The 72,089-nt window shown below is 40.3% G+C and overlaps 2 long non-coding RNA genes and 1 pseudogene across 2 annotated transcripts; all 3 read left to right on the top strand.

The window, feature by feature from the left end:
- Nucleotides 1–503: 503 nt before the first annotated feature.
- Nucleotides 504–1,609, top strand: LOC123258197. The gene is made up of 2 exons (XR_006507994.1): nt 504–1,246; nt 1,328–1,609. It is a non-coding gene; the product is annotated as an uncharacterized LOC123258197 (long non-coding RNA).
- Nucleotides 1,610–40,721: 39,112 nt separating this feature from the next.
- LOC116656497 lies at nt 40,722–41,666 on the top strand. Its single transcript, XR_004311429.2, has 2 exons — nt 40,722–41,014; nt 41,095–41,666. It is a non-coding gene; the product is annotated as an uncharacterized LOC116656497 (long non-coding RNA).
- Nucleotides 41,667–53,376: 11,710 nt separating this feature from the next.
- Nucleotides 53,377–60,439, top strand: LOC116656491 (annotated as a pseudogene).
- The last annotated feature ends 11,650 nt before the right edge of the window (nt 60,440–72,089 follow it).

The raw sequence follows: 72,089 nt of genomic DNA, 5'->3' as shown, positions 1-72,089 counted from the left end.
TTATTACAATATTTGGTTCATTGTATTTTATAAATTCTTTTTCTGAAATAAAAGTGTGTTGACAAATTGCAAATTGATTTGTAAGGATCTTTGAAATACATTAGTCAGTTACTAAATATTTTTTATCCATTACATCCACTAAAGGATTTGCAGAATTTTCCAAATAATAAAAACTTTTATTGTCTAATATATAAAATTCTCGTGTCACAGTTTTCGTTACCATACTCCTCCGAAACGGCGTGACCGATTTTGATGAAATTTTTTTGTGCTTATCCGGTATCTATGAGAATCGGCCAACATCTATTTTTCATCCCGAATAATTGCCGGGAAAATCAAACCGCATTTTTCTATTTCCCATACAAACGTTTTCTAAATAAAATGGAGGCTACAATAATAGTAGGCGCCGGTACGTGATTCATTGTTTGACAGCTTCTCATTGTTCTCTGCTCAGTTAATTTTATGTGACAAACCGATATTGTGTTCACTGAAAAATTGTGAAAAATATTGGAAAAATTTTAATTTAAAACCATCAAATCACTCACGTGTATTGTGGAAATTATTTTTCAAATTCATTTGTCTTAAGCCAGCAACAAGTGTATTGTGATAGTGACACTTTATGAGCGGGAAATTTTCTCACTTTGATTAATTACAATTTACGATGCCGAGGAGAAGACGGCATGACTTAGGTCGTCGTAGTCAACTAAATGTGCGAAGAGCTACGTCACGTGCTAACCGCACTGATGACCAGAGACAGGCAGATCAAGAAAATAGTCGTATTGCTATGTCAGAATTGCGTTCTTTAGTGAGTGACAATGTAGGAGATAGGCTTAGAATGCAATGAGTTCGGGCACATCAAACACATCAACAGCAAGCTAGACATAATGAAATTGAGCGAATCCGCAGACGTAGTGCTCCTGTGATTCTTGAACGAGCTGCATTCCACTATGATCCGGCAATTGATTATTTTGCCGACAAATCTGTAAAAATTGGGGAAATGAAAACAATTTGTAAATATTGTAAGGCGTTAAAGAACACTGTTGAATCTACTGGATTATGTTGCGCTGAAGGCAAAGTAAAATTGCCACAATTGGTCCCACCCCCAGATCCTTTACGCTCTTTAGTTTCTGGGATTGGAAATGATTCTATGCACTTCTTGACCAACATTCAGAAATATAACAACTGTTTCCAGATGACATCATTTGGTGCTACACATATTATACAAGACAATTTCATGCCCACTTTTAAGGTATTATATTAAACATATTCAAATTTGTATTAAAATATATATATAGGAAATAATTAATGGCCAAATTTTGAAAAATCACAGATACAAGGACAATTTTATTACTTACTGGGAACTCTGTTAGCACTACCTGATGCAGATCAATATTTACAAATTTATTTTATGGGCAATTCAGATGAGGAAATTAATAATCGTTGTGCTCACAATCCAACAGTGAAGAGAACCATTGTCCAACAATTACAAATGTTTCTTCATCAGAATAACAATTTAGTAAACATGATCAAAATAGCATTGGATCGGATGCCATCTGATAGCCATAATACTGGAAGACTGGCTGTGAAAAGACTGATGAATAACGTCATTGAGGCGTCAATCATAAAAGGAAAATACAAAGGAGAGGATGTCTTGATCCCGCGGATACCGATGATTCCGACGGATATACCATTCGATTTTAAACGCTTACAATTTCCAGTACGTCTGCCTTTTGCGATGACCATAAATAAATCGCAAGGACAATCGTTAGAATTTTGTGGAATCAACTTGGAGTTTCCATGTTTCGCGCATGGACAATTAGACCTCGCGTGTTCGCGCGTCGGAAAACCGTCTTCTTTGTTTATTTACGCACCACAAAACAAAACAAAAAATATAGTTTATGAGAAAGCTTTGAATTAATTAACAGACTGTATTTTAACAGTGTGTGTCTGTGAATACCAAATTTAAATCTTATAAATAGCCAGTATTTCAGAAAAACTCTGTAAGTAAGCAATATGATGTATCGAAAATAATAATAAAACTTCATGTTTTATTCAATAAATGAAGTTGAATAAAATAAGAGGGTACTCTTTAATTTTTGGGATTGATAATGATTGAATTGATAGCTCCGCGAAATTAAATTTTATCTATCTTCAGTTCTTACTGTATCAGATAATTTTTTTAAGTTTGAAAAATTTTAAATTTTGTCACAAAAGAAGATTCTGAACGCAACAAAAAAAAAAAAAACAGCTGGCAGAACGAAGTCTGCCGGGTCAGCTAGTTATTCATAAAATATTCAAATTTATCATTTATGTAAATTTGGCGGCCTAAATTATCCGGATATTTAATTATTCTGCATTTTTGAGTTTCAATAAAAGATGTTGGTATATGGGCTAAAATAAGAGAATTTTTGGTTTGGGTGCATATCCAAGCTGAAGTATTTATTGATAATGATTTTTCTTTATTAATGTCATCTAACTCTTCATGTTTTAATAATTTAGGATTGAATCCCCATTTTTAAATCTTTAATGTATTCTAGAAAAATGTGTTAAGAGTATCTAAAAAGGTGCAATGCCTCATTTTCCTCTTCTTCCCGTATTCATTTATTAATGTCTTCTCTATGTTTATTTATTACACCAATGATTTCATTAAATTCTGAATTTTCTATCATACTTCCTATTATTTTATTTTATATTTAACTCTTTTTTATCTTCTTCTGTTAGTGTACCAAACAAATATTTTTGAGCTGATCCTACAATATTTATTAATCCCCGTTTTTGACTATTTGATGGGATAATCCCTTTTATTTCACGTTTTAATTGTTTAAGTGCCAATGCTATATCTGGAATTGTTTTATATAAATGTTCATAGTCTATAAATTCTTGGTATGTATTTAATATTTTTGTTCGATTTATTTCTATCATGTGGTGTTCGTATTTAAGAGGTACTTTTATAGTTCCCGTATTCAGTAATAAATAGCCATTTTTTGAAGTAATTGGGACAATACTAATTTGTTGAGCCGTTATTAATGGTAACGTTGTCCATGGTACTATTATTACCACTTTCAATATCAGAGTCAAAATTTTCAAAATTTGTAAACTATTTTGAAATTTAAGTTTATGTAAATCCATGATCATGAGATGTGGGGGTTTTGATGACTTGAATTCGCTGATGAGTAAGGTTCTTAATTCATTCCAGTCATGGGTTGAATTCATAAGAAGAATTGAACGTGCAGGTCCAAAGATGAGGTTCAGGATAGCTATTTAATTTGGTATATATATATTTTTTTTAATTGTCTTGATTATATTAATAATTTTATTTTATTTGTTTATTTCAAATAGACATTAGAAATCCTCATTCGTGATTTGACTAATGATGAGTTCACTGGTATTAAAATTTTTTATGTAATGTTTGTTCACACTAGAAATCCTCATTCGTGATTTCACTAATGTTTAAAAATGTTTACAGATTCGTTTTGCGGACACAATAAATTCGCGGTGTATTTAGTTCGATACTTAAAACACCCGAGGATAATTGTATCCTACCGACTGCGCCATGTTTTAATGTTTTATTTCCCGATTTAAAATTAAAAATTAAAAATTAATATTTTTATTTTATAAATTTTATTTTCAAATATCAAGAATGAGTTATAAAGATATCCTATTGGATTGATCGTTAATTATAAACTTATTTTACAAATTAAATTTTCTTCTAAAAGAAAATTTCGGTGACAGCGACGCTGGCAGCATAGATGGACTTTGGTTGAATAGTTTTGATTGGTCAGAGTTTTATGCTGACATGCAGGTTCCCAGGATGGGCACTTGTTTATGAATTTGGAGCAAAAGGGGTTTGATGTTTACGTCTACTGTCGTCGATAAAGGCGTGGGAATAGTTTATGTCTATGTTTATGTCTGGATGCCAATGATAATGCTATGGGAAAGGGTTTGTGTCTAGCCTATTTGAATTATTCCCACAGTAGGCTCTGGAATGTTGTATATATATAACTAGCAGTACCCTGCCACGTTTCGCTGTGGCATATTGTTGTTGCACGCATAAAAAATAAGTCAAACAAAAAAGAATAATTTTCAAATTAATTAAATTCTGTAATACTTGTGGGTATACAATATTCTTTGTTTCTCCTCCTTAATCATTCATTATTATTTCTGTATTTTAGTACATAGGTTGCTCTTCACTTAAGCACCTTGTGATACACGACATTTTTTGTTTTATTATCAGGCGCAAAAACAAACAACGCAGATGGTCTTCCGACCCGTGAACATGCCACGTATAATGCATATGACGTGGGCTACCAATGTACGTCGCCGGCAGAATAGTTAATCGACCAATATTAGCTGCATTTCCTCCAGTACTAACTGCATCGCGTAAATGGATGTACTCCTCAGAACGCAGTTTGGCTTGGTTCAACCTAATAAATGTTAAACGTTCCGTTTCTATTTTTACATACATGTCAACGCAATACTGCTGAAACAATCGACGAAACCGCAGCAAATAGTTGTCAGCATTTTGACGAATCATCAAACGATATGCATAATAATTCATTGAGCTAACTTTCTTTGTAGTTTCTTCACCTGAAATTAAAAATTTGATAATTAACCATTTCAAAGGCAAATAATACAGTTTACTTTACCATTCAATGGATTTATCATTTTAATATTAAAATAATATCCATCTTCTCCTTTCCAAAACATCAGTGGGTATTGCAATGCGTCATATGATCGATGAGTTTCCGATATTTGTTGCAGTTGCCCAGTATCGCGACGTGTAAGCACAATATCTCGTTTTTCAAATTGTTCACCAACAATCAGGATGGCAACTTCGTCTACTGTTGGAGCATTAAATGTGCGTTCGTGTGTTCCAGATGGTCGTTTATCTGCTTTGATGACAACTTTATAGTCATCATTTGGCATGCGCTCTAAAGCACTCTTAAACAACCTGACCAACGCATGATGTTCATGAAGCAGACACTGCAAGTCTTGAAGAATTGTTCGCTTCATTCCTGCATTGATCCCTAGGCGTCGATCAAGTTGTTCTTCCATGTTGCCCATGAAATATATTTGTAAAAATTTATTCTGTGTATCTTCGAAAGGTAGTAATGATCCAATTCGATGGTGAATCTGTCCTTGTATCTACAAAATAAAAACCAGATTCTTTAACTACGTTCTATGTAAGTACAAAAATAAATACCTTAAATGTCGGATTAAAACCTCCTTCTTCGATAATGTCTGCCCCAAATGACGTCATTTGGAAACAACTATTGTATTTTCGAGTATTTGCAAGAAAGTGGCGTGATTCTTGTGTTTCGCCGCAAAGCAATGAATACAATGGCTCTTGTGGCGGAGTCAACACTGGCAATTTCACTTTACCATTAACGCAGCATAATCCAGGCGTTTCTCCGGAAAACTTTAATGCACCACAATACTCGCAAACAACGTCCATTTGCCCAATGCAAACGCTAGGATGCAAGCTGTAATCATTGCTGCAATCGTATCGAAACGCAGCTCGATTCAAATCAGCTAAATATCTGCGTCGCAAATTGAAATCTATTTGAGAAGCACGAAGTCGAGCCATACTATTGCGGCGCTGTTCACGTGCAATTTCTCGTTCTTCTTCAGTCCTTTCATATGCAATATTTTGTATTGTTCTTGCATTACGGCTTTGTCGGGAAAGATTCGACCGTCTTGGTCGCGGCATTATTAATTAAACTTCACTTCACTTCAATCCACTTGTTAATTATTTATTTAATAGAAATAGTTTTAATATTGATTTCAGCGCAACACAATCTTTTTGGTTCGTTGTTAAATTTGAGAGCCTGACTATGAATTTGACTTCGTTTGTAACTGACATTTTGACATTTGACATTTTCTTCTTAGCTGTCTGCCTAAATAAAAAAGTATGGGCCAGGGAAGAAAGGGAGGAACGCTGTCGAACGGGACAAAAAGTATCCTATGTCCTTCTCCTGGCTCTAAGCTACCTCCCTACCAATTTTCACTCAAATCTGTTCTTCCGTTCTTGATTTATAAGTTGTGTAACATAAAACACGATGTTCTTTTATATATATAGATTTGATAGGTATGGCAGGGTATACTGGTAACATTTATAAACTATTTTGATATTTAATTTTATGTAAATCCATGATCATGAGATGGAGGATTCGTTATCTAGGGTTTCTTGCACGTAATCTTGCACTGAAACGAAAAACAATTTATATAATAGAAAAACAATACGAATATAAAACAATAAAGGAAAGCTAACTTCGGACGGAGCCGATGTTGATATACCCTTGCATTTCAGTCGCAGTCCGCTAGGTGGCGCCACGCATCTTATATTATTAGATATATAGCGGATCGTATATAGTTGGCCGATCTTAATGAAATTTGGCATATCGAATTATTTTGCCCAAAAGAGGAATCCATTGAATCCCATCCTTCTAACTTGAAAAACAACGAAGTTATGGCATTTCCGATCAATCAGTTATATGGCAGCTATAGGATATAGACGGCCGATCCTTATGAAATTTGGCAGATCGTATACGTTTTCCCAAATTAGAATCCATAGAAAGTCCAATCCTTCTAACTTAAAAAACCACGACATTATGCCATTTCCGATCAATCAGTTATATGGCAGCTATAGGATATAGTCGACCGATCCCGGCCGTTCCGACTTATATACTGCCTGCAAAGGAAAAAAGGGTGTGGGCAAAGTTACAACTCGATAGCTTTAAAACTGAGAGACTAGTTTGCGTAGAAACAGACAGACTGAAAGACGGACATGCTCATATCGACTCAGGAGGTGATCCTGATCAAGAATATATATACTTTATAGGGTCGAAGATGTCTCCTTCACTGCGTTGCACACTTTTGACCAAAATTCTGCAGAGAGTATGCAGAGGGTATGCAAGGGTATAAAGATACACTGACAAGAAAAAAATATATGCAATTTATGAAATTTAAAAAAGAGGAGAAGAGCCAAAAGAATAAAAAAGGAGGAGAATACGCAAAGGGGTTACAAAAAAAGAAGGTTAAAAAAATCGAGAGATAAAGAGGAACAGAAATTAAAGAAGCTGTAATTTCAGTCGTTTCCCGAAGAAGGGTGGAAGGGTGATGAGATTAAATCTCCCACACACCAAGACAGGTTGCAAGAGCAGCGGGGGCCAGCAGCGGTGGCCAGCAGAAGGGAAGAACTGTGTTTGGAACGGCCAAAGAGAGTGCGCGGGGTGCCTGGATGAAGTACGGCGACCTGCGTAGTAACATTATAAGTCTGAGTCTGGGGTAAGAAAGTTTAATCAACAAAAAGAGCTCGCCAATAGAAATGCGACGGGAATTGGTTAACGGCGAGAACAGAGGAACGAAGGATTAACGGCAGGAAGCGAGATTTGCAAGGATTAAAAGAGGCCTCAGGCGCTCTAAAACTAAAGCCCCGGTGTCACCTGCTCAGCCGGCACCATCTGGAGCCGCCAAGAAACCGAATTTGCCGACCTCTTGAAGAGGATCGCCGAGCTGGAGAAGGATTTGGAACGCTCTCGCCGCACATGGAGCGCACTAACATGGAGCGCACTGACCCCGTTATGCGAGTGAGGTTGGGGTAGGTCAGCCGCCATTTCCAATCGGCCTGACATTACCTAACCCAACAAGTGTTTGCCATGCGGCGTCAGGGAGACTGCCGTCTTGGAGCGGATCTCAAACGGTACTGTATACAGTTTCGCGGAACTGTACCACGAGGAATAGTTACGCATCGCCATCAGGCTACAGTGAACTACCGGCACTACGGTTCCAGCGCATGGTTTCGGGCTACACAATGAAGTGGCCGGCGGAACATCGGAACGAGCGCCTTCTCCTGGAGACGGTGCCTGGGCGACAAGTATTGGAGGAACTGCAAGCTGGGAGCCACGAAAGTTTCCTTTCTTTTTATAAGATGGAACTTCTTCCAATGATTTTTTCAAATTGTGATCTATCGATGCTAATATTTCTTCTTGGCAAATCCGGCTAGAGACCGGTTGTTGAGGAGTTGAGGAATTTGTCATGTATTTTTCCGATAGTATCCATCCAAGAAGCGTTTTTTGCAGTATGGGATGGTTCGGACCTTGGTTTATTTGGCCAACGGACAAAAATTCGAAAAATGACTCAGCTTCAATTAACATATCTATCCGCTGAGCTTTATAAAAATATGGGTCTGCTAAGGGCAAGTTCTCTGGTAGGGTCAAATTTTTCACGTTTACTGACTGGTCAGGGTGATAGCCTGAAATGGTTTTTGCTGAGCCTAATGATTTCATCATTAATCATTCGGTGTATTTCGTGATTATCAAATTCGTTTACTGCTTATGGGTACTGTCACGCACCTCCTATGCCACTGCCCGGCACTTGGTCGCAGCAGACTCAAACACTTCGGGTACGCAGAACTCTCGGACCTCAACGATCTCTCAGAGATCTCTCCACGCGGACTGGTTGCCTTCATTAAAAAAGCAGGTTGGGACCATGGGCCGCCACAGACAGTCTAGGCATACATGCACCCCTGGTAGACAGGAAGGAGTGGGGGGGGGGGGTTAACACTTAGGTGAAACCCTTGCCCCAGCGGTAACACAAGGAGCCCTAGCGGCTCAAGTGGAAGCGGGGGGGTCTTCTATGACCCCCTAGCATCACCGCTTTAACCTAACCTAACCTATGGGTACTGTCTTGAGTAGAACGGTTTATCGTTAATTGTGTCTATTTCATAACGAACGTCCGTCCGGAATGGCAAATTCGTATTTATTTCTGAATGTATTTTTTTTTTTGTGCTATTGGGTTATTATTAGTTCAATGTAGTTTTCTATATCGGTTTCATCTGTATTGTTTTCTAAATTGTTTATGCCGAAAATATTTTCGGCTGTTTTATCCATATTCTTATATGCTGCAGTGTTTATATCGTTTGAATAAGATTTTACATCGACATCGTGTTCAGTCTGAGTACCCTGAACCACTTGAGGGATAATTGTCGGAAATCTGACTTTCGGTGCATTTGGAACTTAAGTGTTTCGACGGCGTGTTCGAGTTTTATGTTCCCCAAACTGTTACATTTATAATTGTCAGAAGTATCGCTGACAGAGTTTTTGGACCCTGAGTGCTCTAAACTGTATATGTCGGAATTAACATCGACGTCGTGTTTGGTGCTTATATACCCCATACTTTTTATGCTAAGTGAATTCTTGCTTGACAAATTTTCGTGGTTACAATATTTGTCTAAAATATATTTTTTTAGTGGAAGTATAGTTGTTTCTTTGTTTAGTTCTAATAAATTTATTTTTTCATCATAGTGTAATTTTTCGATTTTTCCCTTACATGTTAGTGGGTTATTGTTCGTATCAATGACTGCTCCTATCTTTTTTAGTAAATTGAATCCTATTAATAAATCTGCCTTTAAGCCCTCTATTTCGTAAAAAATTTGTTTTGTTTGAAAAATTGTTATTGTTAAGTTATTGTAAACTATTTGTAAAATTGTTAAGTATCCATTAACCGTGGATACAGTATCTATCAGAACATTAAGTTTTTTAGTCAAATCGTAATATGTATTGCAGACCTATTTTTCTTCTAAAAATGTTCCTCTTTGATATTATTTATGCGCATTTTATTGTTTCTAGGTTGAGCAGATGTCTCAATTTTTGCGCGTTTGGCTGCATGTTCTGGTTGTTGGAATGACTTTATATTCTGATTAAATGAATTATATTGGAGGCTATTTGTAGTTTGGTACTGTTCACTATTGGTTGGGTTGGTTACTATTTCTATTTTGGATTTGGATGCTGGTGTCCACTTCCATAGGTTCGCTTCTGTTTTGGTATGTATTATTCCTTTGAGTCCAAGTATTATAACTTGGATAGGGATTATACCGAGTGTTATTGTGTTAATAGCTATTATGGTTTTGGTAGCTTTTACTATTTTGGGGGTTATTTTTATTTTGGGAATTATTATTATTCTGAGTCGAATTTCTATTATTGTGCTGATAATTGGGATTTTGTCCATTATAATTTTTTTAATTGTCGTTGGTTCTGTTCAGGCGCAATTGATTTCCCTGATTCTGACCATCAGATTTATAAAATTGTCGTTGAGGAGCGCTAAAACAAAGTTTATAACGGTTCCATGTTCCATGTCAAAGTTTATAACGGTTCCATGGCTTGTTAAATCGTCGTTGGCTTTTCCTACTATCTTGTTTCTTAAAATGGTTAGGGCTACAAAGTACCGACGGCTTTTGCGGACATAGAGTCCCATTGCCGTTTCTGCAGCTTCTCGGCAAGCTATACGTAATTGTCTAGATTTCCAGCGAACTGGGGAACGGATTTGACTATCTCTAGTGTTTAGTCGCATGGTATGGTATCGTCAATCTTTTCGATTTGGAATTCGGTCACTAAGTTGGATTTGGAATCCAAGAGTTTAATTCAATTTATTTATTTAAATTTTAAAATTAAATTTGTCCGAAAGCTTGCGAAGCCTCGTCGCCGATGTGGATTCTACGGTCCTCATAATCATGAGCTTGAAAAATAAGCCTGCGATTACTAAACCTTTTGTTTAGCAGCTCCAATACGTGGTCATAATTTTTTTCCGTGAACTCCAACGATCAAACAGTTTCCAAGGCAGATTAGCGAAGGCAGGACCGCAACCGCAGAAGCTTCTCTAGCCGACTTATAATATAGATGTCATTAAATGTTAATAGTGAGCGAGATCTCGTATGTGATTAGCGCTTTTTAAAATGCTGGAAGGAAGGCTTGCAAATAAAGTGACTGTGTTGCTTGGAGTACAAAATAAAAATAATCTTAATTATAAAGATGTATGTACAGGTATATGTATAACTGTTGGAGATTTTTGTTGGATTTTTTGTCTACCTTGTGTTTTTGCAGATCTTTGATATTGGTTTGGATATTTTTCAGTTCCACTAATGTTTTGTCCTTCGTTATCATCTAGGTTTCCCGGGATAGATTTGAATATGGTCCCCAGACCATTAATAAGATCTCTTTTACTTCTAGTTCTCTTTTAGAAGATTCTGGAACTACGGGTCGAAGTATGTTGAGAATTATGTGCCTTATTTTATGGGCAAATGGTGTTTCTATTTGTCTTGCAGTTGTTGATCTGGTAAGGAATACTATTTGACTATTGAAGTGATTTTAGTGGTTGTGAAGCGATTGGTATAATTTGTGTGTCTTCGTTTATGTTCAAATTTAGCTTAATTCTACTGAGAGCGTCAGCGACAACGTTTTGTGACCATTTTTTGTATAGGAGAGGAGAGTTTGAAGAGTTTTCCATCGAAGTAGTTTTGGATTCTGGCCTTTCAGATTTTCTAACCAGATTAAGCTTATGGACCGTGGTTATTTGGAATCTACGCCCGAAGAGGTATGGTCTGAAATGACCAAATGATAGCTAGCATTTCTTTCTCTATCATAGAATAGTGGAATTCCGTGTCCGATAGTTTCCTGCTAGCGAAAGATATGGCTCTGTCATCAGTGTCATTGTGACAACACAGAGCCTATCGCATAATTACTTGCGTCTGTGGTCAACGTGTATTATTCGGTTACAACGGTTTATTCGAGTATAGTCGCTTGAGGTTTGCTTTGATGTCATCCCAACTGAGACACTCACCGCCTCGTCCGCCCTGCCTTTAGTTTTGTCACGGATAGTTCCCAGTAAGTACTGTCCGCAAGTTGCTTGGTCCACTGATCCGGCTAACAAAAGTAGTTGTTCTACTCTACTTACGAATCTATCAAGGTTGTCAGGTGGGTCGTAGGTGGGTAGTTGATGAAAAAGGGCTATTAGTTGTTGTAGATTCAGGCATGTGTTTGTGGAAGTTACCGGAACCCTTTGTGTGTCTTTCAAATCGCCTCATGGCCATGCTCCTTCATAAACTCATTCTTGTTCAAGTTGACTCTAATCTTTTACTTGAAAAAATAAAATTTTCTGTTCCAAATAGTTCAACCAGGTCCTTCCGACCACTTTGGTTACCAATTTGTAGATCAAATTTTTCGGACCATGATCCTTTTCGTGTTATCTGTAAAAATTATAATCTATTGTCCCATTTATTTTCCCCTGAATTATCCCTTGATGTAAAAAAATCTAAATTGTTTGTTTTTCTTTTAGAATAATTTTCCTAATTCTTAATTATAATTAATTAATTTTAAAATTGTATATATAAAGAACAAAAGCTGGCGGAACAAATCGTCTGGAACATCTGCAAGGGCACACGTATTTTGAAAGATGACGTGTGCCTGGTGTATGAATATTTAAATTTTGTCCACCACCTTTATGTCGACTTTTGTTTTGGCTTTGATGTAAGCCGAGATATCAATCTCAGAAGTATCAGGGGCAAGCCGGGAAACAAAAATATGTTTCGATGGTGGGATCACCTGCAAGGGTTTTGGTGCCGCCGCATCTAGTACAGCGGCATCAGTACGTACCGGGGGTCCGGACGGTTGATTACCCTGTTTGGAGACTGTTACAGGAGTTTGAATTATTGGGTCTGGGACCACTAGAAGCGATGCCACAGAGGACATATCGGACAATTGCTCATTGATCCCGAGACATTCGGAAGCCGAATTTTTCTCAGGTCCGGCCCTTGGGGTGGCCAAAGATATAAGCGGCTGTATATTTGTCGGCTGAGCTGGCTGAAGATTATTCGACCCGAGCACATCACTAAAAGCGGATTTCTTACGCTTAGGAGACTCATTTAGTAGTTGAAGACTACTAAACTGTGTATCAAGCGCACAGAGTTGGTCATTGATTTTACGAAAAACACGAATAAACTCCTTGAAACCGCTTTTAGTCTGCCTCATGAACGATCTCATTTTGTCCTGAACAGCACGACAACCGTCACAGCAAAAGTGGAGACCAGACCTACGTTAGATTGCATCCGAAACTGAGGACGTGAACCCGGCACACTTAGCGTGTAAAACGTTTTCACAGAGCCAGCAATGGATGGTAGGCTGGGAAGACGAGATTGTCTTATTGCAAGACTTTAATGCACAGACCAATTTAAAATCCATAATTATTAAAAATTTAAATAATTAATTTATTAAAAATTATTTAAAATTAAATAATTAATTTATTAAAAATTATTAAAAATTAAATAATTAATTTATTAAAAATTATTAAAAAAATTAATAATTAATTTATTAATATTATTTGATTTTATTATTGAGGAACCTTGAACCACTGTACCAAGGAAACGAAAGGGGTAGATTAAAGAGAGCAGTTAGTGCAAGTTAGTAAGATTCAAAGAAATAGAGATAAGAATCTCTATTGAGCGAGAGTAGAAGCAATAGAATAGAAGCAACACCGTAGGAGATGAAGAAGCAGAGCAGGGCTATGTTTGGAAGGAAACTTAAACAAATTATTATTTTACCTCCAAATATATCACTGCACACGCGAAGCGATACGGATCTAAGAAATTTCAATTTGTTTTTAGATATGTAAAGAAATAAACACCGATTGTTTGTAGAAAGCTTATCACAAATTTTACAAAAACGTAGTGCGCACAAAAAAAACACGTCCGTCCGCTTTAAGATAAAGAGAGGAAGTCAGGTAGACTTAAGTTATTTTTTGTTGAATATATCGAATTATAACGTCAAGCCGAGTGCTTGTACTTTTCTTTTCGTTGTTTTCGAAATTCATAGTAAACAGCCACCTTTCGTTTTTTTAAATTTTTGAGATAAAATAATCTCATTTTACATTTTGGCGCATACGTACTTAAAAATAGTAGAGCTAAATTTCATTAAGTTATTGCCAATATAAATGAACAATTGCCGGTGGACAAAATTAAGACGCATAAATTATTCCAAAATCACGGTCGCCCCCTACCTCTAATTCTACCCCTCCCTCCATTATCCGCTGCTGTATGTATGCAAGTATATGCATTTTTGGCGCCTTTTGTTCAACGGAACGCCAAGTGACACGATACCCTACAATCGGTTCGGTATATTGTTTTCGGTATCATGGTATATGGCGAACAAATATTCAAATACTCAGTGCCTCGACTATAGCTTTATTCGACTATCAATTAATTAATTTATTATTTTTGTTGGTTGAAAATTAATAATTTTTTTTATTATAAAAAAAATAAAAAATTATAATTTACAGAATTACTTTAAAATAAAAATTTTAAATAAAAGTAATATTGTGTATTGTTTGTATTATTTTTGTTTAATTAAAATTAAAATTTATTTAATTTTATTAATTAAAATTTTATTTATTTATTAAACTTAAAAAAATTTTTAAATATTAAAATTGCATTGAATTAACTTCTTTTTAGAAAAGAAATAATTTTATAGAATGGAAAGTAATAAAACCAAAATTAATTTCATGACGCTTCATGGAACGGCTGCACTTGGAATGCCTTGATCATTAAGTCGGATCCAACCGTTTTGGGCAACAAATTCGAGATAGCCATTTATGTTGCTTGAGAGAAGATATACTCCGATTTATGTCGCTTGAGAGAAGATTATCTCGAGATCCGAACTTAAAGAAAAAGTATGTGGAATTTATGGAACAATACGAATCCCTAGGTCATATGTCCACTGCAAGCAATGATGTTCTTGCTACTCCCACCAGTTTGTCTTACGGCCTTAAAGTACAACGACCAAACTACGAGTCGTTTTTGATGCGTCCTGTAAGACATTCACACAAAAATGTTCAAATGATTTGTTGATGGTCGGTCCACCAATTCAGGAAGATCTGCACTAAAGTCTTCTTCGGTTTCGGCTAAAGAAATTCGCTCTGATAGCTGACATAAAAAAGATATATCGCCAAGTAATGGTGAACGAAGCAGATAGGCGATACCAGTGGAGAAAAGACCCATCTGAGTCCTTAAAATTGTGCAAGCTCAACACCGTTACATATGGCACTGCACCAGCCCCATTCCTGGCCATAAGGTGCTTGAAGAGGTTAAGTGAATCGCCAAGATATGTAATATTGCCAAGTTACTTGAGCGTATTGTCTCCAAAAAGCTAACATTTTTGATTCGTAACTTTATTTCTCACAATCAACATGGATTCCTGCCTGAGCGATCCACCACCGTTTATACGGACTTCTCTAAAGCCTTTGATAAAGTTTGCCATGCAGCCCTACTTGCTAAATTGTTCAGATTAGGTGTTCATTCCTCCATGTTAAGTTGGTTGGAGCCTTATTTGGCAGACCGACCATGCCACGTTCCCATTGGTGATGCCACCTCGAGTCCCTTTATTGCCTCATCTGGCCTCCCGCAAGGTAGTTCTTTGGGGGTAGTTCCTATTCATCATTTTCATCAATGACATCTCCTCTTGCTTTCTTTATTCGGACTTTCATGTCGAACATGCCCTCAGGGAAGTCATGGTGGGAGTTAAGCTGTAAAGACGGTGAATTATCAACATTTGACCACCTGAGTTCTGGGATATTAAAGTCACCCATAGCTATCAGCTGGTCACCATCAGACAGACGATCGAAAACCAAACGAATAGCGGACAAATGTTGCCAGTATGTTGGCGGTTCGGACGAAGGTGGTATGTACGAACAGGTAACATACAAAGATTGATCGGACAAAGTGATTTTGATGCAAAGAAATTCAATGTCACCAAACTCTTGTGATTTTACCTCTTCAGAAGCGAGTTTGGAGTCTACAGAAATTAGCACTCCTTCTCCCCTTCGCAAAGTTCTATCACATCTAAAAGTGGTGTACCTACTTGGAAAAACTTCGGAGCTTAAGATCTCCGGCTTTAACCAAGTTTCTGTAAATACAATAATGTGGGATGCTAAAAAAGAACTATCAGAATACAGTTAGGGAAGTTTACTACGTAACCCTCTTGTATTCTGATAGGTAAGTGTTAATGAAGACATTAGTTTTTTGAGATTGAGGAAGATGAGGTGGAAGGTTGATCAGTGGCCTTAACATGTGGGAGTTTTACACCCACAGGTTTGGTTATCTTTTTTTTCACCGTACTTGGCTGATGTTCTTGGACGAAAATGTTCTCTGGCCAAAAGCTGGCGGAACAGATCGTCTTGAACATCTGCAAGGGCACACGTATTTTGAAAAATGACGTGTGCCTGGTGTAAGAATATTTGAATTTTGTAATATCCACCACCTTTATGTCGGCTTTTGCTTTGGCTTTGATGTAAGCCGAGATATCAATCTCCGAAGTATCAGGGGCAAGCCGGGAAACAAAAATGTGTTTCGATGGTGGGATCACCTGCAAGGGTTTTGGTGCCGCCGTAACTAATACTGCGGCATCAGTGCGTACCGGGGGTCCGGACGGTTGATTGCCCTGTTTGGTGACTGTTACAGGGGTTTGAATTATTGGGTCTGGGATCACTTAAAGCGATGCCACAGAGGACATATCAGACAATTGCTCATTGATTCCGAGACATTCGGAAGCCGAATTTTTCTCAGGTCCGTCCCTTGGGGTGGCCAGAGATATAAGCGGCTGCATAATTGTCGGCTGACCAGGCTGAAGATTATTCGACCCAAGCACATCACTAAAAGCGGATTTCTTACGCTTTGGAGACTCATTTAGTAGTTGAAGACTACTAAACTGTGTATCGAGCGCACAGAGTTGGTCATTGATTTTACGAAAAACACGAATAAACTCCTTGAAACCGCTTTTAGTCTGCCTCATGAACGATCTCATTTTGTCCTGAACAGCACGACAACCGTCACAGCAAAAGTGGAGACCAGACCTACGTTAGATTGCATCCGAAACTGAGGCCGTGAACCCGGCACACTTACCTTGTAAATCGTTTTCACAGAGTCAGAAATGGATGGTAGGCTGGGAAGACGAGAATGTCTTATTTCAAGACTTCAAAGCGCAGTCCAATTTAAATTCCATAATTATTAAAAATTTAAATAATTTATTTATTAAAAATTATTAAAAATTAAATAATTAATTTATTAAAAATTATTAAAAATTAAATAATTAATTTATTAAAAATTATTAAAAAAATTAATAATTAATTTATTAATATTATTTGATTTTATTATTGAGGAACCTTGAACCACTGTACCAAGGAAACGAAAGGGGTAGATTAAAGAGAGCAGTTAGTGCAAGTTAGTAAGATTCAAAGAAATAGAGATAAGAATCTCTATTGAGCGAGAGTAGAAGCAATAGAATAGAAGCAACACCGTAGGAGATGAAGAAGCAGAGCAGGGCTATGTTTGGAAGGAAACTTAAACAAATTATTATTTTACCTCCAAATATATCACTGCACACGCGAAGCGATACGGATCTAAGAAATTTCAATTTGTTTTTAGATATGTAAAGAAATAAACACCGATTGTTTGTAGAAAGCTTATCACAAATTTTACAAAAACGTAGTGCGCACAAAAAAAACACGTCCGTCCGCTTTAAGATAAAGAGAGGAAGTCAGGTAGACTTAAGTTATTTTTTGTTGAATATATCGAATTATAACGTCAAGCCGAGTGCTTGTACTTTTCTTTTCGTTGTTTTCGAAATTCATAGTAAACAGCCACCTTTCGTTTTTTTAAATTTTTGAGATAAAATAATCTCATTTTACATTTTGGCGCATACGTACTTAAAAATAGTAGAGCTAAATTTCATTAAGTTATTGCCAATATAAATGGACAATTGCCGGTGGACAAAATTAAGACGCATAAATTATTCCAAAATCACGGTCGCCCCCTACCTCTAATTCTACCCCTCCCTCCATTATCCGCTGCTGTATGTATGCAAGTATATGCATTTTTGGCGCCTTTTGTTCAACGGAACGCCAAGTGACACGATACCCTACAATCGGTTCGGTATATTGTTTTCGGTATCATGGTATATGGCGAACAAATATTCAAATACTCAGTGCCTCGACTATAGCTTTATTCGACTATCAATTAATTAATTTATTATTTTTGTTGGTTGAAAATTAATAATTTTTTTTTATTATAAAAAATAAAAAATTATAATTTACAGAATTACTTTAAAATAAAAATTTTAAATAAAAGTAATATTGTGTATTGTTTGTATTATTTTTGTTTAATTAAAATTAAAATTTATTTAATTTTATTAATTAAAATTTTATTTATTTATTAAACTTAAAAAAATTTTTAAATATTAAAATTGCATTGAATTAACTTCTTTTTAGAAAAGAAATAATTTTATAGAATGGAAAGTAATAAAACCAAAATTAATTTCATGACGCTTCATGGAATGGCTGCACTTGGAATGCCTTGATCATTAAGTCGGATCCAACCGTTTTGGGCAACAAATTCGAGATAGCCATTTATGTTGCTTGAGAGAAGATATACTCCGATTTATGTCGCTTGAGAGAAGATTATCTCGAGATCCGAACTTAAAGAAAAAGTATGTGGAATTTATGGAACAATACGAATCCCTAGGTCATATGTCCACTGCAAGCAATGATGTTCTTGCTACTCCCACCAGTTTGTCTTACGGCCTCAAAGTACAACGACCAAACTACGAGTCGTTTTTGATGCGTCCTGTAAGACATTCACACAAAAATGTTCAAATGATTTGTTGATGGTCGGTCCACCAATTCAGGAAGATCTGCACTAAAGTCTTCTTCGGTTTCGGCTAAAGAAATTCGCTCTGATAGCTGAAATAAAAAAGATATATCGCCAAGTAATGGTGAACGAAGCAGATAGGCGATACCAGTGGAGAAAAGACCCATCTGAGTCCTTAAAATTGTGCAAGCTCAACACCGTTACATATGGCACTGCACCAGCCCCATTCCTGGCCATAAGGTGCTTGAAGAGGTTAAGTGAATCCGCGAAAAATACATTCCCTCGAGCTGCTAACTTTATTGGGTCTGACTTTTACGTCGACGAAATGTTAACGGGTACTGGTTACGTGGAGGAGCTAAAGATAATTAAATCTGAAGTAACTCAGGTTCTTCAAAACGACTGGATTAAATTGAGTGAGTGGTTTTCAAACTCGCCTGAAGTTACTGCATCCGAGAGCACTGTTAAGCCAATAACACCTTCGCTAAGGCATTAGAAATCGCTTGGGTTCCCAAAGATGACGTATTTAAATTTGAAATTGTTTGACAGTCATAAGTCAAACGGCGACTATGCTTTCGGTGACATCTCAAAGCCATTCGACCCCTTTGGCGTATTAAGCCCAATCCTTATTAAAGGAAAGATCCGGTTGCAGGAGCTTTGGCTTAATAAGGTAGATTGGAATGAGTCGATTCAACTGCATTTGGAATTAGCGTGGAACAAAATTCAGCCTTGTCACAGTTAGAAGATACCTCAATACCGAGATTTGTGATGAGTAAGACGATGTCACCAATTCAAATTCATGTTTTTTCTGACGCATCGATGAAAGCATATGGCCTGCGTCTATAGTCGTTGGGAATCTGCAGAAGGTATTAAAGTCTCGTTGTTGACTGCAAAGTCCAAAGTATCGCCGCTCAAGACAAAGACGCTCCCCCGTCTTGAGTTATGTTCCGCTCTCGCAGACTTCTGCCGCAAAATCAAGTCTCTTACAAATCGTTTCCATCGTTTTTAACGAAGCCGGAAGATAAGTGGCCAACGAGTCCCCGGCTTGATCCGTCACAAGAGCTTTTGCAGATGGAGGTAAAAATGAAGGCGGTCGGATTAACCACAATGGTCTCCACTTCGTATTTATTGGAAGTGATAGAAGGATTTTCTTCTGACTTAAAACTGCTGAGAGTGTTCATTTACATGTTCCGCTTTATAAAGAAGTGTAAAAAATTACCAGTTCTTTTTGATAGTGTACCTATCTTCTTCACCTGTCGAATATTAGGAAGCTTTAAATAAAATTGTCATGATAGTTCAAGAGCACGAGTATCAAGAGGAAATTAAAAATATTCCAAAAAATCTTGTAAGTCCAAGTCTACAGAAGCTAAAATCATTTGTCCATGAAGCTTCTCAGGCTGGGCTTGCCTTTTCGTTGTTGCGGGTCGGGGTGACTAGCTAATGCTCCTATATCGTACGATGCCAAGTTTCCAGTATTGTTGACGAAGCACTCTCAATTTATCCAGAGCTCCTGCTGGATCTGTGTCAGCATTTTCCCGGCGGTCTGCATCTGATTTGGTTTGTACCGCATGCATGTGTCGCACTGACTGACATACTTCCCTATATCTACGTAATATATATTTAATACGTAAAGCGAACCAAACATCTGGACTAATCTTTTTCATCTGCCAGAATGAAACAACGATGGAGAAGAATAAAATCAGACATTGCTTCCAATTTCAAACCTTTATACCACTTACCTTTACATTTTTATTTACACCACATTTTAAATACCAGAAATTTGAATAAAACAGGCCGAAGAAAAAATAAAATTTTTTTTAAATTTTATGTACTTTATTGCTTATTGCTACCCTAATGAAAAATTATCAGAAATAAATTTTATATCTTGTTGATTAATTAAGTCAAGCGTTATCTCTCAGCTACCAGTGAAAAAAATATTGGTTAAATAAAACAACATATATTTTTTCTTTTATTACTTTATTGGAGTTTTACAATCATATTAATGTCAACCCCAGGTGACATCACCTGCAAGGATTTTGGTGCCGCCGTAACTAATACAGTGGCATTAGTTAGTTAGGGTGGCCAGAGATATGAGCGGCTGCATAATTGTCGGCTGAAAATTATTTGCCCTAAGCACATCACTAAAAGAGGATTTTTTGTGCTTTCTTTTCGCGTTCAACCGACTTAGGACCGATTAGATCCGAGATAGTTTAAGCAAGGAGTAGCAGTAAGATATCAAGAGGAATTGAGGCACGAGGCACAGATAAGGCGTTTAGTTTAAGGAATTTAAGATTGTTAGTGGAGCGAAGTTACAAGATGTGGTAGAGACCATTGTAGTCCGAACATAATACCCTGAACGGATGGAGTTGGGCATATGTCGAACTACAATGGCTGAGGAGTAGAGGACGAAAGTTTCTAGTACTTTTACTAGGAACGTTAAAATTTAAGCGTGTTAGTAAATGTTGGCTGTCGAAAATAAATAGCGAAATAAAATAAAAGCACAGTTGCGCTCTCTTGCGAATTCTCCCCGCTTCTCCGTAATAGATAAGCTAGACTTGCACGGTTCCCACTGCATACGTACAGCCCACCTCCCGTCCAACCGACCGAGGGACGCTGCCGCGCAACGTACGGCTCGAATCGCGGGAATAGATCCGAGATAGATAAGCGAGGATTAGGAGATATCACGAGGAAGAGTGTTGCACAGATAAGGCGGTTAATATAAGCGATTTAAGTTTGTTAGTAGAGCAAAGTGACAAGATGTGGTAGAGACCATTGTAGTCCGAACATAATACCCTGAACGGATCGTGTTGGGCATTTGTCGAACTACAATGGCTGAGGAGTAGAGGGCGAAAGTTTCTGGTCCTTCTACTAGGAATGTTAAAGTTTAAGCGTGTTAGTAAATTCTTGCTGTCTATATTTCCATAAATAAGATTATATAGAAACATGACACCCAGCATTGTTCTACGGTTTGTTAATGATGGTAAGTTGATTTGTAAAAGTCTACTACGATAAGAGGGGAGGTAAAGATTTGCATCCCAATTAAGTCCCCTAAGAGCAAGAGTAAGGAAGTTTTTTGTACAGATTCAATGTGATCTTGGTGTAATCCATATTGAGGACTCCAGACACACGTTCCATACTCAAGAATCGGACGGACCAGTGATGTATATAACGTTATAGTTATGTATGGGTCATTAAATTCTTTTGACCATCTTTTAATAAAACCAAGCACACGCATAGCTTTATTAACCATGGTAGATATATGGTCGGTAAATTTAAGTCTCAAATCTAATATGACACCTAGATCGTTAACCTGAGTTAATCGTTCTAAGGCGATCCCATAGAGAAAGTACATAGCCTGGTGAGGACTAGATCGGTAAAAAGACATGAGTGTACATTTCGATCCATTAAGCTTTAGATTATTTGCTAAACACCTATTTGGAAGATTATCCAAATCGGATTGAAGTCTAGACTGGGCGCTAGTGAATTTATACTGAAGGCATAGCTTAACGTCATCAGCGTACATAAGTACAAGTGAATTAGTTAAGGCAAGGAGCCAGTCTTTAATAAACAGTGTAAAAAGTAGGGGTCCAAGATGGCTTCCTTGGGGCACCCCCGATGTGGCGCGGACTAAACGCGAGGTAACATCTTTAAAGAAAACACGTTGGGTTCTCCCTGATAAGTAGCTCGAATCCACATAAGAAGATCAGTTGGGAATCCCAAAAGACTGAGTTTACTTATAAGAAGCGAATGGTTAACAGAGTCAAATGCTTTACTGAAGTCAGTGTATATGACGTCTGTTTGTAAGCCATTCCGGAAGCCATCCGTGATATAAGATGTTAGCTCCAATAAGTTGGTAGTGGTGGAGCGGCGCTTCATGAAGCCATGCTGGCACGGAGCTATTATTGAACTACATAGGTGTTGCAAATGTGGAGTGATAAGTTTTAGAGATGCCTCTATAATTAGCAGAGTCGGATTTTTTGCCTTTTTTATGCAGCGGAATAATGAAGGATTCCTTCCACATAAGGGGAAAGATCGAAGTTTCCAGCGATAGATTAAAGAGTTTAACGAGCGGTTTGCACAGTGCCTCGGCGCAGTACTTCAGAACACAGCCTTAAGAACCTTAAGAAGATCCGATAACACACCACTTTGATCGAAAGAAGGGCAAAATATAAGGTTAACTGATTGGATATTATAAGTGTAAGGCTGAGCTGAACTGCTGCTAGGTGAATACGTAGTTTGAAAAAACTGTGCAAAGAGATCGGCCATTGAAGTCAGTGTATATAACGTCTGCTTGTAAGCCATTCCGGAAGCCATCCGTGTTCCGTGATCCTGATCAGTGTTCGCATAAGAGTTCTCAAACGTAAGCAGTGGGGGAAAGGATACATGTTTACGCTTAGTGTTTACAAGGTTATAAAACTGCTTCGGAACCTGAGTAAACTGAACGAAAGCGTCGAAAAATATGTTCAAAGTGTAATAAAATTTTTGTAATGCGATGTTTATATCCTCGCATGCCAGTAAATCAGACCAATCAAATTCAAAAATTAACTTATTTAATTTCATAAAGTCAGCCTTTCGAAAGAAACGAACTTTATGAGATTTAAGTGTAGACTTAAGGTCAATTAAGGAGTTGTTTTCAATTGAAAGCTCAAGAGTGGGATGATATGGATCCTCAGGGTCAGAAAGGGGCAAAGTTCTGGAAAGAGTAATTCCATCAGGATCACAAACGAAACATAAGTCCGAGTGACATGTCGAACATGCCCTCAGGGAAGTCATGGTGGGAGTTAAGCTGTAAAGACGGTGAATTATCAACATTTGACCACATAAGTTCTGGAATATTAAAGTCACCCAGATCTATCAGCTGGTCACCATCAGACAGACGATGGAAAACCAAACGAATAGCGGACAAATGTTGCCAGTATGTTGGCGGTTCGGACGAAGGTGGTATGTACGAACAGGTAACATTCATAGATTGATCGGACAAAGTGATTTTGATGCAAAGAAATTCAATGTTACCAAACTCTTGTGATTTTACCTCTTCAGAAGCGAATTTGGAGTCTACAGAAATTAGCACTCCTCCTCCCCTTCGCAAAGTTCTATCACATCTAAAAGTGGTGTACCTACTAGGAAAAACTACGGAGCTTAAGATCTCCGGCTTTAACCAAGTTTCTGTAAATACAATAATGTGAGATGCAAAGATCAGAATACAGTTTGGGAAGTTTACTACGTAACCCTCTAGTATTCTGATAGGTAAGTGTTAATAAAGACATTAGTTTTTTGAGATTGAGGATGAGGTGGAAGGTTGATCAGTGGCCTTAACATGTGGGAGTTTTACACCCACAGGTTTGGTTATCTTTTTTTTCACCGTACTTGGCTGATGTTCTTGGACGAAAATGTTCTCTGGCCAAAAGCTGGCGGAACAGATCGCCTTAAACATCTGCAAGGGCACACGTATTTTGAAAGATGACGTGTGCCTGGTGTATGAATATTTTAATTTTGTAATATCCACCACCTTTATGTCGGCTTTTGCTTTGGCTTTGATGTAAGCCGAGATATCAATCTCCGAAGTGTCAGGGGCAAGCCGGGAAACAAAAATGTATTTCGATGGTAAGATCACCTGCAAGGGTTTTGGTGCCGCCGTAACTAATACTGCGGCATCAGTACGTACCGGGGGTCCGGACGGTTGATTGCCCTGTTTGGTGACTGTTACAGGGGTTTGAATTATTGGGTCTGGGATCACTTAAAGCGATGCCACAGAGGACATATCAGACAATTGCTCATTGATTCCGAGACATTCGGAAGCCGAATTTTTCTCAGGTCCGTCCCTTGGGGTGGCCAGAGATATAAGCGGCTGCATAATTGTCGGCTGACCAGGCTGAAGATTATTCGACCCAAGCACATCACTAAAAGCGGATTTCTTACGCTTTGGAGACTCATTTAGTAGTTGAAGACTACTAAACTGTGTATCGAGCGCACAGAGTTGGTCATTGATTTTACGAAAAACACGAATAAACTCCTTGAAACCGCTTTTAGTCTGCCTCATGAACGATCTCATTTTGTCCTGAACAGCACGACAACCGTCACAGCAAAAGTGGAGACCAGACCTACGTTAGATTGCATCCGAAACTGAGGCCGTGAACCCGGCACACTTACCTTGTAAATCGTTTTCACAGAGTCAGAAATGGATGGTAGGCTGGGAAGACGAGAATGTCTTATTTCAAGACTTCAAAGCGCAGTCCAATTTAAATTCCATAATTATTAAAAATTTAAATAATTTATTTATTAAAAATTATTAAAAATTAAATAATTAATTTATTAAAAATTATTAAAAATTAAATAATTAATTTATTAAAAATTATTAAAAAAATTAATAATTAATTTATTAATATTATTTGATTTTATTATTGAGGAACCTTGAACCACTGTACCAAGGAAACGAAAGGGGTAGATTAAAGAGAGCAGTTAGTGCAAGTTAGTAAGATTCAAAGAAATAGAGATAAGAATCTCTATTGAGCGAGAGTAGAAGCAATAGAATAGAAGCAACACCGTAGGAGATGAAGAAGCAGAGCAGGGCTATGTTTGGAAGGAAACTTAAACAAATTATTATTTTACCTCCAAATATATCACTGCACACGCGAAGCGATACGGATCTAAGAAATTTCAATTTGTTTTTAGATATGTAAAGAAATAAACACCGATTGTTTGTAGAAAGCTTATCACAAATTTTACAAAAACGTAGTGCGCACAAAAAAAACACGTCCGTCCGCTTTAAGATAAAGAGAGGAAGTCAGGTAGACTTAAGTTATTTTTTGTTGAATATATCGAATTATAACGTCAAGCCGAGTGCTTGTACTTTTCTTTTCGTTGTTTTCGAAATTCATAGTAAACAGCCACCTTTCGTTTTTTTAAATTTTTGAGATAAAATAATCTCATTTTACATTTTGGCGCATACGTACTTAAAAATAGTAGAGCTAAATTTCATTAAGTTATTGCCAATATAAATGGACAATTGCCGGTGGACAAAATTAAGACGCATAAATTATTCCAAAATCACGGTCGCCCCCTACCTCTAATTCTACCCCTCCCTCCATTATCCGCTGCTGTATGTATGCAAGTATATGCATTTTTGGCGCCTTTTGTTCAACGGAACGCCAAGTGACACGATACCCTACAATCGGTTCGGTATATTGTTTTCGGTATCATGGTATATGGCGAACAAATATTCAAATACTCAGTGCCTCGACTATAGCTTTATTCGACTATCAATTAATTAATTTATTATTTTTGTTGGTTGAAAATTAATAATTTTTTTTTATTATAAAAAATAAAAAATTATAATTTACAGAATTACTTTAAAATAAAAATTTTAAATAAAAGTAATATTGTGTATTGTTTGTATTATTTTTGTTTAATTAAAATTAAAATTTATTTAATTTTATTAATTAAAATTTTATTTATTTATTAAACTTAAAAAAATTTTTAAATATTAAAATTGCATTGAATTAACTTCTTTTTAGAAAAGAAATAATTTTATAGAATGGAAAGTAATAAAACCAAAATTAATTTCATGACGCTTCATGGAATGGCTGCACTTGGAATGCCTTGATCATTAAGTCGGATCCAACCGTTTTGGGCAACAAATTCGAGATAGCCATTTATGTTGCTTGAGAGAAGATATACTCCGATTTATGTCGCTTGAGAGAAGATTATCTCGAGATCCGAACTTAAAGAAAAAGTATGTGGAATTTATGGAACAATACGAATCCCTAGGTCATATGTCCACTGCAAGCAATGATGTTCTTGCTACTCCCACCAGTTTGTCTTACGGCCTCAAAGTACAACGACCAAACTACGAGTCGTTTTTGATGCGTCCTGTAAGACATTCACACAAAAATGTTCAAATGATTTGTTGATGGTCGGTCCACCAATTCAGGAAGATCTGCACTAAAGTCTTCTTCGGTTTCGGCTAAAGAAATTCGCTCTGATAGCTGAAATAAAAAAGATATATCGCCAAGTAATGGTGAACGAAGCAGATAGGCGATACCAGTGGAGAAAAGACCCATCTGAGTCCTTAAAATTGTGCAAGCTCAACACCGTTACATATGGCACTGCACCAGCCCCATTCCTGGCCATAAGGTGCTTGAAGAGGTTAAGTGAATCCGCGAAAAATACATTCCCTCGAGCTGCTAACTTTATTGGGTCTGACTTTTACGTCGACGAAATGTTAACGGGTACTGGTTATGTGGAGGAGCTAAAGATAATTAAGTCTGAAGTAACTCAGGTTCTTCAAAACGCTGGGTTTGAATTGAGCAAGTGGTTTTCAAACTCGCCTGAAGTTACTGCATCCGAGAGCACGGTTAAGCCAATAACACTTTCGGACTCAGAGCTGACAAAAACATTAGGAATCCCTTGGGTTCTTTACTTAGCGATGACGTGTTTACATTTGGAATCGATACTTCAGTCATGGGTCCAAGGGCGACTAAGCGGAACATTCATTACATTACACACGGTGACATCAAAGCTATTTGACCCCTTGGCTTAATAAGCCCAATCCTTATTAAAGGAAATACCCTGTTGCAGGAGCTTCGGGTTAATAAGCTAGATTGGGATGAGTGGATTCCACTGCATTTGGAATCAGCGTGGAACAGAATTCTGCTCGCCTTGTCACAGTTGGAAGATGTCGCAATACCAAGATTTGTGATGAGTGAGCCGATGTCACCTATTCAAATTCATGCCTCATGTCATGAATTTCAATCTTATGTCAATTCATGGAGCCTGCGTTTATATCAGAAGTGTGTCTTTATTGGAATCGTTCCCATCCATCGTCGTTGTCAACGTTCGTATTAAATAGAGTTGCTAAGATTCAGGAGTGGTCAGAGGATAGCACGTGGCAGCATGTACCAACTAAACAGAACCCGGTGGAATCGATCTGGTTTACAGGTCCATCGTTTTTAACGGAGCCGGAAGATAAGTGGCCAACAAATCCCCGGTTTGATCCGTCACCAGAGCTGTTGCAGATGGAAGTAAAAAAGAATGCGGTCGGATTAACCGCAATAGTCTCCACTTCATATTTATTGGAAGTGATAGAAGAAGTGGGTGACCCTGGCTTTAATATTGGTTTTAGCACTTCCATAACATTGACCTTCCTTAGATTTAATTATGTAAAATTTAGCATCTTTAATAAGAATTGTTCTTCTGAAATAAAGATAGTTGCGAAAACAGAGTAGATGCAACCTACTTCGAGTGATCCCAGGAGGACTCTCTTAAAGCTATCTACTTCGCGTGGCTCCAGTGTAAACGGACCATAAGTAGAACTTTAATCATCGAAACTACTTAGAGTGGCTCCAGTGTAAACGGACCACAAGTCATTATCTAATCTACTTCGAGTGTTGCTTCCGTGAATCGGACCACAAGTAGACCCCGCGTTACCCAACCTACTTCGAATGTTGCTCCCGTGAAACGGACCACAATTTAGGATAAGGAATCAGCCGAAATGGCTGACACACTTGGACCACAATTAGAGCCATCAACCCTGAACATCGCTACACTCGGAGGAACAACTAAAAGATCACGAAAAAAGGCTGTGGTGACCCTATCATCATTAACCACTGACTTCGAAGATCAAATAAAAGTAGTTGTTCTACCGGAAATAATGCCCAATCAACCACTCTATTCAAGCGCCAAGAAATATCTTACCTCAGTGGCGCTTAGCTGATCCTGAATTAACGCAGCCCCAGAATATTGATCTGATGTTGGGCGCCAAAATCATCTCCCAGCTTAAGAGGCCACAAAAGGCATATTTGGGAGAAAGACAGCCACTACTAAAAAATACCTCGCTTCGATGGATTCTGATGGGGCCATCGGTGAAATCGTATCGGAACAAACAAGCAAATAGTAAAATCTGAAAGATTAGATAGTTCCCCGCTCATGGCGGATCAGCAAGGAGAGCCGCAGACGGACCCTGAACAACAAGCCCAAGTTTGTCAACTCACAACTGAAGAGCACAGAGTGCAGGGCCAGTAAATAAGGGAATTCAGGGAGTTGAAGTCACCTCCAATTCCAAAGGATGTAGGTAGGAGACACATCACCCGGCATGGGTAATAGGCATCTCCAATAGGGAGCAAGAAGCAAGACCAAGAAAGGACGTAGAGTCCTGTATGCGCACTGACCAACCAGAAAAAAAACGCCTAGTACTACATGATAATGGTTAAGAGGGCGCGCAACAAGGCGAAGGAGACAACATTCCGGACAGAAATATCATTGGTATCTTATGAATGTTGGAGATGATTCAAATTTTTAGATTTTTAGTGATTAGCTTTAAGATCCACAATATTTTCTAGTGCAAGGTACACAATGGTACACTGAGACGGTCCAATAACAACAGTCCTTCAATGGGGGGGATAATGTTAACACCTATTGACAAGACCTACTACCCTATATTCACACTTAGTAATCTGATCTAATCAATGGTCATCAGCTTGTCGTAATACACAATAATCAGACCCACTAACCTATTTGACCTAATTGGCAATAATTAGTAATAAACATAAAACTATTTCCAACCTAATAACCCAGCCCTAGTAGACGGCGCCAGATGCAGAAATCAGCATTATCAGCGGGAAGAATGACAGACTGACCGAAGCAAGCAAAAAACAAGCACTGAATTAACAAGCAACGTGAGTCAGCAGACTCAGAGGTGGGTGACACTGGCATTAATATTGGTTTTAGCACGTCCATAACATTGACCTTCCTTAGATTTAATTATGTAAAATTGCTAATTAGAAATTTTATAAGATTTTTTTAAGAGATTTTATAAGAATTGTTCTGAAATAAAGATAGTTGCGAATACAGAGTAGATCGGTTCGTTACTCAGTGTCAAGGTACGGCACTTAAAACCAACCTACTTCGAGTGATCCTGTGTAAAACGGACCACAAGTAGGACTCTCTTAACCGCAACCTACTTCGAGTGATTCTGTTGAAAACGAAGTAAAAAAAAGTTGGACTCTTTTAAACCTATCTACTTCGAGTGGCTCCTGTGTAAACGGACCACAAGTAGAGCTTCATTATCTAATCTACTTCGTGTGTTGCTTCCGTGAAACGGACCATAAGTAGACCCCGCGTTAACCAACTTACTTCGAGTGTTGCTCCCGTGAAACGGACCACAAGTAGGAATCACCCGAAACCCCGTACCATTTGTACTTGAGGAGAACCAACCCAGAACTTCACGTATCTCACATCAACTTCAGCCTGATCACAGCAAGCGCCTGGTCAACCCGATCAGTCCCTTGAAGAATCAAGGTACATTTAGTCAGAACTTTTTTACGTTTTTTGACTACGACTCCGGAACCTTCCGTCTACAGAGGAACAGAAAGATTATCCCCTCACTTAAAACTGCTGAGAGTGTTTGTTTACATGTTACGCTTTTTAAAGAAGTGTAAAAAAATTGTTGCTTCTTTTGATAGTGTACCTATCTTCTGCACCTGTCGAATATCGAGAAGCTTTTAATAAAATTGTCCAGATAGTTCAAGAGTGCGAGTATCAAGAGGAAACTAACAATATTCGAAAAACCTGAAGCTGAATCCATTTGTCCATGAAGCTTCTCAGGCTGGGCTTGCCTTTTCGTTGTTGCGGGTCGGGGGGCGACTAGCTAATGATCCTTTATGGTACGATGCCCAGTTTCCAGTATTGTTATTATATTTTTTATAATATTATTATAAAAATAAATTATTATAAATAATAATTATATTATTAATATATTTATTTTGGGTTCAATTAAACCCTAATATATGCGGCTCCAATCAACTCCAAAACACAAACAAACGTAAAACCAAGAGCTTGCGCAGAAGCTCAACCAAAGCTCCCCAAAGCGCATACGCTACAAATAACAATAAAGCGCATGCGAAACTGGGAGACAAATCAGAGACCAAAACATGCTGATAACAACAGCTGCAGCTTAGCATATTATAATTATATTATATGCATTTTTTGGTGGCTGCTTGGCCCAACAATTACTCTATTCGATGCTAGCACAAGTCCCATCAGCAAGCTTAAGGTATTTAAAAAAGTTGTAGAAAAATAGTTGCTCATATGATAGTAAATTTTTTCATGGTTGTTAAGAAAAAAAACAGGCAAACAGACAAACAGACTATTCATTTGGAAAAAGCTGTACAAATCGAACTTCTTGATTTCTTTGCAGGAATTCCTAGGGAAACTCTCTTACCAGTTAGGGAGAAAATTCCCCAGGACCACTAGCGTAGATAAGGGGGGATTAGGGGGATCAATCCCCCCCCTTGGGTCTGAGTATTATAAGATGATATAATCTCAAAATTGAAAAAGAACACAGAAACACAATTTTACGCGATGACTGTGCAGTACAGCATTATTATTATTATTATCGCAGATTGCGGATTATTATCGCAGTGTAAAATAAAACTTACAAAAAAACAGGATATTATTCTGAGTCATATCCCCCCCCCCATATCAAAAAGCTATCTACGCCATTGCCCAGGCGTCCCATACAAAAATTCGTTAACGAATTTCATATACCAGCACTGGGGAATTCCTCATGTATGGTGAGCAGGTAATGGATAATTCCACAAGGAGCTCCTCAAAACTGGTACTGTAGGGCTGCTAAACATAAACACTCCGACATCAAGGGAAAAATGCAAGGAAAAATTAAAACATCAAATCACACTCCCCACTTAGAACCCAAAACCAGACTGCACTCTCAAATCAGATCATACCTAGCACTTAGATCTTAACTCGCTTTCTTCACCGAAAGTTAAAAAGTGAAAATGAACATTTTTTTTGTGACACAAACTCAGATAAAATTTATAATTGTGCAACACAAAACCAAACAAAACACACACTTAGGAGTCACCAATGTAAAAAAGTGAAAAAAAGTAAATAATAAATAGCATCAAAATGGCAAACTGACAAGAACAAGAAATGCACAATTGCATTCAAGCTCTCAACCAAATCCTGGCTAATCAACAGGTATTCCTTACCTCACAAAACTCTAATACAAAAATTAGAAATAACATCGAGAAAGAGACCCGATATCTTCCCACTTTCACCGGGGAAGAGGAAACTGAACCTAGAACTGGAGGGAATGGATTCATTGCAAACATTCCCCACTTAGAACCCAAAAACAGACTCTGCACTCTGAAATCAGATCACACCTAGCGCTTAGATCTTAAACCCAAACAAAAAGTCGATATACATTGTATAGTTTTAAGGCAGTTTTTTTACCATCCTCGACACAAATAAATAAAGTTTAAATACTAACTAGTGCTGTATTTCCCTTAGTGCATTACTCATTCACGGGTCCGTCATAAAGGAATTACCGTTCTTGATCTTAACGCGGCGACTCGCATGTTTTTGTGGGCTGTTCAGCGCGCTCATTTCAGTGATGAAATAAGGACGCTGCAGGCAAAGGGAATGGTTGGCTTCTCCAGCTCGTTGTCTACGTTATCCTCCTTTTTTGATCAGTTTGGATTGTTTCGACTAGACAGGCCACTCAAGATCTCATCATTGGATTACGAAGGTCGTCATTTGCAATTTCGATGATACGTTTTCAGTACTGGCCGATTCTGGGGAGAAAGGCTGTGCTAAAAGCGACAAATAAATGCGTGAGATGTCGAGACCGTTAGTCCCTCTCTTTGAGAACACCGCTAATCTGGATGCCCTGACTCCTAATCATTTTCTGAAACAACATCAACAGGTTGGATGCATGGAAATGCGTCGTCTTTCTTTAGCAATGTTTCTGGTCCAGATGTAAGGAAGAGCATTTAGTCCCCTTGCAGCAACGATCTAAATGGCGCATCTTAGGTCAAAGTATAGCTTTCAACGACCAATGATATGGCCCCTGGCGTGAGTAAGGAAAGATAACTTCGGGTTGATAAGTTGATATACCCTAACAGTTGCGTAGCAGCTTATATTATTATATATATATATCGGATCGTATATAATAGACATCAAATCCATTTTTTTATAAAAATGTTAGAAACAGACCCAAGCCTCTTTAAAAATAGCAAGGATGGGCCATTTCCGATCGTTCTATGACAGCTATAGGATATAGTCGGCCGATCCTTATGAAATTTTGTAGATAAGATATTTTTGCGACATATAAACTTTGGAAAGTCCCAACCCTTTAACTTAAAAAACACCAAAGTTATATTTGACTTGGTATAAAGGGTATAAAAAAAGGTTAAATATAAAAATATAAGGTAAGGTTAATATTATACCACAAAGGTATAATATCTTTGTGGTATATTTGGAGGTAAAATAATAATAGTAAAAATAGCTCTGCTCAGCTTTTTTATCTTTTATTTTGGTGCTTATATTGTCGCTCAGCACAGATTCTTATCTCTCTTCTTTGCAATTTACTAACCCACACTAATCACTTTATTTAATCTCCCTTTATAATTCCCTGGTACTATGTGGTAAGGTCAATAATAAAAACAACTATCATTAAATTAATTAATCAATAATCATGGACTTTAAACTTGTCCCTGTGTTGAAGTCTTGTAATAGACCAATGTCCTCATACCAGAATACCACCCACTGCTGGCTCTGTTAAAACGTTTTACAGGCTAAGTGTGCCGGGTTCACGTCCTCAGTTTCGGATGCCACTTCACGTAGGTCTGGTCTCCACTTTTGCTGTGACGGTGGTCGAGCTGTTCAGGACGAAATGAGATCGTTCATGAGGCAGACTAAAAGCGGTTTCAAGGAGTTGATTCGTGGTTTTCGTAAAATCAATGACCAACTCTGTGCCTCGATACACAGTTTAGAAGTCTTCAACTACTAAATGAGTCTCCAAAGCGTAAGAAATCCGCTTTTAGTGATGTGCTTGTGGCGAGTAATCTTCACCTCTTTCAGCCGACAATTATGCAGCCGCTTATATCTCTGGCCACCCTATGGGACGGACCTAAAAAAAATCGGCAAGGAGCAAATAGTAAAATCCGGAAAATTACATAGTTCCCCTCTCATGGCGGATCAACAAGAAGAGCCGCATACGGACCCCGAACCACAAGCCCAAAGTTGTCAACTCACAACGGAAGAGCATAGAGTGCAAGGGTCAGTAAAAAAGGAAATTAAAGGAGTGGAAGTCACCTCCTATTCGGCATGGGTAACATGCATCTCCAAAGGGGAGCAAGAAGCAAGAAGGTCAAGAAAGGACCAAGAGTCCGGCTTGGGCACCGGAAGCTTACGAGCCACGAAAGGGTATTGGTGAAATCGCATCGGAACAAAGGTTTTATTACATGCATCGGCAAGGAGCAAATGGTTTACCATCGACTGGAAGATTACAGAATTCCCCGCTCATGGCGGATCATCAAAGAGAGCCGCAGACGGATCCTAAACCACAAGCCCAAGTTTGTCAACTCACAACTGAAGAGCACAGAGTGCAAGGGCCAGTAAACAAGGAAATTTAAGGAATTTAAGTCACCTCCAATTCTTAAGTATATAGGGAGGAGACACATCACCCGGCATGAGTAACAGGCATCCCCAAAAGGGAGCGAGAAGCATAGCCAAGAAAGAACTAAGAGTCCTGTATGCGCACTGACCAACCAGAAAAAACGCCTAGTACGGCATGGGATGCCCAAGGAAAATGATTGAGAGGGCACGCAACAAGGTGAAGGAGACAACAAGCCGGATAGAAATATCGTTGATGTCTTACCAATGCTGGAAATCTCACCCACATGATTCAAATATTTTTTTTGTATTAACATTAAATTTTTAGTAATTAGTTTTAAGATCCACAATTGATTCTAGTGCAAGGGTGAACTACGGTTCACTGAGACGATCCAACAACAACGTACAGCCGCATTGGATTGAGTCCCTCAATGGGCGGGGAGAATGTAGGCACCTAGTGCCAAGACCTACCACTCTATATTCACACCCAACACTAGTAGACAGCGCCAATAGCGGAAATCAGCAGTATTAGCGGAAAAAATGACCAACTGACCGAAGCAAGGCGAAATGCATGTACAAGCAATGCCTGCACAAGCAATCTGAGTCAGTAGACTCAGAGGTGGGGGATACTGACATTAACATTAGTTTTTGCACGTCCATAACATTGACCTTCCTTAGATTTAATTATGTATAATTATTATGATTTAGCATCTTATTTATGAATTGTTCTTCTGGAATAAAGATAGTTGCGAAATCAGAGTGAATCGTCTCGTTTCTCAGTGTCAGAACTACGGCACTTAAAATCAACCTACTCTCTGAAAGCTATCTACTTTGCGTGGCTCCAGTGTAAACGGACCAGTAGAACTTTCATCATCGAACCTACTTTGAGTGGCTCCTGTGTAAACGGACCACAAGTGGAGCTTCATTATCTAATCTACTTCGTGCGTTGCTTCCGTGAAACGGACTATAAGTAGAAACCGCGGTACCCAACCTACTTCGAGTGTTGCTCCCGTGAAACATACCACAAGTAGACCCCGCGTTAACCAACCTACTTCGAGTGTTGCTCCCGTGAAACGGACCACAAGTAGGACCGGCCGATAAGGAATCAGCCGAAACCCCGTACCATCTGTACTTAAGGAGAACCAACCCAAGACTTCAAGTATCTCACATCAACTCCAGCCTGATCACAGCAAGCGCCTGGTCAACCCGATCAGTAATTACATCAAGAAAGAAAAATAAAGATATCTTTCCACTTTCACCGGAAAGAGGAAACTCTTCATGGAATCATTGCATCAGTAGACAAGCTCATGCAGGAATAGGAGGCAGATCAGGGATTCAGCGTTATTTTCAACACCAACATACAAGGACAAGCCAGAACACTGCATAACATAGAACTCAAAGCCAAACATTCGACAAAATCCTCTAGAGGCAATAAGTGTGGACAACTTAAACGAAGAAGACAATAAGAGCATAATACCATAAATGAACCCCCAAGCAGTATTTTATTTAGAAGCCTCGGGAAAAAAAATAAGAATAGAGGGAACATGGTATTATTAGGAATAGCGGAAGCAAATATATTTTTCTCATGGAACAAAAAAAATAAGTAACGCAAAAGTTTCAAAAGTAAAAAGTTGAATCAAGTAACGATACCAGATGAATACAAATACAAATACCTCTTATGGACTCAATTTCAGTACCTGAAGTCGGAACGGCCGGGATCGGTCGACAATATCCTACAGCTTTCATATAACTAATTGATCGAAAATGCCATAACTTTGGTGTTTTTTTAGGTTAGAAAGATGACACTTGGTAAAGTTTATATTTTGGACAAAATAATCTGATTTCCCAAATTTCATTTTCAAACAATTCCATTGCTTTATAACTATAAAATCCCGATGTAGTTGAGGATTTTTTATGCCTGCTCTATGAATTCAGCGTCTTCTGTGTTTAGTATATTAAGAACCTCTGCAATTCCTTCCCTGTTATTTGCATAATATGATAATATGATATGGTTATTATGGGTTCAGGGGGTATTTCCATATGAATATTTATTTTTGGCATGGCTCGTTGCGTGACTTAAATATCATTTCTGGTTTATTCATATTTAAAAAGTAGTGTTGTGCTATTAATAGTTTTTAATAGCAGCCGAATAAACACACGCTTTTCAAATTAGTGCTTCAATATATTTATTTTGGGTTCAATTTAACCCTAATCTATGCGGCTCCAATCAACTCCAAAACACAACAAACGCAACCCCAAGAGCTTGCGCAGAAGCTCAACCAAAGCTTCCCAAAGCGCATACGCTACAAATACCAATAAAGCGCATGTGAAACTGGGAGACAAAACAGAGAAGAATACATGCTGACAACAACAGCTGCAGCTAAGCATTTTATGATTATTTTAAATTCACTTTTTGGTGGCTGCTTGGCCAAACATCCTCCCCCCATTGAAAGGTGGGCCTTCAATAACACTGTTGGAAGGGGCAGCAGTCACATCATTCCAGTGGTTATTCCTTGGGTTGTCTTTTCTAGCATGGAGCGACGACACATCCCTTGATAGTTCACCGCGTCCAGAAATCACCCACCCAAATCGAGTATTCTGGGCAATGGGGAGCCCGTGACCTAATTGGATTTGACCAGCCGACAATAGGTCAAAGAATAAGCTTGCTCCAATCAACAGGTCCACTCGCTGCGTTTTGTGGAAGTTAGGTTCAGCTAGATCCAAATTTCCAGGAATCTTCCAGCGCGAAGCATCTATGTCCTGGCTAGGTTGATAGTCCGTTATATGTGAAGCTACAACAGCCTCAATTTCCACTGATTACGTGCTAAGGCGGGACTTCAAGCACACATTAACGGATGCTCCATCCGTATCAAACCCAGCGCCGCCGAAACCAGCCACCGTAGTGGAGCATTTGGAACGGCCAAGCTGAAGTTCATTCGCCAGCCGCGACGAGATGAGGTGCCCTTGTGAGCCGGAATCCAATAAAACTCGGCAAGGCAAGAAGGCTCTAGATCGACCACGAACGAGTACATTGGCTGTTGGCAGGAGCACTAGCTCAGCATTGCGATCCTGGTTCATAACAGGGTTGATTGAGCGGGATGGGTGCGCAACAGTAACGGTACCGACGGGACGGGAGACTCGTGCTGATGAAATCTGCCCGCGAGGGTGCAACAAAATATGATGACGGTGATTTCACGTCGAGCATCGGGAAGCTGAGACGCTCACGCAAACAAAACAGCGAGCCAGACGCCGCACTTCGTCGTACCGTTCCTCAATTGTCAAAGCATTAAACTTTGAACAAGAAGGAAGCTCATGCACCGAAATGCCAAACAGGGCGCATAGAGCAGGACGGGCGTTAATATCCATGCACGAAGATCGGTTATTCGAAGATCTACCTCGGCCCACTTTGTTAGTTGGTGGATACGCAGCCAAAGAAAAGTCAACGCATTCAAGAGTCCGGCACCTTTGCTCCAAGAATCGTGCCATGGACTCCCAAGACGGAAGGCTGTCATTGCTTCCGGCGAGAGTGTCTTCCCACTTGGCGTTTGTGGCAGGATCCAACTTCTGCAGGATAATCTGGATAAGCAAACATCCTTGGATCTCGGCAGCTGATCCGGAACTCATAAGAGCCCGCATATGCCCATTGAACCGATCCGATAGCTCATGCAAAGTAGCAACAGACCCTGGCTCGACCACACGAAGCTGCAGGATCTCATTAATGTGAGACTGAAATATTAAACGCCGATTACTAAACCGATTGCGCAATAGGTCAAGAGCCACATCGTAGTTCGCGTCATTAATTTCCAGAGCTCACACCGTATCCAAGGCTGACTCGCGCAGGCATGAAATGAGCCACCGGAGCTTTTCCATTTTCGTTAGGTGAGGATGGCTGTCAATCGTGGTCTTAAAAAGGGCAAATCCGGCCACTCGCCATAGCCGCCGCCGAATGTTGGCTTCGGCAACGGTGGCAAGGAGGGGGCTGGCTTGTATGGCATTGACTGGCACCGTCGAGAAGTGTGGAGTGGGCAGCGATTCTCATGGAGCGCTTGGCAACCTCCACCACTTCCACATCAGTCGCCAGCTGCGAGAATCTCCAATACAGATCACTCCCGATCTCGCTAAAATTAAGCTCCTCCAACTCTTCTTGAAGCGCGGTGAACCGCTCACGCAAACGCTTCTCCACTGAATCCAGCGCTGGAACAATCCTCAGTCCGCGCCGCAGCCTTCACCATATGATGCAGCGCCTCCATCTCCTGGCAGGCCACCTCTGCTCTTCTCCGCAGCATCCTTTACCGGTTTGCGGCAGCAGCTCCAATGGTCTCAGCTCCAGACTCCATTCTTCAATTAAAATGCAACTTGTAACACCAACAACAAGGGCGTTTTCTTGGCACTTTTAATGCTGATCACAATAATCAACCGGGATAAAATCACGTCGGGATCACCAATGTTGTGCTATTAGTAGTTTTTAATAGCAGCCGAATAAACACACGCTTTTTAAATTAGTGTTTCAATATATTTATTTTGGGTTCAATTTAACCCTAATCTATGCGGCTCCAATCAACTCCAAATCGCAACAAACGCAACCAAAGCCAAAGGAACCAAGGCTTCCCAAAGCGCATACGCTACAAATACCAATAAAGCGCATGCGAAACTGGGAGAAAAAACACAGAAGAATACATGCTGACAACAACAGCTTCAGCTAAGCATTTTATGATTATTTTAAATGCACTTTTTGGTGGCTGTTTGGCCCAACAAGTAGATATACCTTTTTTTACAAAATTTAATTGCATATCTTTTGCATAGTTTTTGAATATGTTGAGCGATCAGCGTTTTGATAGCGACCGAACTAATACACAATCCACAATTCGATTTCAATATTTTTATTGGGTCAATTTAACCCCAAAACAAATTCCGCGGCTGGTCCAAAACACTGCCGAATTACAAGTCATAAAACCTAAGAGCTTGCGCAGAAGCTCCACCAAAGCTCCCAAAGTGCATGCGCTACAAAAGAACAACAAAGCGCATGCGAATCTGGGAGAAACAAAGAATATAATGCAGCTGATAACGGGCAATTAGTGGACCGCTGCAGCTAGATACACTGGAAGAATTAAATTGAAATAATTATGTTATTTGATGCTGGCACAAGTCCCAACAGAATACTTTTTGCATATTTATTGCATATATACTTTTAGCATACTTTTAATATGTATTTAAAATTCTAATATTTGAAAAATGTAATGTCTAATTAAAAAATTTGGCATCAAATGGATAAAAAATGAGAAAGCATACAAATTCCGAGGTCTGATAATATATTAAGGGACTACATAAACAAAATATGCGTAGCATTACTTGATGATATATTCATTTTTTCAACAACTCTAGCAGTACATAATCAAGCAGTAAGAAAATTTTTCGAAAACTTCAAGACCACAACTTAATAATTCAGAGAGAAGTGCTCATTTATGAAACAAGATACAGAATTTTTAAGTCACGTCCTGAGCAAAGATGGAATATAACCAAATCCAAAAAAAATACAGGATATTTTAGCTGCACCGATTCCGAAAACAAAGAAACAACTTTAAAACAAGATTTCTTAGGAATTCCTGTCATTGTCATTTCTGCCATATCTACAGAATAATAATATAATAATATTCGCGCGGTTCCCACTGCATACGTATAGCCCACCTCCTGTCCAACCGACCCAGTAGGAGACCGACCGAGTCCCGTTAAGCGTAAAGTAGGAGAAAGATATCACGAGGAAGAGTGTTGCACAGATAAGGCGGTTAATATAAGCGATTTAAGATTGTTAGTGGAGCAAAGTGACAAGATGTGGTAGAGACCATTGTAGTCCGAACATAATACTACGAATACATACGAACTACAATGGCTGAGGAGTAGAGGGCGAAAGTTTCTGGTCCTTCTACTAGGAACGTTAAAATTTAAGCGTGTTAGCAAATGCTGGCTGTCTATATTTCCATAAATAAGATTATATAAAAACATGACACCCAGCATCGTTCTACGGTTTTTTAAGGATGGTAAGTTGATTAGTAAAAGTCTACAACGATAAGAGGGGAGGTAAAGATTTGCATCCCAATTAAGTCCCCTAAGCGCAAAAGTAAGGAAGTTTTTTCTATATATCTAATATATAAAATATAATTTTATATATCTAATATATTAAATTCTCGTGTCACAGTTTTCGTTGCCATACTCCTCCGAAACGGCTTGACCGATTTTGATGAAATTTTTTGTGCTTATCCGGTATCTATGAGAATCGGCCAACATCTATTTTTCATCCCCCTAAATTTTAGGGGTAATCCACCCCTAAATTTTTATTTTTATTTTTTAGACAAAATTTTTAATTTCTCTTTTTTCTACAATAATAGTAGGCGCCGGTACGTGATACATTCTTTGACAGCTACTCATTGTTCTCTGCTCAGTTAATTTTATGTGACAAACCGATATTGTGTTTACTGAAAAATTGTGAAAAATAATTGGAAAAAATGTTAATTTGAAATTTTCTCACTTCTCAAATTTTGCGGGAAATTTTCTCACTTTGATTAATTACAATTTACGATGCCGAGGAGAAGACGCCCTGACTTAGGTCGTCGTAGTCAATTAAATGTGCGAAGAGCTACCTCAAGTGCTAACCGCACAGATCAAGAAAATAGTCGTATTGCTATGTCAGAATTGCGTTCTTTAGTGAGTGGCAATGTAGGAGATAGGCTTAGAATGCAACGAGTTCGTGTACATTAAACACATCAACAGCAAGCTAGACATAATGAAACTAAGCGAATCCGCAGACGCAGTGCTCCTGTGATTCTTGAACGAGCTGCATTCCACTATCATCCGGCAATTGATTATTGTGCCGACAAATCAGTAAAAATTGGGGATATGAAAACAATTTGTAAATATTGTAAAGCGTTAAAGTACACTGGTAAATCTACTGGATTATGTTGCGCTGAAGGCAAAGTAAAATTGCCACAATTGGTCCCACCACCAGATCCTTTACGCTCCTTAGTTTCTGGGATTGGAAATGATTCGAAGCACTTCTTGACCAACATTCAGAAATATAACAACTGTGTTCAGATGCCATCATTTGGTGCTACACATATTATACAAGCCAATTTCATGCCCACTTTTAAGGTATTATATAAAAATATTCAAGTTTGTATTCAAATATATATATAGGAAATAATTAATGGCCAAATTTTGAAAAATCACAGATACAAGGACAATTTTATCACTTACTGGGAACTCTGATACCACTACCTGATGCAGATCATCAATTTTTACAAATTTATTTTATGGGCAATTCCGATGCGGAAATTAATATTCGTTGTGCTCACAAACCAACAGTAAAGAGAACCATTGTCCAACAATTACAAATGTTTCTTCATCAGAATAACAATTTAGTAAACATGATCAAAATAGCATTGGATCGGATGCCATCTGATAGCCATAATACTGGAAGACTGGCTGTGAAAAGACTGATAAATAACGTCATTGAGACAACAATCATAAAAGGAAAATACAAAGGAGAGGATGTCTTGATCCCGCGGATACCAATGATTCCAACGGACACACCATTCGATTTTAAATGCTTACAATTTCCAGTACGTCTGGATTTTGCGATGACTATAAATAAATCGGAAGGACAATCGTTAGAAGTTCGTGGAATCAACTTGGAGTTTCCCTATTTCGCGCATGGACAATTAGACGTCGCGTGTTCGGGCGTCGGAAAACCGTCTTCTTTGTTTATTTACGCACCACAAAATAAAACAAAAAATATAGTTTATGAGAAAGCTTTTAATTAATTAACACATTGTATTTTAACAGTGTGTGTCTGTGAATATCAAATTTAAATTTTATAAATAGCCAGTATTTCAGGAAAACTCTTTATAAGTAAGCAATATGATGTATCGAAAATAATTATAAAACTTTATGGTTTTATTCAATAAATGAAGTTGAATAAAATAAGAGGGTACTCTTTAATTTTTGGGATTGAAAATGATTAAAATGATAGCTCCGCGAAACTTAATTTTAGCTATCTTCAGTTCTTACTGTATCAGATAATTTTTTTAAGTTTGAAAACTTAAGTTTTGTCACAAAAGAAGATTCTGAACGCAACAAAAAATAAACAACAGCTGGCAGTACGAAGTCTGCCGGGACAGCTAGTAATATATAATATATTCATTAAAGACTACTCAAAAATTGCACAATGAACCCAATGATTAAATATTTACAAAAAGGTAACTATTTTTTTGTTAATAAATAAGTAATACAATTAAGTATTAACCACACAACCCTTAATAAATTAATGATAACGCACAATTCGATTTTATGAAACCCACGCTTTCGATGCCAGAAAAGAAGTGAACAAGAATATGGAGAGGCCAAGAGAACAACGAATAGGCGAGAAAGAAGGAACACATTTGAATGTGCCTCCACTTGCTATACACATACATTGAAGCAAATATATATGTATGCGTGCATAATTGTCTATGGGACTTTTGCATATTTGTACTTCGATTCTTAACGTTTGTGCTTAAATTTTAATTGGTATTTGATAAAATTTGATACATTAGATCCAGCATTTGCTACAAGAGTTGGGAAAACCCACTAAAACACAACTAGGCCCAAAAAATTAACTTAAGTAAAGTTTTACACAAATGGAATTAAACAGTTCATAAGCTTAACTTAATTAATTGAGATTATTAGTAAATATAAAAATTTAAGTTAATGACAAGAACTTCATGAGATCCACTTGGCCTTGCTTCTCTTACACCTTCAAACGAGGCCAAACAACTTTCAAACATTTTAAATAAATACCCAGTGTTACTTCTTCTGTAAGTTTCATTTACAGCCCAATCGGAATCTACAGATCCTGTAAGAATATTATTAAAATTGGTTTCTTTCATGAATCTAAGCTTGAGATTAACAGTTCCCTTCAGATATCTAAGAACTCTTTTAAGGCATTGCCTTATTGTTGTTGTTTGTATATCTGCTTAGAATAGTTATTGAAGTACTTAAGTCAGGCCGTTTACTTAACATTATGTACATCAAACAACCAATGAAATTTCTACACGGTGCATCACATAGTTCTTCCGATTGCAGAGCTGTATAGTCCAACTTGCATGGGAGGTGTCAAGATTGTCAATATATTTTTAATATACGCTGACTGACTAAGACAAATCCACCCATCAGTTCTGTCAATTTTTATGCCAATAAAGTGTGTAATTTCCAGGAAATCAGTCATTTGAAACTTATCATGAAGGTAAGATTTACATATCAGATTTGTTTGTTGCAATTGCATTGAGGGTAATTCCCTCCCTTATCCAGAATGTAAATAAACCGATCAACTCCTCATTCAATCCAACATCCTTCTTCAAAACCTTCTACTTCAAACTGTAACAAACTGTTTTTGCTAATGTTTTGTTCACAACAAATGCCGCGACTAGCTCACAGAGTTTGGGGGTACGTTCCACCAAAATTTATAGATTCGACCTGATTCCCCGAGCCCAGAAATAACCCGGTATGCTTCGTTTAAAACAAATCCTCTTTATTATGCAAAGTTTACAAAAAGGGTGAATCTCACCGGCCGCTTGGCTTAGCCGACCGACCGCTCGTCCTTCCGTCGATTCCCGATCCACGCTCCGGGTTGGTGCCAATACACACGCCCTCCCAAAGCTTGCGCCCGGCAGGTCGTGTGGTCTTGGGGCCTGGCGCCGAAACGGCTCACAATTCCCTTCGTTTAGACTCACGGGCTCTGGGTTGCGGGGCCTGTGTTGTTGCTGCCGCTGCTCGCTCGTCGTCGCTGCTGCTACCTCGTCGTCGCTGCTGCTCCCTCGTCGTCGCGGCCGCTCCCTCGTCGTCACTGCTGGTCCCTCGTCGTCGCTGCTTCTGTTGCTCCTCTTCCGTTGCGGGTGCCGTGGACCTTTGGTATCTTTGGCTCACCGTGGATGCCCTTTGGCCGTGGCCGGCACCTAATCCGTGTTAACAGACCGATTGGCTCTCCTCCCAGGCATACACCGGGCAGGATATGCTTTTATCTGCTTAGCGGGAGGATCTGGGCACGAAGGACCTACCTACCCCGCAGGACACACCCCTTTGTCGCGTTCGTCAATCTCCTCCAAACACCTGCGTGCATACGCCCCGCAGGATCTATGGCAGGCCAGAGGTTTTGGCGTTGCGCCCCCTTTAACTCCAGGTGATACGCTGTGCATACGCCTTAGCGCCTGGATCAGGATTCTAATGACTCTCCCGGGGTGTCCCTGCTTGGTTTCACTGTTGGGCTTGAGTTCCCGAGCTGGCTATCCCTTTCTTCACAGGATCACACCTGGACTTATTGATCAGGAACCGACAAGGCGTACGCCAGGCCTATCCGTCGCTATGGTCCGATTCGTCGCCAGGATACCTGTCGTGTCCGGGAATAAACTAACCCGACTCGATTTACCCTTGGGCTTCGGTTCCGCCGCGGATGCTTGATCCTGTTCCCACTTGCTACTGACTTCTATTGCTTGATTGACTCGCGTACCGCCGCCGGACTTACCCATAGGGGGTCCTTTGGCTACTGACTCGCAGATCCTTCGCAGTCGCTCTAAATACCGCACTTGAGTCTGACGGACGTACCCACGGGGGGGTCTTGCACTCAACTCTTCCAGCTTCCCTAGAAGACTCGGTCCCGATTTGCTCCAGGGGCCCTCCTTATATAGTGCCAGAGGCGCCCGTTAATCCTCGCAAATCGACTTCCTGCCGTTAATCTTTCGCTCATCCGTATTGTTATTGTGCAGCTCAATCCTCCAGATATCCCCGCGCACCCCCCCGCCCCCCCCTTTGGGCATTCCCAAAATGCATTTCTGTGTTTTCTGCATTCTTCTAAACACAGCTGCCTAGTCGCGGGCCGCTCAGTTCCCCGCCTTCCCCGCTCTCTCTTATCACCTTCGAGCGCGGCCGCGGAGGCCCGCCCGGGACCGTTACGTTCCACGGTGATTCCTCCTCCGCCTTCTTTCGTGCGCGACGCTCTGCTGGTTCCTCTTGCCCCCGCTGGTGCCCCCGCATGCCGTCCGAGCTGGACGCATTTCTCCCTTTCCGCCCGGGACCGTTACGTTCCACGGTGATTCCTCCTGCTCCTTCTTTCGTGCGCGACGCCCTGCTGGTTCCTCTTGCCCCCGCTGGTGCCCGCGCATGCCGTCCGTGCTGGACGCATTTCTCCCTTTCCGTTTTTTCTAAACACAGCAGCGCTGGCCCATCCGACGCTGACTTGTTTATTCCCCCCCCCCCTTCTGCTGCCCCTCTTGCTACCTGTCTAGGCGTGTGGGAGATCTAATCTCCTCACAAAACTTTCAAAAACTTCAAACCAACATCTAGCAGCTTGCTTAAGGCCATATATACCTTTATTAAGCTTAAATACTTTATTCTCATAAGAATGATTCAGGGCTTTTGGAACGTTTATATAGATTTCATCCTTTAGAGTTGCATTTAAAAATTCAGTTTTTACATCCATATGAAAAACTATTAAATCGTGTTGATTTGAAAGTGCCAAACAAAATTCTAAAACTGGAAGTTCCCAAATTCATCTTGTTTAATACTTAATACCCATTTGCAATCAAATATGTTTTTATTATCGGGCTTCTGCGTTAAGGTCCAAGTATTATTTTCCCAGATTCATTACCCAGCATTCTCCCAGAAAGATCTGTCCTCACGAAACTTAATCTCATCAAAGGTATTAGGAATATCATTTAGGCATATTTGAGTATTCATAAGACATCTTTCTAAAAATAGCTCTGATAATTTGGGTTTACTTTTAATTCTTTCGCTACGTCTGATTTTTTCTTTCTTTTTATTTTGTTTTAATTTATCACCAGTTTAAACGACTGGATCGGCATTCTCAAGATATGTGGAATTTTCAGTGAGTTGTTCATTTATCTCAGAATCAAAAGATTCCTAATTTTCCACAAAAAGAAAATCCAACTCTTTATTTTCTTTAGTTAAAGATTAATTATTTTGTTCATTACTTTGAAAATCCGAGTCTTTTCCATGTAAAACTGTTGATTTTAGCATGTTTATTTTATCCACCACAACATCTCTTGCAGTCATAAATTTCCTCGATTCCTCATTCCACAATTTATATTCATTTGGTTCATATCCAACAAGTATAGCTTAAATTGACCTTTCGTCAAACTTTGTTATTTGTACTTTATTCAATGCATATACCGTCAAACCAAAAATCTTCAGATATCTTCAGAAAATCTTTAGCTCTTTATTATGCCACACCTCAAATGGTGTTAAATTTATCTTTTCCAATGCTCTACTTGGTTATCTGTTAATTAAAGAAGTTGATGTTAAAAAAGCTTCACCCCAAAAATGTTTATTGAGTTGATCATAACACTAGCCTTTTCGGTCATTCCGAGGTGAGCTGTCGAAGTGTCGGAAAAAAAAATTGAGAAGTAAAGAATAGTGTCAAATTTGCTGTAGTATTCATTAAGTGAGGCACAGGCCAGTGGCCTTGCATGTTGTAGCTGAAAGCACGTGCTCTGTTAAGTGTTCCAGGAAGTTCTCGAGAAATCTTGTGTGGCAACCTTAGTGCAGGGCACAAGGGTCTTCTGGTATGTCATACTTTGGTGCAGGGCACTAATTATATTGACCACCTCCAAGACCGAAGCGGCAGACAGCTCTGAGAAAAGTCTATGGATAAATATGTAGAAACTTCATCTCGTCTCAGCAAGGCAAAGTTCGAAGAAATGAAGAAGATTGCCAATCTAACGCCAGCAGAGCTGCGTGCCACACTAACCATTCCCAATGAGGTCAAACTGCCGGTAAGCAACTGGCTTAATGCAACCTCAGTAAGCACATGTTCAGTGACTACATCAACTGCTGGATGTAGCACATATGCAGTCACTAGCACGACTATTGGAGGAGTATGCTCCATTACAAGCGGAATTACCAGTACTAGCCTTACCAGTACCTCCGCATCCGATGAGTGTGAAGGAACAGACTCCTCAAACCATGCCAAAATGGCAGACAACCCAACCCAGATTCTGAACTGGCCTTAGCGGAGGAACTAGCTGATGAAACAGATCAAGAGATGACAGATGTAAGACCCAAAATGCATAAACCTCCTCCAATTTTCATCGAAAACGTGTCAGACGTACTCCTCATGGAAAAAGAAATAGAAAGTGTCATTGGTCCAGACAGCTTTACGATTAAAATTGGCAGGAACAACAAGGTAAAAGTCAATACTGGCAACCCAGACGCTTACCGTAGCCTTGTGCGTTTGCTTTGGAGAAAAATGCAACGCACTTTACTTATCAGCTAAAAGAAGACAAAGCGTACCGCGTGATAGTACGACACTTGGCTAACTCTACACCCATCCAGACAATCAAAGAGACACAGTGCGGACACGAAGTCCTAAGCGTGTATAACCCATGTCCTCGCAAAGTGCGTTCCCAAAAGAATGAGGGAACAGTCGAAGAAGCTATCCCCAACCACTTATTTTTCATTGATCTAGCCCGCAGGGATAACAACAAAGAGGCGCTGAAAATTAAAACTATCGGACGACAACAGGTATTGGTGGAAATACCAAAGAAAAAAATGGACAGCATCCTTTACCATAGATGTCAAGGTTTTGGACATACCAAAAATTACTGCCTACGTCCGTTTACATGCGGCAAGTGTGCTCAGGATCATCCCACCGCACTTTGCAACAAGTCAGCAGACGATCAACTCGCCTGCTTTAATTGTGGAAAAAATCATGCAGCTTGGTCTAGAGAGTGCCAAGTTTATAATGCGATTTCGGAAATACGGAAGCCGAAAATCAATATTCCAGCTTATTTTTGATGCTCGAATGATTATAGAGAGAATCAATTTGTTCCCGCGTCTGTTGTACGTGGAAATCTTTCCTATGCAAGGTGGATACTCTCCAAGCCATGTTTAAAGAGCTCAAAGACACTAACCAGTTCCTTAGACAACTATGCTTAAAATTTATTAACTCTAAAGTATGAACCTCCACAATCTAAGCCTTGGATTATGGAATGCTCGTGGAATTCGCATACGGAAGAATTGAAACAATTCCTTCAAGAACACAATCTCGACCTGATGCTAATCACCGAGACATGGCTTCAACCCAATAGACAAATCTTCATACCCGGCTACAACCTTCATAAAGCGGATCACCCTAGCAATAGTCCTAGAGGGGGTGCAGCGATCCTAGTAAAACAGGAACTTTCATACTTCCAACATGACCCAATTCGACTGGATAAGATCCAAATGGCTACCATTCAAGTCACAACTAACAAAGGTGAACTAAAAGTTTCTGCGTTATACCTACCTCCCAACATCCCATGGACTACAGAGGACTTCGAAGAATTATTGAACCACTTAGGAGACTCTTTTTTAATTGGGGGAGACTTTAATGCAAAAAATAGGTCCTGGGGTAATTTTAGAGCAGATACGAGAGGCTCCTGCCTTTTGGAAGCTGTCCAGAATTCCTCTAATAGTCAAATGTAACTCTACGGCGAAGACGAGAACACCCACAAGACGGTTACTCCCACCTGGAACTAATTTAGAAGTTTTTCGAAAAGATCTGGAGGAAACATTGGATCTCAACCTAGAAATTCAATCGCCGAATGACATAGAGGATACAAACGCCATCTTCCTAAATAAAATCCACTCTGCTGCCCTTGTTGCCACTCCAAGAAACTCTACTCAGAGCCGACTACCGAAATCCAATCTCCCACATACGATTGTTACCTTGCTAATACTCAAGAGAAGGCTAGGAAGACAATTATGTCGAACTAGGGACCCCGTCGTCAACAGAATATATCGGAGGATTTCCAATCGGTTGGCAAAACGACTGAATCTGAACAAGCAAAAGCAGACCGATCTCTTATTGGACGACATGTCAACGGATGCTTCATCAAACCACTTTCTATGGAAGATAGCGAGTAAATTTAAAAAAACAGGTGACCCCAAAATTTCTCTCTTGGGATAGATCGCCAAGTGAGCGCGCAGAAGCGTTTATAGACAACCTTCAAAATCGATTCCAGGAGTTTTCTTCAGCCGCCACTAGAAATGACGTACAGGAAGGAATTGATCAGCCCGGACAAATGTGCCGTCCAATACGAGCCATCAGTGTAGAGGAAGTGTCGACCCACATTGAGTCGCTAAAATCAAAGAAAGCGCCAGGGGATGACGGAATAGATAACTATACATTGAAAGCGCTACCCTTCAAAGCTCTCTTATTTTTGGTACTTATTTTTAATGCCGTGTTGAGGCTAGAATACTTTCCGAAACAATGGAAAAAGGCAAGAATCTGTATGATCCTTAAAACTGGTAAAAGTGCAAATAACTTAGACTCATATAGACCTATCAGCCTATTACCTTCAGTAGCAAAATTATTCGAACGGTGTCTTGCTTCTCGGATACTGAACATCAGGGAAATCCAGAACAGCATACCTCCCTTTCAGTTTGGATTTCGCAAATCTCATGGAACGCCTGAACAATTGAACAGAGTGGTAAACTTCATTCTGGAAGGATCCTTGGCTTCGAAATATGTAGTGGCTGCATACCTTGATATAAAGCAAGCCTTCGACAGAGTGTGGCACTCTGGATTGCTTTACAAATTAAAGACGCTACTTCCACCCCAACTGTGGCTTTTAGTACGAAGCTTTTTGGAACAAAGATCGTTCACTGTAGTTTTGGATGCCGCTGAGTCCAACACCAAAGAAATCCGTGCAGGAGTGCCACAGGGTAGCGTTTTGTCCCCACTTCTCTATACACTGTTCACATATGACATGCCTGCAAGTCGGAACTGCCAAAATTTAATAACAGCAACCTTTGCTGACGACACTGCCATCCTAGCGAGGAACAGATGCATTTTCGCGGCCACGAATGCTCTACAAGAGTACCTTGAAAGATTTGAACAGTGGGACAAAAATTGGAACATTGGAATAAATCCCAACAAATGCGCCAATGTGACCTATGCCTTGCGTCCACAGTCCTGTCCTGGAGTGTTCCTCTTGGGGCAACAAGTGCCCCACGTAGCAGGTTACAAGTACATTGGGTTTATCTAGACAAGCGGCTCACCTTCCGTACACACATAATGTCCATCACGAGGGCCATTAATATGAAACTGAAAAGGTTAAGATGGCTTCTTAATAGTCGAAACAAACTATCCCTTAGAAATAAGATATTAATATTTTTTTTTTTTTTCCTTATTTACTCCTCCTGGGAGCTTAGGGCTTCTACAAGGGTTTTCCACCGGACTCTATTTGGTGCTGTTTGCTTTGCTGTGTCCCATGTAATTCTTCCTAAGGACAGTTCGCGGAGTGCTGTACGGCGCCAGAACATCTTGGGGCGTCCCACTCTTCTACTTCCCTGTGGGTTCCATTCTAGCGCCATCCTGACGATACTTCCTGGTTCCTTTCTGAGTGCGTGGCCAATCCACTTCCATTTTCTTTTCTTTAACTGTTGGTGGATTGGGACCTCACCTGTGCAGTGCCACAAGTCTTCGTTGGATATTCTGGTAGGCCAGAATATACCACATACTATTCTTAGGCACTTATTGATGAATGATTGTATTTTCATCAGCATTCTTTGTGTGGTCAGCCACGTCTCCGATCCGTACAGTAGTATGGATTTAACACACGAGTTGAAGATGCGTAGCTTTGTTTTTCTATTTATTTGCTGGTTTCTCCATACTCGGTGTAGTCTTCCAAATGCAGATCTTGCTTTGCTCAGTCGACTGTCTACATCTCTTTCCACTCCACCATTGGCTGCTATGACACATCCCAGGTAGTTAAAACTGTCGACGAAATCGATAGTTTTTCCTCCAATGGTTATGTTGCTTTGGCTGGAATTATTGATGCGCATCGCCTTTGTTTTTGATGCGTTGATTGTTAGTCCGTCTGAGTTGGCTCGGGTCTCGAGGTCATTTGCTTTAGCTTGGATATCTTCGAATTTATGAGCGAGAAGGCAGATGTCATCCGCGTAGTCCAGATCTTCAAGCTGTCGGGTGAAGCTCCATGTGATTCCGCGCCTGGGTCTGCATACTTCTCTCATAGTTTCGTCAATTACCAAATTGAACAGAAGTGGTGATAGGGGGCATCCTTGCTTTACTCCAGTATTTGTCTGAAAGGGTGCACTTATTTTTCCGTTGTGCAGTACGGCCAGATCCGCATCATCGTACATAGCTTTTATTATGCTGATGATCTTCACTGGCACTCCCTTCCTTGCAAGTGCTCGCCATATCGCTGCTCTGTCTATTGAATCGAATGCCTTTTGGAAGTCGATGAACAGGAGATACAAGGGTGATCGCCATTCCACAGCTTGCTCGGTAATTGCGCGTAGTGTGTTTGCCTGATCTACGCAACTCCTATGTGGTCTGAATCCTCCTTGCTCATCTCGCAGTGTTGTCTCGATTTTTTCCTGAAGACGTTCGTTTATTAGGGTGGCAAGTATTTTGTAGCTTGTGTTCAACAGGGTAATTCCTCGCCAATTGTTGCAGTTACTGAGGTCGCCTTTCTTCGGTAGCTTGACGATGATTCCTTTTTTCCAGGATGCTGGGATTCGCTCACTTTCCCATATGTTGGTGAAATGTGGATGCAATGTTTCGGCCATTAGTTGCGAGTCTATCTGGAGATGCTCGGCCGATATGCCGTCATCTCCAGCCGCCTTGTTGTTCTTAAGTTTCCTGATTGCTTCCTTGATTTCTCTAACTGATGGTGCGGTGGGTGATATCCTGATGTTATTGCTTGACATGCCACTTAAGGAGTCTTCTTGTATGCTGCTTGGTTGTTCTGTGCAGCTGATCTCCATGAAGTGTTGTCGCCATCTTTGGATTTGTGCCTCCTCTTCTGTAAGGAGTTTTCCGGTTGAATCTCGCACTGGATGGGTTTGCCTTTGACATTTTCCGGATAGTTGTCCAATTATCTGGTACAGTGCACGCATATTGTTTGCGTTTGCTGCGCTTTCTGCGTTTTCAGCAAGCCTGTCCAGTAATTTCCTCTTATCATTTCTAGCAGATTTTTTCACCAACTTGCATAGCTCGTTATATTCACCTCGAACTCTGCAGTCGTGATCCGCTCTAGATTTGAGGCTGTTCCGTCTGTTGATAAGGTCCCATGTGTGTGTCGATATCCAATCCACTTGTCTGCGTTGTCGGGTGCCAAGCACCTCCTCCGCTGTGCTTCTCAGTATTCTGCATGTCAACTCCCATGAGTGCTCCTCCTGCTGCGGCCCTAGTTGCTCACGTAGCGTTGTTGCCATTCTGGTAGATAGAGTGGAGTCGCCAAGTCGATGTAGGTTAAGAGGAGGCGGTCTTCTTGTGTTCCTGGTGCCAGTGTTGTGGTTTCGTCTGAGCTTGATGATGAGCTCCCAGACTACCAACTCGTGGTCACTGTCGATTGACGCGCCTCTCCTATTTCTTACATCCATTAGTGAGCGTCTCCATTTCTTACTTATGCAGATGTGGTCAATTTGGTTGCGTGTATGCCCATTTGGAGATGTCCATGTGTATTTATGGACTTCCTTGTGTGGAAATACAGTGCCACCAATGACCAGTTGGAATGTTTGGCACAAGTCGATAAGTCTATCACCGTTGTTGCTGCGTGAGCCAACACCATGTTTTCCCATTATTGTTTCTAGTCCATTGTTGTTGGGGCCAATTTTTGCGTTGAAGTCTCCCATGAGTATTTTGACGTCTCCTCTTCCAATCCTCGTGAGTGAAGATGTGAGGGCGTTGTAGAAGTCATCTTTGATGTCATCGCTGGCGTCTTCTGTTGGGGCATAGCACTGTACGATGGTGATGTGCCTAGCATTGCATCGGAATCTGGCACTGATGATTCTGTCGGATATTGGGCTCCAGAAGATTAGTGTCTGCTTGAACTGTTTGGACACGTAAATTCCTACTCCATTCCTGCCACCATCATTGCTCCCGCTGTGCATCACTAGGTTGCCAGTTGATGTTGTTGTTGTCCCATTCCCTCTCCATCTCATTTCACTGATGCCTGCAATTGCGATCTGCATTTTCTCCATTTCTCCTTCAAACTGCGCCAGTCTGGTTGGTTCCATTAAAGTCCTCACGTTCCATTGTCCAATTCGTGTCCGTTTCATAATGCGAATGGTCGTCATCGGGTTGGGGGGGTGGTTATTTTCTTCATTTCTTGTATTTGTTTCTGTAATCATTTATTTTCAGTCGATCCGGTGATTAGCCGGGTGCGACCTATCCCAGAGATGGGGCTGCCATCTGACGACGTCCGGGAATGCCGTCTTTCCAACATGGTATGTGTAATGGGACCAGAAAAATTCCATTACACATATTATGCCGAAAGATAAGCAGGTCATGAAAAGCTTCCATGAGTGGGGCTCGAACCCACGACCCCACGCTTAGCGAGCAGTTACACTACCCACTAGGGTACGGGGCCCCCAAGATATTAATATATAAAGCAGTAATTGCTCCCTCGTGGCGTTATGGGCTGCAAGTTTACGGCATTGCAGCAAAATCAATCATGGATAAAATTCGAATTATGCAAGCCAAAACACTGCGTATGATTACCGGAGCCCCATGGTACATGCGCACCTCGAACTTAGAGAAGGACCTGATGGTACCCAACAAACGAAACAAACTATCCCTTAGAAATAAGATATTAATATATAAAGCAGTAATTGCTCCCTTGTGGCGTTATGGGCTGCAAGTTTACGGCATTGCAGCAAAATCAATCATGGATAAAATTCGAATTATGCAAGCCAAAACACTGCGTATGATTACCGGAGCCCCATGGTACATGCGCACCTCGAACTTAGAGAAGGACCTGATGGTACCCAAAGTAGGCGACGTACTAAACGAGCAGGCTAAAAAGTACAAAGAAAAGCTTGAAAATCACTCAAACGTTCTAGTCAGGCATCTACTAAGAGAGCGCAGAATTACAGTTGTCAGGGTACGGAGATAACCTAACACCCTAAAGATCTCCCAAGCAGACATATGTAAATAGAAACTAATTTTAGCAAGCCTTATTTATAAGTAATCTGTATATAGTTGTAGGAAAATCAATATCAGATTAATTTATGTTGTTTTATAATAACAGAATAATTAATAAAAATTAGTAAAAAAAAAAAAAAAAAAAAAAAGCCTTTTCGGTGATTGTTCGGATCATCCGTTTTGATACACCATTCAACCTTTAAGGAGTATGAGGAACCTTTAAATGAAAGCTGATGCCTTTTTCAACACAGAAATCACGCATTTCATTAGACAGATATTCCCTTCCATTAATGATATATAAATTCACAATTTTTAAATTGAAGTGAGCCTCGCTCTTCGCTACAAAGTTATACTTATATGTTATTAAATAGGTTACACAGTAATGTGTATACAAATCAAAAAAAACTGTAAGGATGTTATTGGGCCACAAACATCGGAATGGGCAACAAACAAAGGTCGTGTAATATTTTCCCTATTTTTAAATTTTTGAAACTTTAATCTAGATTGCTTGTCATTTATTTTAAAATATTAGTATATTCAAAAAGACTATTTCGCTTTATTTCTAAAAATTGTCCTACGCTTATGTGACCTAATCTTTCATGCCATAATCAATACTCAGCACTATTTGAAATTTTAGACGTAAATACTTTACTGTTCTATTGAAAGTTTACAATAGGTACATTGTACTCACAGATTCCATTAAAAGCCAATTTACCATTCTTAGATACTTTTACACCTCAAGAATTAAATTCAATGGTCATGCCTGCATTCTGTATTTTCTTTACCGATAGTAAGTTGTGTGGAATATTCTTGCACTACAAAACATTTTGCATGGTGATTTGGTTTCCGCAGCTGGTAATATTGACAACCCCTTTGTTGCTGCTGTTGCCATCTGAGCCTGCCCTTCCAAGACTTTAATACTTGTATCCTTACTAATATTCCTAAGCTTTTCTCTTGGTCAAGAAGTCGTGTTTTTACAAAACCTAATATCAAATATCGGTCAAAGGAGCCGATCCCGACGAAAAATTGTTTATAAATTTCCGGTACCAACCGGCTAATCCCAGAAAGCTTCTTAATCCCAAAAAGCTTCCGTTGGTAACGGAAAATTTGTTATCGCCGAGAAAATATCGGGGTCCGTTCGAATACCACCACCACCAATGGTTCGTCAGTGAGCGTTGTGCGGCCACTACGTCGAATTTGAACTCGCGGGAGTAACGGTTGGTCCTGGAGTCGTAGTCAAAGAACGTAAAAAAGTTCTGACTAATTGTCAGAATTGGATTCTGCAAGGGACTGATCGGGATGACCAGGCGCTTGCTGCTATCAGGCTGGAGTTGATGTGATGATGTGGGGTTTCGGCTGATTCCTTATTGGCCGGTCCTACTTGTGGTCCGTTTCACGGGAGCAATACTCGAAGTAGGTTGGTTAACGCGGGGTCTACTTGTGGTACGTTTCACGGGAGCAACACTCGAAGTAGGTTGGGTGCCGCGGGTTCTACTTATGGACCGTTTCACGGAAGCAACCCACGAAGTTGATTAGATAATGAAGCTCCACTTGTAATCCGTTTACACAGGAGCCACTCAAAGTAGGTTCGATGATGAAAGTTCTACTGGTGGTCCGTTTACACTGGAGCCACGCAAAGTAGATAGCTTTCCGAGAGTCCTACTTGTGAACTGTTTTACACAGGATCACTCGAAGTAGGTTGATTTTAAGTGCCGTGGATCTGACACTTAGAAACGAGACGATTCACTCTGATTTTGCAACTATCTTTATTCCAGAAGATCAATTCATATATGTCGGGAAATGTTGGTCGTTTTTCTCAGTCATTTTCTTTTTCACCACGCGCAGCGAGTCGCAACGATATTCTTTTTTATAACCGTTCACTTCGGATGGCTATTCTTGATTGCCTTCCCTTTCCTCTTCCTTCTTTCCATCATTGCGCCACTCTCAGCAGGGCTTTACTCTCTTTCCCTACCGCGCTCTTATTCTAATAAGCTTCTCTCTCTTCATTTTCAATGCTCATTTATTTCCTTTTTGACCATACACTTAACTTATAATTAATCAATAAATATTATTTGAATTAAATCTATCTTATCTCCGACATATATAAGATGCTAAATCATAATAATTATACATAATTAAATCTAAGGAAGGTCAATGTTATGGACGTGCAAAAACTAATGTTAATGTCAGTATCACCCACCTCTGAGTCTGCTGACTCAGATTGCTTGTGCATGCATTGCTTGTACATGCATTTAGCTTGCTTCGGTCAGTCGGTCATTTTTTCCGCTAATACTGCTGATTTCCGCTTTTGGCGCTGCCTACTAGTGTTGGGTGTGAATATAGAGTGGTAGGTCTTGGCACTAGGTGCCTACATTATCCCCGCCCATTGAGGGACTCAATCCAATGCGGCTGTACGTTGATGTTGGATCGTCTCAGTGAACCGTTGTGTACCCTTGCACTAGAATCTATTGTGGATCTTAAAACTAATTACTAAAAATCTAATTTTAATACAAAAAAAATATTTGAATCATGTGGGTGAGATTTCCAGCATTGGTAAGACATCAACGATATTCCGGATCTATTCGGCTTGTTGTCTTTTCACCTTGTTACGCGCCCTCATAACCATTTTCCTTGGGCATCCCATGCAGTACTAGGCGTTTTTTCTGGTTGTTCAGTGTTCTTGCTTCTGTTCTTGCTTCTTGCTCTTCTTTGGAGATGCATGTTACCCATGCCGAATAGGAGGTGACTCCTTTAATTTTCTTTTTTACTGGCCCTTGCACTCTATGGCTTTCCGTTGTGAGTTGACAAGGGTTGTGTTCGGGTCCGTATGCGGCTCTTCTTGTTGATCCGCCATGAGTGGGGAACTATGTAATTTTCCGGATTTTACTATTTGCTCCTTGCCGATGCATGCAATCAAACTTTGTCGGGGCTCGTTATTTTTGAGTAGTGACAGTCCTCCCAAATATGCCTCTTGTGGTCTCATAAGCTGGGAGAGGATTTCGACGCCCAGCAACAGTTCAATATTCTGGGGCTGGGTAGATTCAGGATCGGCTAAGCGCAACTGAGGTGAGATATTTCTTGGAGCTTGAATAAGGTAGGATGGTTGATTGGGCATTATTTCCGGTAGTACAACTACGTTGATTTTTTTTTTTTTGGAAATCAGTGGCTAGTGATGATAGGGTCACCACAGGCCCTTTTCGTGATCTTTTAGTTGTCCCGCCCAGTGCAGCGATGTTCAGGGTAGACGACACCAATTGTAGTCCCAGTGTGTCAGACATCGTTCTGGTGATTATGTTAATCTGCGATCTAGAATCTAGGAGACTGTGGCATTGCTGATGGGGTCCGGCTAATCCATGTATTGCCACTTTGGCGGTGGGCTTATCTGTAAGCAGGGCTGTGGCTGAACACACCACTCGTGATAAACTGGATAGAATAGGAGCGGTGGACGTATTTTTCCGCATTGTTACTTGACTGAAGCACAAGGTTTTCCAACATCAGCTTCAGAGATTGTCGATTGGTTTGATCGGTGATGACTAGTTTTAAAGATGACAGCGTATGTGGGTCCAATCATTCCTCAATGATTTGTATCAAGATTGGCTCCCAGTTGTCTGTTGACACTTTGAGTGCGTTGAGAGTGTCGATCGTTCGGAGCACGGTATTATGTAAGCTGCGCAGCAGCTCCGTTGATCCATTTGTTCTGGGGTGTCCGAAAAATTCTTGGATCTCGGATTTCTCGAATCAACAGCCGTTCATTTTGGTATCGATGCTTTAGGCGTTGCCAGGCATCCTGGTAACTGGTCTGTCCGTCAATTGACGTTGAGATTAGGTGTTTTACTTCACATGTTTCATGATTCTCCAAAAGACGGAATTTAACTGTATCGCTGTAGTCTTGATTGTGGATGCATTCCGTAAAAATTTCGTAGAATCGTAGCCAATGTGGGTAGGCTAAGTCAAACTTTGGAATTTCTACTGGTGGAACTAAAAACGGAGGTATGATTTCGGGTTTTGTGTTAATGCTGAAGTCTTCTGAGCGATTCTTCGCTCACTTCGCCTATCGTCTTTTCTTTTGGCTTTTAAGTGAGCCGAGATATCAATCTCAGAAGTATCAGAGGCAAGCCGGGAAACAGAAATGATTTTCGATGGTGAGATCACCTGCAAGGATTTTGGTGCCGCCGTAACTGATACAGTGATATTAGTTCGTATATTGGGTCCGGACGGTTGATACCATGTTCGGTGACTCTTTTGAACTTTTGAATTGTTGGGTCTGGTGGAAGCGATGCCACAGAGAACTTATCAGAAAATTGCTCATTTACACAGAAATATTCGGAAGACGAATTTTTTTTAGGTCCGTAGGGTGGCCAGAGGTATAAGCGGCTGCATAATTGTCGGCTGAAAGAGGTGAAGATTACTCGCCACAAGCACATCACTAAAAGCGGATTTCTTACGCTTTGGAGACTCATTTAGTAGTTGAAGACTAAACTGTGTATCGAGGCACAGAGTTGGTCATTGATTTTACGAAAACCACGAATCAACTCCTTGAAACCGCTTTTAGTCTGCCTCATGAACGATTTCATTTCGTCCTGAACAGCTCGACCACCGTCACAGCAAAAGTGGAGACCAGACCTACGTGAAGTGGCATCCGAAACTGAGGACGTGAACCCGGCACACTTAGCCTGCAAAACGTTTTAACAGAGCCAGCAGTGAATGGTATTCTGGGATGAGGACATTGGTCTATTACAAGACTTCAACACAGGGACAAGTTTAAAGTCCATAATTATTGATTAATTAATTTAATGATAGTTGTTTTTATTATTAACGTACCTTACCACATAGTACCAGGGAACTATAAAGGGAGATTAAATAGAGTGATTAGTGTGGGTTAGTAAATTGCAAAGAAGAGAGATCTGTGCTGAGCGACAATATAAGCACCAAAATAAAAGATAAAAAAGCTGAGCAAAGCTATTTTTACTATAATTAATTTACCTCCAAATATACCACAAAGATATTATACCTTTGTGGTATAATATTAACCTTACCTTATATTTTTATATTTAACCTTTTTTTATACCCTTTATACCAAGTCAAATATAACTTGTTTTTTAAGTTAGAGGGTTGGGACTTTCCAAAGTTTATATGTCGCAAAAATATCTTATCTACAAAATTTCATAAGGATTTCATAAGGAGAGGCTTGGGTCTGTTTCCAACATTATTATTAAAAAATGGATTTGATGTCTATTACATACGATCCGATATATATATATAATAATATAAGCTGCTGCGCAACTGTTAGGGTATATCAACTTATCAACCCGAAGTTATCTTTCCTTACTCACGCCGGGGGCCATATCATTGGTCGTTGAAAGCTATACCTTGACCTAAGATGCGCCATTTAGAATGCGCCGAATTAATACATAATCCACAATTCGATTTCAATATTTTTATTGGGTCAATTTAACCCCAAAACAACCGCAGCGGCCGATCCCAACAAAACCGAATATACAAGTGCCTAAACCCTAAGAGCTTGCGCAGAAGCTCCATTTAAAAAATGTTTATAAATTCGAGAAAAACGTTTTTACGCCTTGGAAACGTTTACCTTTTTCCTTAAACTTTTTCGATACCCATTTTCAAAAGTACCCTGCTTCCCAACTGCTTCACAAAAGTTCACCGCTAGAAACTTACGCTGCTGCTGCTCCAATTCCTATTCCGATGAACGTCGATGCTGCTGAAACTACTCGATTCTCTCCACAACGGTCGAGAGATATTTCTTCCAATCTTACACAGGCATCTTCGTCACAAAACATCACCCCTAATTGTGCCACTAAGTGTCTCTCTGGATTAGTTAATACTAATTTTGACGCAGACTTTCATGTACAATCATATGATTGCTATGGGTCCATCAGTCTATACTCAGTTATGCAAAGCAATGTGCCAACTCCATTCGCAGGAATTCATAAGATTTCACATTTGCATATGCCTGGTGGCCAGTGGTCGCAAGAATACAAGTTCACGCCGCTAAGTATGCAAAATTTTCACTATACCTGCCTTCGCGATAACACCCGCGCTGACTGGGCGGATTCCCAAGGATTTTCGTGTGGATCTGCGCGGCGAAGCTATACTACACGATCGACGCCTCCTTCTACTTCATTACCTACTTCAAACTTACCGATCCAGTAAACAGCAACAGTAAAATTTTCTAAAAAAGAACAACTCCGGAAAGCATTTAAGGAGTATGGTTCTACTATAGTGGTCTTCCATGTATGCATTTCATTGATTTCGGTTGTTAGCTTTTATGCACTCGTATCTAGTGGAGTTAACATGATTTCCATTTTAGAGTTGCTTGGAGTTCCTCCTTCCGCGATAGCTGAAAAAATATCTACTGGAAGCTCTTTTGTCATAGCCTATGCTGTTCATAAAGTTTTTGCACCAATTAGAATAAGCATAACTCTGGCTGCGACTCCGTTTATCGTTCGTTACCTGCGATTGAAAGGCTTCTTAAAAAACAGTCAAAAAAACACCTAAACTTTTTTTTCGAATCGAATTTTCTTTCCTAGTAACTAAACTTGCGCAACTATTTATTGTAGCCGCAATAATGAATAAAGCTCCCAAAGTGCATGCGCTACAAAAGAACAACAAAGCGCATGCGAATCTGGGAGAAACAAAGAATATGAAACAGCTGATAACGGGCAATTAGTGGACCGCTGCGGCTAGTTACACTGAGAGACTTAAATTGAAATAATTATGATATTTGATGCTGACACAAGTCCCAACATCCTCCCCCAGTTGAATTCCATCTTTCAACAAAACATCCTTAAGGGCATGGGACAGCTTCATCACATAATATTGCTGATGATCTTAAGGTCCAAAATTCTTTGTTGCAGGCTGCCGTGTCCATCCAGATCCAGAGAGCGCTCGAACCAGGCGTCAATAGAGTGGCGAGAGTGAAAGGAAACTTCTTTCCGAAAATTCGCGTAGGCGCCCCTTTCGATTGCAGGATCGGGAGCCTTCACGGCTGGAGCAGAAGCCACCTTGGCAGCTGCAGACGGCGGCAGCAGCGATGCGGACGACCTCCCCCCATTGGAAGGGTGCAGGCTAGAGTCCAGAATGGAGTCAGACCTGGGCGCTGACTTAATCGGCAACTGTGACAATAATCGAAATCCCTAGCCAGACGAGGGATTAAGTTCAGCAGCTTCAGAAAATCCATCGCAGACAACTGCCAGATGCGACGTTGAAATAGCGACCACGGGGGAACGGTGGATGCCAGGGGCACTGATGAGACGCAATCGGAAACGTCCTGGCTATCGTGATTCTTGTTCAGGTTTCGCTCCAATTTAAAAACCTGAGAACCCGATTGGATGTCGCAGTCCAGCGGGTAATCCTGACTGCATGAGCGACGCTTTTCCAACAGACCATCCTGCACCTTCACCACCGCTATGGTTGGTTCTGCCATTGACGAAGCAGTGGGACCATTGGGGCCGCCGAGACAAGTGGAGTGTGCAGGTACCCTCATGGAGTGCTTTGCCATTCCCACCTGAATGTCAAAGCGCACATCAGCGGCAAGCTGGGAGAACTTCCAGCATAATTCACTCCCAACTTCAACAGAGCTCAATCGCTCTAACTCATCCTGGAGTGTGGTAAATTTCTTGCGCAACGCAATTTCCAACGGCTCCAGTACCATGATGGTCAAATCTTCCTTCTGCACTGCAGCCTTGACCTTGTTATGCAGGGCTTCCATCTCCTGGTAGATCACCTCTGCTCTTCGCCACAAAAGCCCTTCCCTGCTTGCAGGAACCGAGGCACTAGCTACATCTCCAGACTCCATTATGCAATTTGTTTTTGTGCAAGGTGCAATGCAATGGAAACAACAGCAACAAGGTTTCCTTTACAAGGTTTCCTTTAAGCACTTTAATGATCACAAATCAATTAGAGCGCGATCACGTCGGGGTCACCAATGTTGAGCTATCAGAATTTTGATAGCGACCGAATTAATACACAATCCACAATTCGATTTCAATATTTTTATTGGGTCAATTTAACCCCAAAACAACGGCAGCGGCCGATACCAACAAAACCGAATATACAAGTGCCTAAACCCTAAGAGCTTGCGCAGAAGCTCCACCAAAACTCCCAAAGTGCATGCGCTACAAAAGAACAACAAAGCGCATGCGAATCTGGGAGAAACAAAGAATATGGAACAGCTGATAGCGGGCAATTAGTGGACCAGCGGTCTAGTTACACTGAGAGACTTAAATAGAAATAATTATGATATTTGATGCTGGCACAAGTCCCAACAGGGACTAAATACTCTTCCTTACATCTGGACCAGAAACATTGCTAAAGAAAGACGACGCGTTGCCATGCATCCACCCTGTTGATGTTGATGTTGTTTCAGAAAATGATTAGGAGTCAGGGCATCCAGATTAGCGGTGTTCTCAAAGAGAGGGACTAACGGTCTCGACATCTCACGCATTTATTTGTCGCTTTTAGCACAGCCTTTCTCACCAGAATCGGCCAGTACTGAAAACGTATCATCGAAATTGCAAATGACGAAATGCCAAAATTGCTGGGTAACGACCTTCATAATCCTAAGATGAGATCTTGAGTGGCCTGTCTACTCGAAACAATCCAAACTGATCAAAAAAGGAGGATAACGTAGGCAACGAGCTGGAGAAGCCAACCATTTCCTTTGCCTGCAGCGTCCTTATTTCATCACCCAAATGAGTGCGCTGAACAGCCCACAAAAACATGCGAGTCGCCGCGTTAAGATCAAGAACGGTAATTCCTTTATGATGGAACCGTGAATGAGTAATGCACCAAGTGAAATACAGCACTAGGAAAATCCATCGCAGACAACTGCCAGATGCGACGTTGAAATAGCGACCACGGGGGGAGCGGTGGATAGCAGGGGCACTGATGAGACGCAATTGGACACGTCCTGGATATCGTGATCCTTGTTCAGGTTTCGCTCCAATTTAAAAACCTGAGAACCCGATTGGATGTCGCAGTCCAGCGGGTAATCCTGACTGCATGAGCGACGCTTTTCCAACAGACCATCCTGCACCTTCACCACCGCTATGGTTGGTTCTGCCATTGACGAAGCAGTGGGACCATTGGGGCCGCCGAGACAAGTGGAGTGTGCAGGTACCCTCATGGAGTGCTTTGCCATTCCCACCTGAATGTCAAAGCGCACATCAGCGGCAAGCTGGGAGAACTTCCAGCATAATTCACTCCCAACTTCAACAGAGCTCAATCGCTCTAACTCATCCTGGAGTGTGGTAAATTTCTTGCGCAACGCAATTTCCAACGGCTCCAGTACCATGATGGTCAAATCTTCCTTCTGAACTGCAGCCTTGACCTTGTTATGCAGGGCTTCCATCTCCTGGTAGGTCACCTCTGCTCTTCGCCGCAAAAGCCTTTCCCTGCTTGCAGGAACCGAGGCACTAGCTACATCTCCAGACTCCATTATGCAATTTGTTTTTGTGCAAGGTCCAATGCAATGGAAATAACAGCAACAAGTTTTCCTTTGCAAGGTTTCCTTTAAGCACTTTAATGATCACAAATCAATTAGAGCGCGATCACGTCGGGGTCACCAATGTTGGGCTATCAGCGTTTTGATAGCGACCGAATTAATAAAGCGGTGTTCACTCCAACCTAGCCAAAGTACGTGGAATTAAAATCCTCCTCTCTTATATTACCTCAGCTAACCCCCGCACGCTTACCTGCCGAGACTGCGCCAACCACACAAATCATTATTACTTTGCACTAGGTTAGAACTTTATAATTGTCCTTTTTTTTTTTTAATTGCAACTGCTTCATAACTTGTCTTAGTACACTAGTTTTTTTTTCCTCTGGTTCTTAGACCTTTTTTTTCCCTTTTTTTTGGGTTTAGGTTTTCTTGGGTTTAGGTCAAGGTACCTTTCTGGACGGTATCCCGATGGGAAAAGAAAGGGCTTTCAGCCAAGAGCTACTAGGAACCCAGTGCCCGCTATTCGGGAGATTTTAACGAGTTTACCCGGTTCTAAATTTCTCCACCCATTTCTCTCGCTGGGGAGCAGCGCTGTCACTAAAAATTTGCCGTTTCTTTGCGACAGTTTGACAATAAGTCGCTCCAAAACCTCCTTATCAGAACTATTTTCTACAAGCCATTTACAGACGAGATTGTCTTATTACAAGACTTCAACTCACAGACCAATTTAAATTCAATAATTATTAAAAATTTATATATTAAAAATGTAAATAATTTATTTATTAATAATATCGATGAACCTTGTACCACTGTACCAGGGAAACGAAAGGGGGAAATTGAATTATGCAGTTAGTGCGAGTTAGTAAAATGCAAAGAATAGAGATAAGAATGTCTATTGAGCGAAAATAGGAGCAATAGAATAGAAGCAACACCGTAAGAGATGAAGAAGCAGAGCAGGGCTATGTTTGGAAGAAAAATTAATCAAATTATTATTTTACCTCCAAATATATCACTGCACACGCGAAGCGATACGGATTTATAAATTGCAATTTGTTTATTTTTTTATGTGAATAGATTGTTTATAGCTAATAAGCAAATTTTATGAAAACGCAGTGCGCACAAAAAAACACGTCCGTCCGCTATTTCAAACTTATTTATTTAATCTTTTGATAACATCTCAGGTAAGAATATCACTGTGGGTGGTGGAGACATTTAAGTCCCCAGATAGTATTTTTATGTATTTGTTCTATTCTACGTTCATTCTCCTCCTAAATACGCGTCGATTACCTCAACCGACCCGATCTGACTTTTCTTTCAAAAGTTATTCAAGAAATTCGATTTTTACAGTTTTTTTCAAATGAAAAGTCTGAAAAAATTGGAGATGTTTGTTACTATCATATGAGCAACTATTGTTCTACAACTTTTTGAAATACCTTAAGCTTGCTGTTGGGACTAGTTCCAGCATCGAATAGAGTAACTATTACTAAGATGACGGAATGTGACGGGTGGCGCTGCTGAGAAAGGTGTCCGGAGTTATAAGGCGGGAAGTCAAAAAATTGTGCCTGCTGCATGTTGCGGTTGAAAGCTCATCTTCCAACATCTTCCAGATCGTTCTTTAACCCTACGCACAGAACACATATGCCAAATGAAGTTAGAAAAAAAAATTCTGTTTATACATATAAATCTAACAGAGCTTGTTTTTATTAAAGCCTGGATTGGGAACATGAAATAAAGCTCCTGAAAACGCTCGGTAAATGAACAGAGGGAATGTTAAATCTTTTATAAGTTCTTATAAAAGTCCTTTTATACGCTTGCAGAGGGTATTGTAATTAGGTCAAAAGTGGGCAACGCAGTGAAGGAGACATCTCCGACCCTATAAAGTATATACACAGCTGGCCAAAATAATAAGTACACGCTCATAAGATTTCTTCTATGTCACGTAAATCTTTTTTTATCTGGCATAATGTTGATTAAAAAAATACTTAACATAAGAATATTTTACGATATCTGTAGAACTTATTGTCGATTAAACCTAAAAAACATAAAAAAAGGTTGGTCAAAGCCTCTAACTTAAAAATAAAAAACATTTTCTCAATTTTTTCTTTTTATAGTAATATTATGCTAATACCCAGTATTTCCCCCCATATTTTGTATAAATTTTGTTATCCGTTTCGGCATGCTGGGCATTTAATTTAAGGCACGTCTCCAAAGGACTCTCGTACCTTGTCTTTGCTGCAATTCTTCTTTATTTTGAAAAGTGTACGTCTCCAATCCGACGATTAAGCTCTCCCCATAGGTTTTCTATTGGGTTTAATCCGGTAATTTATCGGTAATCGAATGAATCGGGACGACTCCATGCCAAGAAAAACAGTCCCAAATCATATGGTTTCCGCTTCCGTATTAAACGGTCTATTTCAAGTACCGAGCGTCGAATTCTTTGCCCTTGGGTCGTCGTACATTCTTTCTGGAGTCGTTACCAAATAGATTTATTTTTGTTTCGTCGCTCCATAGGGCATTATTCCACTTTTTGGAACCCTCTGGTCCAGATCATGCCAAATGATTTTGGGCTAAAAGTTTCCTCATCTTTAAATTATTCCCTCGGAGGAGAGGAACTTTTCTGGCTATACGCCCTTGTAAGCCAGCATTAGTAAGTCTGCGACGAACTGATCTAGACGATATTTCATGGTCAATATGAGCAGCAAAGACTTAGGATTCGGGTGTCGGTCGTTTGACAGGATTTCTTTTTCCGACCTCGAGTTTCGAATTGAACCTTGAATTTTAGGGCATTCTGGGATAAACATAATGACTGCCCAAGTCTTTTAGCGATTTCCCGAAGACTTTATCCTTCCTTTTGCAGAATTAAAACAATTTTTCTTTTTTCTGTAGTAAAATTCTTTTTTTTTCAACTATAGAATTTTTTTCCTGGGATATACTTAAATATGCTAGGAAATAATAAAAACCAACATATCTTAACTCAAATCTCGCTTTAATCCTTTAAAATTCATCAAATACAAAGGTGTACTTATTATTTTGGCCAGACCAAAATCGCCTTGATCAGGATCACCTCCTGAGGCTATCGATCCTCCTAGAGCTATTGAGTTATCCTTGCAGAAATCCTTCTTTTCCTTCTTGACACCCTGGGAAAGTCAAGAGAATCCTGATCCAGGCGCTGGGGCGTATGCACAGCGTATCACCTGGAATTAAAGCAGACACGACGACAAAATCTCTGGTCTGCCATAGATCCTGCGGAGCGTATGCACGCAGGTGTTGCACGCAAAGAGATCCCGCCAATGGAAATGTGACGGGAATTGGAGAAACGACTAACGGGGAGAACGGAGGAACCAAGGATTAACGGCAGGAAGCGAGATTGGAAAGGATTAACGGGCGCCTCAGGCGCTATATAAGGAGGGCCACTGGAGCAAATCAGGGCCGAGTCTTCTAGGGAAACTACAAGAGTTGAAAAGAAAAAAAAAGAACCCCCCGTGGGTAAGTCTGACATTCAAGCGAGAAAGTTTCCTTGGAGGAATTAGGAGTATAGGCTGAAGGGCCACCCGTGGGTAAGTCCGACAGTCTCAAGTGCGGGATTTAGAGCTAGTGCGCAAGGATCTGCGATCCGTGGCTCAATGACCTCCTGTGGGTAAGTCCGGCGGCTGTACGCGAATCATCGAGCTAGTAGAAATCAAAGAGTAAGTGGGAGAAGGATCAAGGATCCGCGGCGGAACTGAAGCCCAACTGAAGCATCGAGTCGGGTTGGGTTATTCCCGGACACGACAGGTATCCTGGTGTCGTAGCGATAGCGACGGATCGGCGCGCCGCGGCGTGGCGTACGACTTGTCAATTCCCGACCGTTAAGACCAGGTGTATGCGAGGGGTAGCCAGCTCGGGAACTCAAGCCCAACAGTGAAACCAAACGGGGACACCCCGGTCAAGTCAATAGAATTCTGATCCAGGCACTGGGGCGTACGCACAGCGTATCACCTGGAGTTAAAGGAGTCGCGACGCCAAAACCTGGCCTATGCCAGGATCTATATCCTGCGGAGCCTAGGCACGCTGGTGTTTGGAGGTGAGTGGTGAACGCAACCGGGGGAACGCAACCTGTGGTGTAGGTAGGCCCTTCGTGCCTTGATCCGGCCGCCATGGTGAGCCGGAGGTGAGCCGGCCACGGCGAAGGGGCATTTCCAGTGAGTCAAGGATACCGAAGATCCACCGCGCCACCACCACCACACAGAAGAGAACCAGCGACAACCTGGAATAGGAGCAGCGACAGGATCAGCGCCAGGATATGCGATACGATCAGCGACAGGATCAGCGACAGGAGCAGACCCTGGAGCACAGGAGCAACGGCGACGATAAGAGAGCAGCGGAGGGAACCTTGAGACGAACCGGCGCCAGGCACCAAGACCACACGTCCTGCTGGGCGCAAGCTTTGGGACGGTGTTTGTATTGGCACCAACCCGGAACGGTGATCGGGGAACGACTTGAGGACGAGCGGTCGATCGGCTGAGTATCATTGTCAAAATAAAAAGGATATCTTGGCTCGGGCAATCACTTTAAATCCATAAATTCGGTGGAACGATCCCCCAAACTCTGTGAGCCCGCTGCGAATCTCCCTAAACCGGGTTCATTCAACGCGGATCGATGGCGCCAACGCCAAGGTAAGAGTCGGGGTGACACGGAGAGCGCTTTCTTTTTCGGTCACTCTCTTTTCAGCTCTTCCTGAGCGTGGCTTTGGTCTTCCCTGACCAAATATTTTCCAATTTCAAACTAATATATTCATTATTTTGTTTAAAAAATGAATAGTTTTTTTTTTAATTCATTTTTTTTGAGTTAAGCTTAACATCTAATATAAAAAATATTAATTAATATATATAATTAAATATAAAAAATTGATGCACTTTTTTATTAATTTCTCGTCCCATTTTTAATAAATTTGATGACTCACTGTTTACACGAGAGATTTACAAAGCAAATTGACAAGTTGAGCCTACGAAACTTCCCATACACACATACATGCACAAAAGACTTTTTGAATCGTCGAACGCAAGCAAACGGTCCTAGAATGAGCAGACCAAACGAAAACAGAAAAAAAGGGTGCTTTGACTGAGCGCGAGCAAAATTTGTATACGAGCAACTCAATCGGATGCTCTCAGACTTTTTGCTCAAAGTCTCAGTGACAAATACTTATTTTGAGACCGCACGAATCGGTTAACAGTTATTTGCAAGCTATGCTGACTCCCATCAGGATACAGGCCCATATGTCTCTTGGACACGGTAGGGAAAGTCCTCGAGATGACCATTGCTACTCGCAGCTCGAAATCCATGGAGGAGAAAGGATCGCTTTCAGGGAACCAATATGGATTCCGGTAGGCACGTTCTACGAATGACGCGATCAAGTACTGCTCGATGGTAACATTAGACATCCGCAACGCCTTCAACTCGGCAAACTGAACACGCATTCACAGAGCTTTATTCCTGGCAGGAACCCCGGCATATCTGCAACAGATAATATCCAGCTTAAGAAGGCTAGAAAATGATCCTAGGTTAAGAAACCCTTCCCCGCGAAGTAATACCTTAAAGTGGTTCCGCGGGGTCTGTAGTGTATGCGGGGTGTTTTTTGTACGTAGGCACCGGCTAGACATGCCGGTGAATCGTGCATACTATTGGTATGGGCCAATAGTATCTAGGATAGATTTACACCTCAATGGCGCAATCAAAAAAAAAAAAGAATGGAAAGCTAACTTCGGGCGGAGCCGAAGCTTATATACCCTTGCAGTTGAGTCGCAGTCCGCTAGGTGGCGCCACGCCAACGTTTCAACTTGATAGCTTTAAAACTGAGAGACTAGTTTGCGTAGAAACAGACAGACGGCAGACGGACAGACGGACATGCTCATATCGACTCAGGAGGTGATCCTGATCAAGAATATATATACTTTATGACCAAAATTTTACTTTTGACTACACTTTTGACCAAAAGCGATATTTGACAAAGCTTACGTAGCTAATCGATTGTTAACGTTTACGTGAAATAGTGTTGGTAAGCGTGTGAGCAAGATCATCTGATCAAATGCAAAAATATTCGGTGGAGTCATAGACAGAGGACCGAACCTGCAACCGGAAGCAATTACATGGACGGACGACGGGCAATTTTTGGAAGCCTAATTTGGCAAGTCAGTGCTTTTGCGATTTTCGTGTAAGTGTACTAAATCTTTGTGGCAAAGTTGCTTGTAGTCAAAGAAACATTGTGTTTTATTTAGCTGTTCAGACTGTTCGCGTATAACCCAATTCTCCCTTGTCGAATTTCTGGTGGGGAATTAAAGTGAGGCAAAGGTGCGAGCAGCAAAAGGGAAGGCCCTAAGGGGGCAACAACCCCCACACCAACCCAAACCCACACCTATTCTTGCTCGGGAAACATTATAAATCGTCGATCCTCTGCCGCAAGTGAATTAATTTACTAAAAATTCTGTAAAATCCGCAACTTAGCAAGTTAGGGTAGATCAGTGATCCGAGATCGGATTTAACCTGATTTTTGTGTGTCTCTCAGCTCACAGCTGTAAATTTTCCTTTGAGCTGAAGAGAGTTCTTTTATTACAAAATGTAAAACTGACAACAATAATGTGAAAAGAATGGCTAGTTAAATTAATTGAATTATAGATCATAAAATTGTGAAAAACTCAATCGGAGTAAATGTTATACTCCGATTTCTCTGAAATCTGTAATTCTAAATAGTGCCTTCGGCAAAATTACAAAGAAAAATTATGTAAAGTACAAAGAAAGTTGTATGAATAGTGAAGAAAGTACTGATTATAAGCGAAGTAAAATTTATATGAACTTAAGTGAGCAAATTGGTTTAGGCTAATCTTTTACTGCGGCTCATGTAAATTTTTTGTAAGTTTCTGCAAATTTTGTAGTAACTATATCCACGATCTAAAAGACTCCTTTACAGCTGCACCCCGAGGATCGATTTTCGTCGCCAGTACTGAAAACGTATCATCGAAATGGCAAATGACGAAATGCCAAAATTACTGGGTAACGATGAAATCTTGAGTGGCCTGTCTACTCGAAACAATCCAAACTGATCAAAAAAGGAGGATAACGTAGACAACGAGCTGGAGAAGCCAACCATTTCCTTTGCCTGCAGCGTCCTTATTTCATCATCCAAATGAGCGCGCTGAACAGCCCACAAAAACATGCGAGTCGCCGCGTTAAGATCAAGAACGGTAATTCCTTTATGGACCCGTGAATGAGTAATGCACCAAGTGAAATACAGCACTAGTTAGCACTAGTTAGTATTTAAACTTTATTTATTTGTGTCGAGGTTGGTATAAAAACCGCCTTAAAACTATACAATGTATATCGAATTTTTGTTTGGTTTTAAGATCTAAGCGCTAGGTGTGATCTGATTTCAGAGTGCAGAGTCTGGGAGTGGGGAGGTGTGTCACCTCCCGTCCAATCGACCGAGGGACGCTGCCGATAGTTAAGCGAAAAGTAGGAGAAAGATATCACGAGGAAGAATGTTGCACAGATAAGGCGGTTAATATAAGCGATTTAAGATTGTTAGTAGAGCAAAGTGCCAAGATGTGGTAGAGACAATTGTAGTCCGAACATAATACCCTGAACGGATCGTGTTGGGCATATGTCGAACTACAATGGCTGAGGAGTAGATGACGAAAGTTTCTAGTCCTTCTACTAGGAACGTTAAAATTTATATTTATTAATAAATAAGATTATATAGAAACATAAATTGGTCGGTAAATTTAAGTCTCAAATATAATAGGACACCTGTATAGGACACATCGTTAACCTGAGTTAATCGTTCTAAGGCGTTCCCGGTTAGGACTAGATTGGTAAAAAGACATAAGTTTGCATTTCGATCCATTAAGCTTTAGGTCATTTGCTAAACACCAATTTTGAAGTTTATCCAAATCGGATTGAAGTCTAGACTGGGCGCTAGTGAATTTGTACTGAAGGCATAGCTTAACGTCATCAGCGTACATAAGTACAAATGAATTAGTTAAGGCAAGGGGCAAGTCGTTAATAAACAGTGTAGAAAGTAGGGGTCCAAGATGACTTTCTTGGGGCACCCCATATGTGGCGCGGACTAAGCGCGAGGTAACATTTTTAAAGAAAACACGTTGGGTTCTCCCAGATAAGTAGATCGAAATCCAGATAAGAAGATCAGTTGGGAATCCCAACTTATAAGAAGCGTTTACTTATAAGAAGCGAATGGTTAACAGAGTCAAATGCTTTACTGAAGTCAGTGTAGATGACGTCTGTTTGTAAGCCATTTCGGAAACCATCCGTGATAAAAGATGTTAGCTTCAATAAGTTGGTAGTGGTGGAGCGGCGCTTCATGAAGCCATGCTGACACGGAGTTATTATTGAACTACATAGGTATTGCAAATGTGGAGTGATAAGTTTTTCAAAAAGCTTAGGAATTGCAGACAATTTAGGGATGCCTCTATAATTTGCAGCGTCGGATTTTTTCCCTTTTTTATGTAGCGGAATAATGAAGGATTCCTTCCACATAAGGGGAAAGATCGAAGTTTCCAGCGATGGATTAAAGAGTTTAACGAGCGGTTGGCACAGAGCCTCGGCGCAGTTCTTCAGAACACAGCCTGGTACTCTATCAGGGCCTGGCGAATACACCGGCTTGACCTTAAGAAGGTCCGATAACACACCACTTTGATCGAAAGATAAGATTGGCTGATTGGATATAATAATAGTAAGGCAGAGCTGAACTGCTGCTAAGTGAATACGTAGATTAAAAAAACTGTGCAAAG

The sequence above is a fragment of the Drosophila ananassae genome (assembly GCF_017639315.1).
Source record: "Drosophila ananassae strain 14024-0371.13 chromosome Y unlocalized genomic scaffold, ASM1763931v2 tig00000100, whole genome shotgun sequence".
NCBI classification, from domain to species: domain Eukaryota; kingdom Metazoa; phylum Arthropoda; class Insecta; order Diptera; family Drosophilidae; genus Drosophila; species Drosophila ananassae.
This window is presented reverse-complemented; position numbering and strand designations above follow the sequence as displayed.